Here is a 69809-nt window from a genome sequence, read left to right as displayed (position 1 = left end):
CCAGCTTCAATAAAACCCAATACAGTGCCAACATTTACACAAAGGAACAGCACTAAAGAACAATAGAGGGAACATATTAAAACTAATCCACTTATCTATCTATCTATCTATCTATCTATCTATCTATCTATCTATCTATCTATCTATCTATCTATCTATCTATGTGTTGTGTTGTTGTGTTGTTTCTCCTCTGACGACAGGTCTTTCTATCCAGTTCATCATACACAGGCCTCGGGCCGCGGCCTCCCCTCCTCTCCACCCCTCCTCACCCCTCCTCACCCCTCCCCTCTCCCTTTATCCCTCCCTCCTCTGCCTCTCTACTCCTCTACCTCCCTCTATCCCCACCACCACCACCCCCTTTCTGTCAAAGCTGATTGTTTCCACGCCAGCAGAGTGCTGCAGGCGAACACACTGTCACACTACATCAGGCAGAGGGAAGAAGGGGAGAGAGAGTGTATGATAGGGTATATATGTATTTCTCTGTTCAAAAAGCTCCACACAACAGCTAAAGCCACGGCTGAAGCAGGGATTCCCGAACTTTTTCATGTCAAGGGCATCCGAATGTAAAACCACAGACCCCAGATTATGTCCCGAGGAATCTTAATCTGAAAGGACTCGTAGCGTTGGGAGTGAATGATATAACTGTCTGAAACTGCTGCAGACAGGAGCTGAATGTGACGGCAGGAAGACGTGAAGCCTCACACAGCCGTGAATGTGCAAAATATCAGGGGCCCTTTTCATTACAGCGCAGAGATGACGTGAATCCAGGGAAAGGCATCAGCTTTTACATGTGTTTAAATCGGCGTAAGAAATGCACAAAATCTGACGCAGAGAAGCATTTTTGAACTTTTAGTTGATTAATAATGAGGAATATTTAACCTCTTTACAAGCTGCACATTTACTGTGTCAAAATCGACCCATTTGAGTCAATACAGTGCAGTCTCGGTACTTTACCCAGTACAAATGGGTTGTCTTGGCCCAGTGACAGTTTTATTTATATATCACTGTTGGTTTAGTTACACAAACTAAACCAGTTTACCTTGAAATTGTCACAAATGTATTGTGAGTTGTACAAAGCCACAGATGATACACATATTATTAACAGCAGTAAATCAGTGACAAATAGTAACACATACCTTTAAAAACTGGGTCAGTTTCTAACCCAGTGATTTATACTGTGTATGGGTATTTTTTATTTCACTGTTGAATTGTTTACCCAAACTAAAATACCAAAACAAGGGGTGGTTTGTTGGTGTCATTATTTTTTATATTACTGTTGTGTTACTTATTCAAACCAGAATATGGTTCTTTGAATCACTGTTTGACACAACAACCTCAGATTTTACCATGAAACTGTCACAAATTTATTGTTAGTTAAACAAAACAACGTGTAACTTACAAAATGACAGAGAACCCGCGTTATTAACAATAAGTAACAAATAATTTGATTAAAAAGAGCAGGAGTAGATAATAAGTGTTTACTGCTCTGCCTTTAATCTGGGTAAATAACTCAACAGTAAGAAAAAAAACAAAAAAGCACTGAACCACCTGGAACAACTATTGTCTGGGGTGGATTTCTACCCCCTGCTACTGGGTATAGTTACAGTGACTGTGGCCATGCTATACTGACCCACATTGAGTCATTTTTTTGCCCAACAGTTTTTAGTGTGTGTGTAGCCAAACATCGCACAGACACACAAATCTTTATTTCAAATTCTAGTCAGCAAATTTCTAAAGACACGGAATAATCTGAATTTCAGGGACGCGTATGAGCTTTTGAATATTTCCCTCAGTGTAAATATCACACAGCTCCAATGAAGAGCGGGACAGAATATACAGTGAATATATGACACCGTCAGACACTGAGGAATAAGATATTTTTTTCCGAATTTAAAGATCCTTAAGAGGAATTAAAAATAAGATTTTAACAGAGCGGCCACACCACAATATCAAGAATATGTTGTAGATATTTTGGGGAACTTTTCTATGTAGATCTGCATTTGAGAAGAAACTTTTCTCCCAAAGACTCACTGTTTTTTTAATTTCTTTTTTTATATATAAATGAATCAGCTTTCACCAATCTGTCATTTCTTTTTATTTCTTTTCTTTTTTCATTTCTTGCAAGTTGAGACTCCAAAATTTCTGTATAATCTCAGGAATCATTAGAAATTCTAGGCTGACTAAAATTTAACTTACAACAATTATACATATATATATATATAATAAAAGCCATCCTGCTGCATTATATCAGTGGTTCCCGACCTTTTTGGCTTCTGATCCCTCAACACAAAGCACATTTACACATGTCTGCTGGTTATGAGCAACTCAACCAAAAAGTGACTTTTATTTGTATAATTTTTAGAGGCAAAGTTGTCCAGAAATGTACAGGAAAATAAAACAAAGATTAGCAAAAAGTCTGAAAAGCTGAACTTAGTTTTGCACAGAAGAAAAATGTGTTCTTGAGTTTGTTTTTTGCTTTTCTGTCCTCTCAGTCTCGGTCCTGACCCCGATGTTGCACTGCATTTCATTATTCAACATGTAGTGAAAAACAGTCTTCTCCTCCCACTGGGAACCCTTTCATGGATCCCAGGTGGTCCCCTGTTTAGTGCCCCACTGTTGCACACAAACTGATCCACCCACGAGCACACGAACGCTGCTGCCCCCTGGCGTCCAAACACGGACACGAGCCCCTGATGCGAGCGGGTCCGTGATGGAGTGTCTCCCCCTAGTGGATGTGTTTTTTTTTTTTTTTTTTACTGCTGTGTCCTTCAGGTTAGGGATGCATATGTGTGTGTGTACTTGTACTTGCTACATAGTAAGGACCAAAAAAAGTATTTTACTAACAGAGTGAGGACATTTTGGGAAAGTGAGGACCTTTTGGCCGGTCCTCACTTTTTGAGACACCTTCAAATCACATTTTTGAGGGTTCAGACTTGGTTTTAGAGTTATGGTTAGAATTAGGTTTAGGTTAAGGTTAGGGTCAGGGTCAGGGTTAGGCACTCAGTTGTGATGGTTAAGGTTAGGGTAAGGGGCTAGGGAATGTATTATTTCAATGAGTGTCCTCACAAAGATAGAAGTACAAGTATGTGTGTGTGTGTGTGTGTGTGTGTGTGTTTCTTTCACAGTTGTATATGCTGCTTATTTGCAGAGGTAAGGTACAAAGGTCAAATTTCTGTTTTGGGAATATGTAAAAAAAAAAACCCAAAACATTAGAAATAGCTCAAAAATATAAGAATGTCATATGATTTCTTTAGTGATACACCAGGTTACAACAGCTGTAGGCTGTAAGTAGAAGTATACAGTAATTTCTCTGTGGAATACATTGAGGGGGGGAAAGTACTGATATCCCTTTGTCAGAAATTGAAAGGCAGGAAATTAGTGCGCTCACTGTCGTTTGGAAGCGAAGCAGGTGAAGTGTGTTACAAAACAGAAAAATGCAGATCCTCCTCCTGGAGCTCCACGTCGCCATGGGGGGGCCACAAGGCCCAGCTGTGCGCACCTCTCTGCTCCCCAGGAAGTTGTGCATTGAAAAAAAAACACATCTAACAACATACCTGTTATTTCCATGTCTTGTTTTCCTTACCTTTCTCTATTCGTACTGACGGAATTAGTGGGTTCGCAGAGTAAGACAGAAGCGTCCATGTGTGCGCAACGGGCTTCGTCAGTGCGCCTGCGCCGACGGTCCCACCGACACCGAGGAGAGTTTGTGGTGAGGAACCCCGCACTGTTTACACCCTGCTTTTTAATATGAAATAGTTATAAATATCATGGGAATTTTTGAACAAGGGTCAATTTATAAAAGGTGTAATTAATGGCTTTATTGTGAATGAATACATCCTCCTCCCCCGTGGACGCTCTTTAGCTCATGAGGGAGACCACCTCATGAGGCCGTGTGACCTCTGACCTTCTGGAAGCTTCTGCGAAAGAGCATCTGGGTCAAAATCCATTTCACTTTTTAACATTGATTAAAAAAAGTTATTAACATTTATAATTACAAAGGACTTAGTAACTTTTGCTGTTTGCTTATTCGAAAGTGATAAACATGTGACGCTTATTTATAATCATTTATTCACGTTTGTGGCTGCAGGTGTTATTACACAGGTTTTATATTTCTCACCAGCCAAGAGAGACTTTTCACAACCTGGCAACTTAAAAGTCAAATTAGTGGCTTAACTCCTCTGTAAACCATTTGTACCATAAATGATGCATTAACCAGAAGCCTAATGAAACTTTTAATAAACCTTTTAGAAATTATTAGAGAGTGGCACCAAAATAATCTAATAATTCCTAATAATTAGTTAATATGTCTGTAGCACCAGGGGATATTTTAACACTGAAACACTGCAGCTGAAACGATGCACTGACACTTTCTCCCGAGGCAAAGCTGATCAGGTCCCGCTTTTGGGCTCATTTATCTCCGTGGTTTCTCAAGCTTTATCTGGACGCGTGTACAACCTCCCCTAACCCCCTGAAATCACGCCTCGGTGGTTTACTAAATCACAATCAAAGACATGTTTGTGTCCCCCTTTTTTTCTTTTTTGAGAGGTTGTTTCTTGCACGTCGCTTACAAGTCACTGTTCCGGTGTAAACGTGTTATCCGCTCAGCTTTGACGCAAACATCCACCTTCAGCCAGCGAACAAGGGATCAGGATGTAAATGGACTCAGACTTTCGCCGCGATGCCTGCGTCCAAGGGAGGCGATAAGCTTTAGAAATAAACGGGAGGTAGTTGGTGCGGAGGCATAGCCGGGGATTATCCCACACTTGCCCCGGGGTTTGGCTCTCCCGTTCGCAACCGGACCGGCGTCTGTTCAGCGCGGCCGGATAGGACCTGCAGGGCCCCGGGGCGCAGACTGGCAGGCTCCCCGGGGGCCTCCTGCGCGGCGAGGGCCCCCACGACTCAGCTCAGGATTGGAGATTATACGGTGGCAATGCGGCTGGTATCTCTCTCTGAACACACACACACACACACACACACACACACACACGCATGGAAAAAGGTGAGCTGATGCCGGAGAGCCCGCGGCGGCAGCCATGCCCATAAAGATTGACGCCTGAGCCTCACACGGCTATCACACTCCCTGCAGAGCACACACTCCCCAGCCCCTTGTGATGAGCAGATACAAACCAACTTTGTTCATCTGACAAAGAAGCAATTGTGAGCTGAAAGGTCATTCGCCCAAGGGCTCCAATACAGAAAGTGCATCTATGGAAGATAAAAACTGCCCTTCTTTAGTCATATCTGCACTGAGGGAGCTTTGATAAAACCTGCTCCTTGAAATCAACATGCTGATCTGGAATGAAATGAAGGCTGTGGGCTCTTAAAGTGGAATTATCAGTCAACTCCCTGCAATCTCTTTCAGATTAATGTATTAGAAATGTGATAGCGTTAACTAAAACTTCATTAGATGAGGCCCTATATGAAGAAAAATGGAACACGTAAAGTTGAGGTATAAGGTCATTTTATTTCTTAATTTATTGTAATTCTATACAGCATCTCAGGGTATAAATCATCTCTAAACTCACTGTTAAATCTATGATATTCTCTGATACTTTTTTGGTACAGCAGTTGTTTTCTATATTCACAAGTCATGACACCTGGTAACAGCATACACACATAGGACATTTTTTGATATAAACATCATATTAATCTCACAATAAAGTGTTTATTTTTCCATTGCTTTGATCAGAATATATTGTTACGTCAGACATTTTGGTTTGGTGAAGGGACAGGATGCAAGTCCTCCTGAATGAAGAAGAGTAAAATACATTTATTGATGCTCTGGGTGAGAGAACCAGTAAAGCAAATCAACAAAAACACAAAGTTTTTGTGTCTTTCCAATAAGCAAAATGAGCGTGAAGCATTAAAACGTCAAACAGGATGATGGGAGATTGTCTTTTTTTCTTTAGGGGAAACGGCAAACAGAGCAAAAATGCTGTTTTTAACCACTTCCTGTCAGTCCCCCCCCCCCTCTGTTTATGACTGGCCGACCGCAGCGGCGGGGGTGGTGTTGGTCATGGCAGCGGCAGCGCCCATGCGCAGCAGTTCCTTCCTGTGTGTGAGGATGACGTCGAAGCTGGACTGGAGGCGGTTCTGCTGCTCCTGGACGCGGCCCTGCAGCGTGCGGACCCAGCGGATCAGCGCCAAGCGGCGATACATGGTCAGCTGCACCTGGTGCTTCTCCATCTCCTGGGCCTTGAAGCGCTCGCGGTCCCGCAGCGTCCAGACGGCGTCCATCAGCTCTGGTAGCTCGCCGTCTGAGTCTGAAGACTGGTCGTTGTCATCTTGCTCTTCTGCTCCTTCCTCCAGAAGATCTCCCAGGTTGCTCGCTGTCAGCGACTTGCGGCTGAAGCTGCGGGGTCTTGCAGGTGGTTCCCTGCTGCTGTGTCTGCTCTGGTCAATTTCCTGGTAGTTCGATTTTGGTTCCCCGACCCCGATGCGGTCCCAGCCTCCCATCAGCATCCCCTCTGCTCCGCTCTCCAAGTTGAGGGAGGACATGCTGCTGCCAGACCGGTAGCTGTATTCAGACTCAGAGTCGCTGTCTCCCCATTCGTCACCGTCATCCAGCCCCACCTCTTCCTCCTCTTCCTCCTTTTTCCTCCTCTGCAGCTTCCCTACTTCTCTCTGCTTCTCTTCATTCTGGCTCATCATCATCCTTCCCTCCTCTTCCTCCATCCTCCTTTCCTCCGCTCCATCAGGGGGAACTCGGCCATACCCGTCATCCGTGTACTCGATTTCAGGCAGGGGCTCCAGGGGGCTCCAGCAGGGCATGCGGGATCGCGGTGACAGGACCCCTGCGTTGTGGTGATATCCAGAAGACGGCGAGGAGTTTGGAGGGTCGCGACCCAACGGGCCCAAGTTACGGGGACGCACCTGGTTCCGGTTCTCATCTCCTCCTGCGTTGCCCATGAAGCCCATGTCGTCTTTGCCAGGCAGGAAGTTGAAGTTGCCGTCTTTGTCGCACTTCCTGTTTCGAAGCGAAGAGGAAGAACTGTTGTTTGTGCCGCCCTGCCCTCTGTAGGCTGAGTTCACAGGTTGGCCCTGATGTTGAAGCATCACTGACCTCGACTGAGTCTCACTGAAACGACAAGGAGACGACATTACAGCACTTAAAGGACCATGCAAATGTGTTTTACTACAAGCCAAACACATTCCAGTGCATATCACAGGATTTTGGGATTTTGTCGCCCAGAGAGCCGAAAGCTTCGCTCCAACACAAAAATCAACTTGCAGAGACTTGAAAGTTTTGGAAATTGGTCCATATCACAGAGTATTGAAAACTCAAGGCTGGCAGCGAATGCTTGATCCAGCTCATAGTTCTTTACCTTTGTGTACGTGCTCGAACTATGTAGCATTTGAGGAATTTGGCGTCTTTGTTATGTGAAAAAAGGGTTTTGAAGAGAAATGTTCATACCACTCAAAGTAAGGTCTCAGCATCAGCACTGAGCATCAGGTATCGTATTGGAGCAAGTACTGAAAGTAAAGCCATGTCAGTTTTATTAATGCAGCCTAAAATCACAGATCAGGAAATTATATCAAAGGAACGCTGCGATCTGTACGGCGCACGACACAAGCAAAAGCCCCCCCAAAAACAATGGGAGGGGAAAACAAAGAAACTCCAGGAAGGGCAACAGAGGATGACAACCTCTTTGAAGTTGGAAAGTAAGGCAGTTAATGTCAAACATACACAGTAGACATCACTTTGTCCTAAAACGCACTTGATGTTTGGTGCCTTGCGTGGGAAACTCTGATATCCAAGACAAAACACCAACTCTTTTAATGCAAAAACCAACCAAGTTCACGCCGTCCTTCTCACGAAATGCTTCCTGTTGTTCCATAATAATCTCCCCACTCTTTGATAAAGGCACTTCCCAGAAGCTCAAGAGTTTTCCAAACAAGTCGAGCTTTCAGCGGCATTATCGGGATGTGATGAATTGAGTTTGGCAGTAAAATAAAGCAGACTAAATGTTTACCGTGACAGAAGTTTCCAGTCTCTGCAAGCTGGGTTTGTCTACAAACATGAGTCAGAATCAGCAGCTCTATATAAGGTCGGTGAACAAGTCACCAACAGCTTAAATTGCAGATGCAGACTTTGGAAAATGCGCAGCAGAAACGTAAAGAACAAGCAGATTTGTGGAGGAAAAGATCAGGATTGAAAAGAAGAGGATATGAGAACAACTGGAAATAAATGGATGAACCAAAGCAACAATACAACTGAGGAAAAGAGGAAAATGAAATCCAGTGCAGCAGCTCAACCCCACCCCACACACACACACACACACACACACACACACACACACACACACACACACACTCCTGGGTCGAACCCAACTCCTTGTTTATGTCTATAACTACAGGCTGGTCTGCGCACTCCACTTCTATTAGCATCAAATATTTACATGTCTCCTCAGAATGGAAATTTCTCTAATCCTGACTTCAGGCTGCTGTCAATCAATCCCTCCCCCACCTCCCCCACCCCCCACCCCTCTCCTTCCCTGCGCAGGCGCGTTCATGTGGTGCTGAAGGACAGCGACTGTGACCGTGGCTCTGTCGGGAGCGCGCATGCAGCAGGCACAGACCGATGCCTCCCGGTCATGAGGAGGAAGGAAAAAAAAAACCAAAACAACTGATCATCCCTCTGAGATCGATTTATTTATCGCTGCTCGGCTGCATTTTTAAATCAAATATAATCAATATCGTTTCAGGATAATGCGCAGCCCTCTTGGGGGATTGATGTCTATTAAATATCTGTATTTTATTCTCACAAATATAACAACACAGTGTCATTATCGCGATGACCAAAAAAAAAAAAAAAAAAGAGGACAATAATAACAACAATAATACCGAGGCTGTCCCGCTGCTGGGCGGAGGTTTCGCGTCTGTGCGAAGCGGTGCCTGTTTGTGCGGCGGAGCGCGCAGCGCGGGGCGCAGCGCAGGCGGCCGGCGGCGCGCAGCGGCTGCATGATGACGGCTCAGTGATCAACACAGCGTTCATGGAAAAAAAAAAATAAGAAAAACACCAAAACACGACCGTTTCTCTCATCCCAATTCACACACACCGCCAGCGACCAAGGGTTTTAAAAGAGCTCTGAACGTGATCGAATTGGACAAAGACGGAGAAAAACGGGACCGTTTCGTCCCCGCTGCGTTATGTAACGCTCACCCCATGTCAGTGCTGCCTCCTCTCTATCCCTCCTCAGTAAAAGCAACCCCAGACCCTGCCTTTCATCTGCTGTTTGCCCAGTGCACAAGTTCAATGACTGACACAGAGCCCTGTGAGTCTATTTGCATGAGGTTACGCTTGTTCTTACCTCTTTGTTGCTGGTTTGCTGATCGGTGGAGAAGCTGGACACTGCGCCCTCCCAGTTTTTTTCCCTCCTCCGACCCTCCTATGTGATGTTTATCTTCCTCCTCCTCCTCCTCCTCCTCCTCCTCCCGTCCTCTCACTGCCACTGTGGTGCTGGGAGAGAAGGGCCGGCTGACTAATAACACTTCCTAAACTGGGCTGGGACTCAAGGAAGAGGGAAACCGCGGAGAATGAACAGAAACAATGTGAGGACGTAGGTGACTGTCATGTTGCTGCGATGTCTTTGTTGTTTTACTGTAATGTAGGTTGAAATATTCAGCAACAAGCCTTGGATATATATATATATATATATATATATATACTGTATCCTTTATACCAGGAGCCCAGCAGCATGGTGCTCACCTCATTACAAGCTTATAGCTCTGGTTCATTCAGACCTGAGACCCACACAAGCTCACAGTGTTTCTGTGTTATAATAATGATCTTAAAGTGGACGCAAAGAGGCAGAACATGTGACATACACTATTATTTCAACAGCATTAAGTTGACCATATATTATATGTGAAATATAATTAGATATGACCTTGATGCCACACCTGTTTAAACGCTCTCTACCTCACAGGTCACTGGGCTCAAGGGGAGAGTTTCACAGATGTGCGTGTGTTTCAACCCACCAATGTGAATCCATATTTAGCCCAGTTTTAACCTGCTGTGTTTTATATGAACTTGTGTAGCAGGGGTTTAGTGACATGATTTTATTGTATGATTTATGTATTTCCTTATGTTTTTATTATCTCATGTTTAAGTCTGTTAAAAAACAGATCTATCTGTATGTAAACTGCTGATCTCCTTGATTTTATATACACACAGTCTCTTTTTTACTCAGGATGGTGTGAGGAATAAAAAACATCCAGTGAGCAGCAGCTCTGTGGACGGAAACACCTTGTTGACGAGAGAGGTCAGAGGAGACAGAGCAGAGCTGACAGGGAGGCTACAGTAACGTAGATAACCACTCCTCACAACCGTGGCGAGCGGAGAAGCATCTCAGAGCGAACAGCACATCAAACTTTGAGGAGGACGGTCTACAACAGCGTAAATCCGAGCCTGCGGTGGGCACAGACTCAGTAAGAGTGGACGGCTGAGGACCGGAAAAACAAAGCCTGGTCGGATGAATCTGGATTTCTGCTGAGGGAGCAGGTGACAGGGTCAGAGTTTGGTGTGAACACCGTGAATCTGTGGAGCTGACCTGGCTTGTGTCAACGGTCCAGGCTGTTGGTGGTGGTTTAATGGTGTGGGTGTTGTTTTCCTGTCACACTTTGGGCCCTTAATACATCAATCATGGCTTTGCTGCTGACCATGTGCTTCCCTTCATGGCCACAGGCCTGTAATCGCTACTTCCAGCAGGGAAAATGCACCGTGTCACGAAGCAGGAGTGGTCTCACACTGGTGTCATGGACGTGACAATGGGTTCGGCGAACTTCAGAGGCCTCCTCAGTCACATCAGTGTGGTGTTTCTAAGAAAGCGCTGTGAAATTCGAGGCGCAGACAGAGAAACTTCAGCGGATGAATGTGAAAACAAGATCTGAACGTACATGACTCATTACAGCGAAGCTCAGACATCAAAATAACATGAAGCAAAGCAAAACTTTAAAGTTCGACACCTAGCTGCATTTTCACAAACAGGAAGTCTTTCAAAGCCAATGCAGTTAGCAATAGCATCTTCCTTTTGTTGACTGATCCTCCTTTTTAGACGACATGATATAACATTTAGATGTTTTCAGCTCAGCCAAAGATGTTTTTTTTTTGTTGTTGTTTTTTGCTTTCTGTTACTTCAAGTAAACAGATTTTGGTTTGGTCCCATGATCCGAAAGACTTTAATATTTATAGTCAGTCTGTGTCGGTGTTTTTTTTTAACATTTTTTCAAGGGGAATTCCATCATTGAAGAAACAGTTAAAGGCTATTGAGCTTCCCTTCAGTTGTGATTCGAATGAAAAGACAAAACCCACATTCACTCTGTGGGAAAAAAAAAAATCATCATCTGTTGCTTTTACTGTGTTATAAAAGTTCATTTTTCTCTTCTCACATTCTTCTTATTGGATGCAACAAGCAAGGTCATGCCCATCCTGTAGCGGTTGTCAAAAAGCATGCTGGGAAATGGAGGCAAAGCATTATGTGAATTTGAAATGCTTCCAGTTAGCGCGTCATCATGCATCAGTGTCTGATGAGGTGTTTTTTTGAAATCTCATCACAACAACACAAGACGTCAACAGTTACAGGTGTGTTTAAGGCATTCAAATCGTTACCCACAATGCAACACTGACAGGCAACGTCATATCTCCAGTCTTTTCAAAGGAAGAACTGCAGGATTCGTTGCAGTGTGATATCTCTCCAAAACTGGTGACTGACTGCTTTTGTGATTGTCAATTTCAGATCTAAGGGTTTGGCAGTTGAATGTGTGTGTGTGTGTGTGTGTGTGTTAGAGTGTGTGTGCATGCAGATGTGTTTTCTCGAGGTGTGTGTGTGTGTGTGTGTGTGTTAGAGTGTGTGTGCATGCAGATGTGTTTTCTCGAGGTGTGTGTGTGTGTGTGTGGTATAGGGAGGCTACATCAGACAGACTTAACAAGTGTTCACTGTCTCTCTCTTCTCTGCTCTCATCCCCCTGACATGTCGTCGCTGGCGGCAGAAAGAAAACCTCATGCCCCCCCCTTCCTTCCCCATATACACGCACACACACACACACACACACACACACACACACACACACACACTCACACATTCTCCATCCTCCCCTCCCTCTCTCCTTCAACAACATCCCCATTCAAGTGCATCAGCTCCAGGCATCCCCCCCCCCCCCCCCCCCCCCCCCCCCCCCCCACCTCCCCACCGTTCACTAGTAGCCTAAGCACATAAAAAATACATCAAACACAGCCGTCCGCCCAAGGCCTCGTCACACGCAAAATCATCTCTCCCTCCATCTCTCTCAAAAAAATAAAATGAAAAACACAAGTTACAAAAGACAACTGCAGAGGACGCTGATGGAAGGAGAGATAGAATGAACTCGGAGGACTGAGGGTCATCTGTGAGGCGTCCTGAGGGAAGAGAGATTATTGTAATGTTAACACCAGCCACCCTCCCTCCCTTTGACACACACACACATGAAAAGAGTAAAAAAAGGAGCATGACTTACCTTGTGCATAATAAGACCTTGTTTGAATTGTACACAGCCTCCAGCGCCGTGACCCACTTCCCTCAGTTCAGCTCCACATCTGCTCCAGCACCAGTCTTGGCTGTGACAGTGGCCGAGGGCGGCCGGCAGCACCCATGGGCTACTCTTGTCAGATCCTTGGTGCTGAGATGCACAGAGACTGTAAAGAGAAGCCTGCCGGACCTCGAGCTCACAGCCAGCGCTCTTTAAAAAAAAAAAAAAAAAAAAATCAGCCAAATCAGCCAAGACGTGCTAAATTGAACCACTAATCCAGCACGAGGGGTCGCTTTGCACACTAATTATACACTTTTATTTTAGGCATAGATGTGAATAGACACACACGTACAGTGCATACGTCATGACACAAGCAAACACACCCTTGGGTGCTACAGCTCATGTTTCTCTTCAATTATTCCACCCTCTGCCCTCTCTCCTCCTCATAATCTGAATAAAGCCAGATCCGTGTCCTCTAGATATTTAGAAGCCGGGCCTCAATGCCAAAACATGTAACCTTCCTCCTTTTTCAAGTGTGGAGTGAATCGGGAGTTCAGGGGGAGGGAGGTGGGGGGGTTGGCTTCATTGTGTTGACCTCGTAAATCCCTCTTGGAGGTTAAACAAAGTTGTGAATTTTACTTTGGAGAAGTGGGGTATGGTGTTGATGCAGAGACAGGGAGAAGGAGTGAAAAGCAGAATAATGCCATCGCTGAATTTACTAATAACTCGCAAAGACATTATTCCTATTAAATTCTAATTAGAAGTGATCTCTTGACCCTGCAAACACAGCCTTGGGATTTGAAGTGAAGTCTTTATCTCGATTAATTGTGTTGTAATGTCTCTAAAGTAATGATAGATGCAGCTCCGCAACAAATTCTATCAAATTACTCCTCTGCGTGAAGCCTCTTGGCCCTTACAGATTTTTTCAGAAATCCAGCCACCTGCTCCAGATTTCCCGCTCTCTGACAAACAAAACACAACACTCGTCGACAAAGGTAAAAATGTAATCACTGCTTTAGCACCACCAGGATTAAGCCTGTCTGCCTGCAGGTACAACAGCTCCCTATAGGCAGGGCCCACCATGGGGTTCATTCCAGACCCTCCTGGCGTTGGCCCCTAATGATGTGTAATGGGGCCTCCTGCGCCCGTTCCTAACCCCGGGACCTCCTCCTAATCACCGTGGCTACTAATGAGATGGAGAAACATGAAAGGCCTCGTTAGAAGACCCTCCCTTTAATGTCGACCTATTATTAGCCACTTACCAAATCATTAGTCTCTAAACTGCAATTATACTTTAAACCTGGAAGAAAAAGTGAAATAAAGAGTGAAGTGTGGGGATTGTCAGAGAGGGACTGGTGGAGAAGTGCAGCTTTTAATTTAACATTCCCGTAAGAGGTGGAATCTGTTTAAGTGGATTTAATTGTTTAAAAGATTTCTCACCCTGTTAAAGTCTAATCGTCTCATTTTCTTTCACAAACAACCAGGAATGGAAGTTGTGAAAACTAAATTCTGTGTATTATGATCCGAGCATGTCTTTTATTCTGGTGTCCCACAGCCTCTGGTGTGTGTCGTACTGGGATTATTGTAGAAGAGTTGAATGGCAGTTTAGGATGAGATGAGTCAAGTCTTATCCACAAGAGGCCTGGTAAGTACACACAGTATATTTAAGAGGAGGGTAGTGTTTAAGAGTGGTAGGGGAAGCTGAGAGTATGTTAATGCAATTCCTAAACCCCAAGAAGCAACAAGTAATAACGTTTGTGAGGATTTTAAAATCTTATTCTAATTCCTGCCCCACATGAAAGAATTTTGACACATTAACATGTTTTTTTTTTTTTAGAAAATCATTGAAATAATATAATAATGATAATGATATTAGCAACTCCTCAAATGTATACTTCTGTATATTTCTATACCTAGTCGATGTCAAACAATGTTATCCTAAGAAAGGAGACAAAAATGTGATTCCTCACTGCTGCATCGCCGGAAAAGCCTTAGAGTCTATTAATAAGGTTACAAGTTGGAAGCCTCTTATAATAGACGTTTTATCTAATTTGACACACTGCATTACATCTGATACAACCACAACACCAGGTCATCTCCGCTTAAATCCTCAGTATGACGGGAACAATGGGATTTTTGATTTTCAGCTCTCCACTCATATACAAGCCGTGTCTCCATATCTCAAGCCTCACTCGTTTGCTGTGCTCTTTGTGAAACCGCTTGTAGTACTGTATGTTTGAAATTCCCTCCATGCTAAATAAGTGCCTAATTGTACAGCTGGGTAAAAAGATATTTAAAAATAGTTACTTAAAAATAAAAAATCCTATGTTCTTTCAGGTTAAGGTTTTCTTTTAATTGCCCTCATATGTTGACGGTGTGATTGAAGCCCATTTTGATACAACACTCCCTCAGCACATCATTTCACAACAGAAATCTACATCATATGAGGGAAATAATGAATAAATATCATGTGTTCAGAACCTGTTTACTGACTCCACACTGTTACTGGCAACATCCAGCCTGAGCAGGGTAGATGGAAACAAACAGAGCAATGTCTTAAAATACACTTTTATTTACACTGTAAAACAAATACATTTAAATCATCATACAAAAAAAATCCCTAATCATTAAAAAAACCAAATCAATCCTATTTACATGATAAAACATTTTAAATGGACAAACATAAAGTAGTCTATGTTAAGTCGACGCTGCTGATGATGTAACGGATTTAAAATTTATACAAGTGTGTGTGAGACAAAGTTTACCAAGTAAAACATCAAAAGTTGCTTCACTGGTGATCTTTAATTTGCCATTTTAAAGGCAGTGTAAACATATAAACACACACATGACCATTTATATTTGTGTATCTTAAAAGACACACATGAGAAGACGTCTAACCCGCCACCTTGGCCTGCAGTCAGCCATAGGAGGTCAGCCACCTCCTTCATTTTTCCAAGTCTCATTTCCTGAAGAAGCAACTGGATGTGGCTCCTAAGTTGTGGCCCTTTCCAGCTTGGCTGATGATTATCACTGACTTAGTGTATTTGCTCCTTAATGGTCCAGGAAGTTGAAGATGCTCCTCTGAGGGCCTTTAGTCTGGCCAGCAGCTTTGTTCTCCCCACAGACCCTCTTCGCTGCTGGGTTCACAGCCTCCACCTGCCTCCTCTTCTTCATCATCTGAGGATCAGACACATGCAAAGTTAAAGCAAAAACAAAACAGACAAAACCACTCAACAAACATTACTGTCATTACATTAAATGTTTTGCTGTTTAAATTAACAGCTAACGGTCTACAGTATAATTGACTGTATCACTTAGGAAAACTATAAAATAAATGAAGCATTAGCTCTATTCTTACTTGCAACTCTTTCAATAAAAGGTCTTTATAAAAACACCACCTCTACACAGTAGGCTCTAACAGGAGCAGTGGGCTTTGCTGCCACCTAGTGTCATATTTAGAAAACATCAGACACTGAATTGACCCATCACATCCACATGACCATCACACTGAAGCATCTCCATGATGTCAAGAAAGTATTTTGTTTTTGTGCTTATTTTAGCTCAGTGACATCTTGCAGAAATGACACATACAGACAGTCGGGAGAATTCATTTACTCTTTTCATCAGGTGAAAATCAATAGAGAAGCTAAATTAAACATATTATTCTACTTTAAAAAAAGCTATTTAAAATTCAGACTTTTGTTTAAAAATGACAAAAGTATTATTATTTTTTTTAAGTATATGAATGAAAAGTGAATAAATAGTTGCTGAATAATTTTCTTGCATCTCCACAAAGATTTGTCCTTTGAGCTGAAGTGAGAAGCTCACAACAAAATTTGAAGGACAAGTTACTTTTAACAAACCTCTTGGTGAGTTGTTACATCATAAACGCACCATGGAAGAGCCTATTTCTGTTGTTGATTACTGTTCTGAACGAACTGAAACACCATTCAAGCTCTCTGCTGAACCACACGTGGTCATTTATCCATGTGAAGGCATCAATTTTCCCCTTTCTCTGCTTCCATTTCTCCATTTCTCTCACTCACCTGGTTCTGAGGAGCATTTGAGGACGCGCCCTCCTTCTCAGGAGAGAGCGTCTGAAACAGGAATCCACGGCTGTTCCTGGGCGCCAGAGGATTCCCCTCCGAGATGGAGGCCAGCTTCTGGAGGACGGCATGAGGCTGACTCAGTAGTGAACCTCTCCTCACCTGGAAGAAATCGATAACATAAATCTCACATTGACTTTTCACAGACCAAAGACATTCAGTAATGAATTTTGTTGATATCATATAAAGCCATTCACAGACATCCAGTCACACCTCTCATTCTGCAGCCTTTTAGACTTTTTTTTTTTTTTTTTTTTTTAAATCCAGGAACATTTCGTACAGGACAGAAAATCAATTTTATAGTCCAGCCACAGTATCCTCTTCTTCACAGGAGCAAACAAACCTCTCACTTACAGAATCAGGCTTGTTACAGTGTTACACCCTGAGCACAAATTCCAAATGCTATGTTTAATCAAATAGTTGAACTGAGCCGAGTGAAAAAGTCTTCACATTTGGCTGAGAACCGTGACATAGTTTAATCAGAATAAAAGCCAGAAAAACCACCTCAGGCGACAAGTGATGAAGTAATGCTATTTTTATGAAGTCACATGCCTCCCGTTTGCAAAAAAGTTATACAAGAGCTACCTTTCCTTTAAAAGCTTTTTGCAACCAGACCCAAGAATAAAACAAAGTAATGAAATGGGAAATTCCTTATAGACATTAATGATAACAGCCCAGAATGGCAGCATTAAAAGGCAGAAAAGCAAGTAAAATAAAAATTCACTGTTAAAATAATAATTAGCAGCATCTGCCTCTTATATAAACAGTGACGTACCTGTAAGGGCTGTGAGGGTCTCTGGAAGGGATTGAGAGCTGATGTCTTCGTCTTTTCTGGCTGTGGTGCTGCAGGGGGCTCTGGTTTAAAAATCAAGGAAGTGAATTAGTGAAATAATCTGAGCGGGATGAGACCACTCTGAGAATACTAGATTAATAAAATACTCCAAATGATAAACATCAACACTTACCAAATAATTTCTCAATTTTTCTACTGATATGTAAAATATGTCAGAGTCAAACTACCTGATCTTTATTCACCCATAACCAGCACTTTGTTTTCTTTGCTTTGAAAGGTGCTGCATGATTATTATTAACTTCGACTTGTGTAAAAAAAAAAAACAAAAAAGCACATTTATGTCTTCAGTTAACACTTATACAGCAGAGCTAATAATTATAACATCATTTAAATCCAATAAATCTCCTGTTATTTAGCCAACTTTGTCATTTGTATCTGAAGACAGGAAGTTACCAGGATCAAAACCTCATGAATATCACATGTAGCCACTCAGTTTCATTTGTTTATCTTTTTCCTGGGAAAACAAGACTTGTTTGCAACTTGTTTATTTGTTTTATTAATATATTTTTTTCTCTGAGGACACAGAAATGGCACAACTGTCCAGGCACAAACTGTTAAGTTAACTTGACATTTAGCAGCAACAGTATGGCAGCAGTTTCCACATCTGTGTCTGGTTTGGTTTAGTTTGCTGGGAAAAGCAACTTGTTTATTTATTTCATTAATTTATTTCTTTTTCTGAGAACACAGAAATGCCACAACTGTCCAACTAATTCTTAAGTAACACGACATTTAGCATTGGGAGTAGTGGCAGCAGTTTCCTGTCTGTGTCCGGTACACATGCACATTAGTTTACACGTGCACAGTGTTCTCTCTGTGTGTGTGTGTGTGGCTCTGTGTTTTCTCCACAAAGCTGTAGCTCATCAGGTGAAGTTACAGTGTTATGTAGATCAAAAAGCATATCTCAGAATATCTAAGATTAGACCATTACTCTCTACTAAAAATCTGTTGATTGTTAATAAAATGCCTTAGTAAGTGTTTCCCTTATCTACCTTGTTAAAAAAATTCAGCAGCCACGAGTTTAACTGGAACTAAAAAAAAAAACAACAAGATAATACTTTCACCAATCCTCTGGTGCCTGCTTTGGCTTTCACTTCCTTTCATTTTAAATTTCTGACAACTTTTAAAGCCTGACTTAAGTCATATGACTGACTTTTTAACCCTTGCTCCCTGAAATTCCCTCCTGGTTGCCCGCAGGTCCAGAGTTAGTTTAAAAGTGACCGTGCCTACGCTGTCAGCTTGCCTGAACTTCAGATCGACCTGCCATTAGTAAAATGAAAAGAATTTCCCATCTTAACTGCTACTTTTACCTGATTGTTTCCCTCTGTTCATTTGCTATATAAGGTTATTATTGCAGGTATCCTGGACTAAAACATTGTCTGAGTGTTTGGAAGGCTATGGGATTCTTCTTGTATCAAACCAACCTTTTCTCTGCAGGGTCTTGGCAGTCAGCTTCTTGGCCACCTTCATGAAATGACTGTCTTCCTCTCCAATCCGCTCGTCGTCTGCATCCAGATCCTCCCCTTTCTTGGCTTTCTGCTCAGACTGAGAGGAGACGCAGAGAAAGGAATGAAGACAAAACAACAAGCCCTTGAAGTCATTCTGCTGTTTTTAGCCTGCTTATCATTTACTGGGCTAAATGTATTTTAAACCTGCAGTGAATTTTTAAAAAAGTAGAGTTTTGAAATCACTAAAGTTAATACAAATGTTTTTTTTTCTTAAATCAATGCTTCTTAACACAAATCAACAAACAGTGCGACCTACCTGTTCTCTGAGCCACTGTTCTCTCTCCAGTCTCTCTTTCCTCCTCTGGATCTCACTCTGGTCGATGTCCTCATCTTCCTCCTCCTCCTCCTCACCCTCTGCTCCCGTCCTGTCCATGTTGAAACCATCATCTGGAGGAAAGAATCAAGAGGAATTTCTAAATGACACTGAAATGTCAACACTGACAGACTTCACAGCCACTTTATTTCCACACTCTAAGACTGTTTTTATATTTATTAGTTATTTGTTATGTATTTATCATTTATTAACAAGTCCACATCATTTTTATGCTCACATGTGATTAACAATGATTTTCTTGCTCTTATCTCCTGTGAATGTGTAGAACTGGGTGGCAAGCTGTTGAATACAATTGTGCTTACAGGGATAAATAAATCTGAAATCAAACAATATACAGCTATATACACATAAACCTTGAACTAACTAAGAATCTGAGGTGTTGCTGGTCCAACAGAAATATGTTTCCCTTAAACATCCACTGTCATAAATCCAGTAAAATCCTAAATGAATTACTAGCACATGGTATTTAATGGTATTTTTCCCCTCATCCTGTAAACTCACTAATGTTTTTCCAGCGGAAGCGGCGAGCTCGTCCCGGGCCGTCAGAGTGCAGGTCGCCATCAGCTAGGTAGCGCTCCTGGTAGAGCCTCAGACGACGTTTGTCATCATCCATGATCTGCTTCCTTTAAGAACAACAGATGCATTTTTAAACTTTTATCTGTCAGTTTAAACACAACTACGGATATAAGAGATCCAGATACAGGTTTTTCCTACAAGGTTTCCTCTTTGTATAAAAGCAGCAGTAGAGGAAAACTGCAACAAACTTATCCACAGTGGCTCCCTTTGTACTTGCATTGCTGCATTTTTAGCCAAAAGATATAAGATTATTGCAGCTGTGAGCAGCATAATTACCACAGTTTACTGAATTATACAGAAATAAGATGACAAACATGGTGTAAAAGCAACTGTTACTCACATGTGGATCTTGTTGACCTGGTCCTGCAGTTCTTCATCAGAAGGAAGCTCTTCAAGAAGCTCCTCTTCCTCATATTCGCTCCCTCTGTCATCATCCTCGTCGTCGCTGCCCACGTCACTGCCCGACAGCTCAGCCTCTGACTCCAGGTAGTCAGCCAAACGCCTGCCAACAAGAATCAACATGCAACTCAAACCTGTGCTGCAGTATTTTTACAACTGAAGTTTAATTCTGCAATGTGACACGAATGGTGTTTGATTTGATGTTTTACTTACATTTTCTTCTTCCTCTTCTTCTTGACCCGGTGGGGCGCAAACACACCCTGCATCTCTTCCTCTTCTACATCATTGTACCCTTCCCCATCAGCATCAGCCTCCTCCTCTCCATCTTCATTCTCCTCTCCATCATCCTCCTCATCATCATCCTCCTATAAAGACATGATTCTTGTCATTTGCACTACAAACCAAATCACAATAAAGACACTACATTAATGTTTGTGTTTTCAGACTTTACCTTCTCACTTTCTACATCTGACAGAAGCCGGAAGTCACAGTCCTCTTCCTCCTCCTCCTCCTCCTCCTCCTCTGTCTTCTTTTTACTTTATAGAGAGAAACACCTTGAGAATCATACATTGCATATAAAGGTTACATATCCACAGAACAATGAACTATACACTTGTACTGTACCTGTCTTTTGCTGGTGACGCGTGAGCAGAACCTGAAATTGACAAAGGAGACAAATCTTAACATTGTGTAACTGGGAGGAAGGAAAACAACTTAAAAACATTTTAAAACCATAAATGTTTAAAATAAAATAAAAGTTGTAAAGGACTTATGGAAGGAAAAACAAAAGCAATATAAATCCCAACATGTTGAGATGTTTCCACTTTTAACAACCAGTCAGAAAAATGGATTTAGAGCAGTGGAGGCTACTTTAAACTTGGGTTAAAAAAAAAGAAAAGCTTCTTTACCTGGACTAGGAAATTTTCCTGAGCACAGCCCCAGCAACTGATCCATGGTGTTGTTAGACTCTTCATCCCGTCCTCCCTCTTTACTCTTGTCCATTTCCGTCTGCTCCTCTCCTGCCTGTGTTGGTGGAAACGCTCCTGAGCACAACCCAAGCAGCTCGTCCTCCTGAGTCGATCCGAGGCCTTTGCCGCGACCTGTGCCGCTCTCTGCTGTCCCGAAAACACCTGAGCACAGCCCTAACAGCTCCCCCATGTTGGCATCCATTGCATTTTCATCCAGGCTGTCCAGGATCAACTGTCTCTTGTGGGAGGGAGGGGCACCGGGGCGAGGCCCCACGTTAAGGAAGCCGTCTGCATCGAGTAACTGGGAATGGGCGTCGTCCTCCAAGGAGAAGCGACCTTGTGAGTCTCCTCCCAGGCCAGGGCCAGAAGCTGCTCCACCCAGGGGCCCCGAGTCAGCACCTGGGGATGGAGGTGCGTAGAGGTCTTGGGAGTCTTCAACAGGGAGGCAGAGAGAGGGCTCAGAGAGTTTTCCTGAACTCTGATGAGAAAAATAAAGAAAAATGAAGATGTTATTCTGAAGCAAACAATATGAAGAACTGTCTTTGTCTTTCGTTCCTTCTCTGTGTTTTGTAGTTGCCTTTCCCTGTTTTTATTTAATGTAATCCTATTTATCTTGCCTTCAGGTTTCAGGAGAGATTTTTCTATAAGCTTCCAACCTCAGCTACACAGGCTTAAAACTTACCTTCGAGGCCGAGCCGAGGAAGCTGGGCCTGAAGAGGCAGGGAGAAGGAGAGCGGAACATGGAGGAGTTGGACACGCCTCTTCCTGTGGAGCGCTGATGATTGACAGGCTGGTAAGAGGTAATCATGGATCCTGCGAGCTCAAAGCTGCTGTTGTGGCTGTTGTCCTTCACCAGGGAGAGAGAGTCGTCCTCCTCTGGAGACAAGATCAGTGAGAGAAAAGAAAAATAGGAGTGTGAATAAAACCACTGTTGTCTCTATGTTTAAAGAATTTTCTGTCATGAATAGTCAATAACAACTATACATTAATCTGTTTTGAGTGTATAAAGTGCAGACTAACTGAACTGAGGACCCTCGGTCTACTCACCCATCTTATTACTGCTGTCCTGTCCAGAGGGACCAGACCTTCTTACACCATCACTACAATGGAAAACAGTACATATGAAGCTTTACCACCTATAGTATATATACAGTAAACATGCAGTGAAGATGATAAAAGCCACGCTCGCAATTTATCAATTATTCTAAGTTATCACCAATTTTTAAAAAGGTGCATGTGTGACTAACAAAGTCAGACACACTTACCCGGTGCGAGAGCAGGAGTTGCCGGGGAACAGCATGAGTGTGCCATCTGTGTTAACAAGGTCAGGAGTTGGTGAGGGTCCCGTCAGTGCCACAGGGGAAGGGCTCCTGATACTCTGACCTACACTGCCTTCCTCCTCCTCTTCCGCCTCATCTTCCTTATCTTCTTCCCCGCCACCTCCCAGTAGGTCGTCCACACCCTGGAAGAGAGAAGATCAGACTTGACGTGAGTACAAAGGGACAACATCACAAATGTGTGTGGGGTAATTTGATTGTTTCAGAGTAGAAAGAAACCCATCTTTTTTACCTCTTCTTCCTCTGACTCATCTGTCAGCTCTTCCTCCTCTTCCTCCTCCTCCTCGTCTCCACAGTTTTCGTTGTCAAGGCGAATCAGCTCGGCCTTGCGTGCCCGCTCCTCCTTTCTCCGTTGGGCCATGGCGAGCTGCAGACGCTGCTTCAGAGTCAGCAGCTTCTCTCCTACACAAGAGACCAGAAGAGGTTTGTCATGCCAGGAGAAAATCCATCTCAATTTTCCAGTCAGAGTCTTTGTACCCTCGTGTCTATGTTACTTGATATTAAAACCACTTTAAACCCTCGCCAGTCTATGTCACATATGTATCCTTACCAGGTTTGGTGGGCACTGGCTCATCTGCCCCCTCCTTCACAGTGACAGTGACTGACTCTGTGTGTAACTCCTCCTGGCCAGATGGGGTGCTGTCTTTGCGGATGATGTTGAGCTGCATCGTGCGCTCTCCTTGTGGCTTTGCAGGGGCCTGGACATGACGGAGGTAGCGCTCCCTCAGGGCCACAACACCTGATTAAAGAGAGGGAATACCTCGGTTTATTCTGGCCCGTGACACACCCTTATTCTTCATCTCTTGAAATCCTACAAGAGTCATGACTCACCAGGGTTGAGCTGTGGAGGCTCAAGCTGAACAAAGGCTCCATCATCTGGACACAATTTGGCAACAGGTGGGGGGTCCAGTCCGAGCTCCTTCAGTCTGGTCAATTTGTCCTTCTTGGGTTTGGTGGTTTGCTGAACTGAAGGCTCTGCTGCGGCTGAATCAGTGTTCTCACACTGAGCGACTTCAGGCTTCACCAAAGCCCCAGATGCAGCCTCTTTTTGCAGGACTTCAGAGTCAGATATCACTGCAGCATGGCTTTGCTCTAAGGGGCCAGCAGAGGTTTCCTCCTCAGAGTCAGAAGCAGATTTCATTACTCCATCTGCTGTGGCTGACTCCTGCAGACTCTCAGAGAGGTAAAGCATTGGACCGGATTCTTGGTTGGAGTCTAGGCTGGCAGTGGCTTCTCTGGCCTGGTTGAGGCTCTCCTGCTGTGGGGATGAGGTGGCGGCAGGATGAGGTAAGGGCTGGATCTGAGTGCTTGAGAGATCCAGAGAAGGAGAAGAGTCCTGCTCTGTGGACGGCTGTTGGGGCTCACTGGGTGGGTTTACAGGAGGTGGAGGAGGAGCTGATGGTGTCTCCAACATAACTGCTGAGTACTTGGTAGATCTGAAGAGAATAAGATTGTAATTAACTTTATTGAATTTTGATTAAGTGTTTTTGACACAAATGTGTGTTATCTGTTATGTTTGTCTTTACTTCAACAGTGCCATGGCAGGACCCTCTGGCCTGGCTCTCTTCTTAAAGAACTGGTTGATGGTCTTGGGCTCAGGGATGTGGTAGGGCAGGCCAAGTGTGGACTCTACAAAGACACAAGCACATGTCAAAGAAGTACTCTCAGTAAACTCAAAGACATAAGACTCTTTATCACCACTTATTTCATATTATCATCCAAAAATAAAAAATCTTGAGGTTTAACTGGTAAATACAAATAAGCAATAATAGCACAGTTAACACATTGCAACAACAGATAAAAAACAAACAAACAAACAAACAAACAAAATAAATATATATAGATACGCATTTCTTGTAAACTGACCTCTGACCAGCCTCTGAGACTCACTGTGGAGTTGTTTCATAGCTTCTTTGCTGGCACGTGCAGCTTTCCTCTCCTGAAAACATCACACATGTTGAAAATGAAAACACTTGTTGCTTTTTGTTATTAATTTTACAGCGTTTAGAATAAATTCAAGCATTTGGGCACTGCATACCGCACGCTGGGGTTTCTCTGGCGCCTCTTCATCGTCTTCATCATTCAGGAGAGGTTCCTGCAGCAATATTTAACACTGATCACACAATGGCCTTTCTATACAACAACTGCAAAATTCAAGACCTAACATTGTCTCAGTTTTTTCAACACAACATTTCACCAAAATTTAAATAAATTCTGTTACAAGTATTGTATCACCTGAGCAGTGACAACATCAAAAGGTAACAGCTTAAATTCCCACTAAAGCTTTTATATATTAATACAATGGTTGTTTTAATTTTAAAGTAAAAAAAAGAAAAAATAACAATAACTTAAGTCACGAGAAATAACGTTAAGGTCCTGTTTGAATCATTTCAGTTGCAGACAGTCATCTTTTTTGTACCTTATGTTTCTTCATCTTGTGCTTGACTGCAGCTCGGATGGCGTCCAGAGATTCTTCTTCCTCTTCTTCCTCATCATCCAGACCAGTGTCAAACAGGTCTGTGTCGCCCAGGGGACACCCACTATCATTCAGAGACCGAGGCAGAGGTGCGTCCTGAGGAAATGTGAAAAAATGTATCATACAATAAAACCCATGTGTGAAGTCACTTGTTTCTGCTTGCGTTGAAATCTTACATTTCATCTCCAAAATTTGGTACTTTGTGTTAATTCTTTATTTGATGATTTGGAAGTTGGTGTGATTTTACACAAACATTACCATAACTCTATTGACATAGAGATTATTCTAAATGAATGCTAACATAAGGAAGTGATTCATTGTTAGTTAACATGTAAAGCAATGGCTGTTTAATACATAACACACTTTTTCACAGAGCATGTTTGACACGTATGACAAAGATCAGTCCAGATTGGACTAGAGTAGGAACACCGATGTAACAGATGCTACGTACAAAAAGCTCAGTGGGGGAAGAGAACAGTACCACTGAGAAAAAAGACCAAGCTTCACTTACCTCATTCATTTCAGAGAACCTCTCTTTCTTCTTCAGCTTTTCCACCGCTTTGCTACGTTTCTCCTTTTTCTCCCGATGCCTCTGGCTCTTCTCTCTCTTCTTCCGTTCCTTCGATTTCACCTTCTTCCCCTCGTCCTGTTGCTCCTCCATTTCTCCACATTTCCCTTGCTCAGTCTCACTGTCTTCACTGTCGATCGGTGCACGGCTTATTCTCTTGTTCTTCTGCACCCCTTTTTCTTTCCTCCCATCATTCTCTTCTGTCTCCATCTCCTCTCCGCTGGAAGCAGATAAGACCAGCGCTTCAGCCATGTGGACACTGTTTTCTGCAGCTGCCTCCTCTTCACTGTCACTGTCTCTGATGGCATTACGACGAGGCTTTCTGTGAGCTGTGATGTCTTCATCGTCATCAGAGTCTGGAAGCAAAATAATAAGTTAGAAACTGTCAAAAAGCACAATGGTCATCCTGAATCATCTAAAACTTTTTTTGTGAAGCAGCATGAATATGGATATGGACATGCTGTGCCACTAAAAGCAAAATAATTGTTCAGCATATCTGAAGTTAGTTCTATTATTGCAGTTGTTTATCCTGTGTATTGAGCTTGTATATTATTTTTTGCATGCTCTAGTATTACCTAATGATGTATATATCCACAATCTCTCTTTGCCCTTATTAAAAGCACTTTGAATAAAAGTGATTCTTCAAGTTAATTGTCTTGAAGCAAAGGTATTCTGACCTTTAATCGGTAGGTACAGACAGTCAAGTTCTTCAGGTTTTTTTATTGCAGCATTACTTTAACACCTTTAAAAACATTCATAGGGCTGGCACAGACAGGTTTCTCTTCAGCTGAATATTGTGGATGATGTGATACCATTTAAATTGCATTTTGACTGTCGCAGTTATTGTAAGCTTTTTTTGGTTAATTGTCCACTAAAACCTAACTTTATAATGTAAGTTTAACAACTTTATTCAAATTTTTACAAACATTCACACTAAATAAACCCCTCATTTACACAGCCATAGTGGCTCTGCTCTGTCTCAGGTTGAATCATCTTCTATTGTTGTGCTACTTCACCTGGAAGTTCCTCTCTTTTGTTGGTTGTCTCCGGGACCATCTCCTCTGCTGGAGAGCCAACCCCACTGTCTGAATCACTCTCTGCTGCTGTTTGGGCCACAGCTGGGAGCTGATCAACCTGGGTACAATAATCCAAAAACATTACTCAACCTCGATGAAGTGCACATCTATAGTATCGGGGCATGACTGTGTACTCTGATGCCTGCTTAGCGAAAAGAAAAACAGTCAATGTAATATATGTATAATCTTCCAAAGACATACACTAACAAATAATCTGTACTTTCAGGAGAGCCACCGGCGTTCACAGCTGTGCAACTTGCAGCCTAATTTCTATGACACCAGAGTGTAGCCTGTAGTCTGTTTTTGTCAAAAAAAAAAAACAGCCCACTAAATACAGTCAGGAAAAGGACATTTCTGTGAAAAGTTAACATGAAACATAGAGGTCGATTGTGTGATTTTAGGCAGCCAGATGGCAGTTAAATTACATTAGTGGCGCCTTGCAATAAACCAAACAATAAGCACATACGTTAGCTAGCGACATGGCTTCCTTTCACTACTCGTAGTTAGCTAAATGCACAATTCCTTAAAACAAACTTCGCAGGCATATCAGTGAATTGTCGCTTAGACCTCAAACTATTTATTCATACGATTTTAATAATGGTCAACAGAGTAAAATGCCTTACTACCGTGTATTCAATCGATGCGACCAGGCCAAGTCGATAACCACCATCGGAGCTGGCTAAACCTAGCGAGCTAGCTAACTGGCTAACGCTAACAATATCCGCAACCAGCGGCATTTCTCCGATTGAGAATACTTTTGATTTTGCCAATCGTTTCCCATAACTTATAACTACCTGGCCCATAAGTGTCAGACTGATAATTAGATATGTATTCAAATTAGCTGGTGATATCTGGAAGCATTTCCTCACCTGTTGTTGAGAAACCACCAGGCTCATTTTGTCCGCCGACTGGTTTACAGAAAAAGAAGAAGAGGCCAGCGGAGACAACGCTTTGACGAAGCCACAACAGACGCAGATAAGTAAATGTCTGCGTGGCAAAGGCTATTTTCGACGTCTAAAGCACATTTAGAAAGTGTTTTAGCCGGTTGCTCCCCTTCCTCCCGCCTGTTCCATACACACCGAATAGAAAATTTTGATCTTTCGCGCGTCGTGACAGCTGGTCCGCAGTTTTTCTTTACGGAGGTGTCAATCGCCCCGTTCTCGCTTTCCCATTGGTCCGCTGAGGAGCTTTGTACCCGCCCACTATGACAGCACAGCCTAGTAGGCGCATACTTTAAGCACCGGGTGTGCTCGGGCGGGCGGGGCTAATGGTTTCTCTGACTGAAAGTGACGGTGATTTGTGGTCATTTTTACCTCAAGCAAAACCTTCATCTGATAACACAACAGTTTGTTGTTAAGAATGAATCACACATCTGCAAAGGCCACTAAGGACCTAAAGAGATCGACCAAAGTGAAGACCTGCATGGTTTTAGTACTTGCTCAGATCTAAAAATTAATTTGTTTTGTACATGTGCATTTCGAGATTAGAATACTGTGAATCATATATAATCACAATCACACATTTTCGTTTTGCACTACAACAGATTAGTGCATTGTACATATTCAAATGAATATACTTTTTACAGTATATGAACAAATTCTTTACTGTAGGGATAGGTGATAACGTAACATTACTGTTCACTGAATTTGATGAGAATAATTACTTTTCAGATTAAGATTTTGCATATATAACATTTGGTCTATAATAAAACTATTTATTGTAATAGATTAAACTACTCACCAATATAAAGTAGTTAAAATAACTCTGTCATGACCAGTTATATCAGTAGAAAGCTTCTTACACGTTCCTGCATCAGTGATGACTCGTTATATGATAACTACAATAATAAAACACACACAGGACCATGCATTTCCCATTATTATAACTACTTTTACTTTTAATACTTCAGGTAAATTTTATTTGTGATCCTTATGCACTTTTACTTGAGAAAGATATTGATTAATGGACCTTTATTTGTAATGAAGTATTTTACATTGGTGGATTAACTAATGTGTCTGATACAATGGCAAAACTACTTATAAGTACTATAAGTAGTACAAGTAGTACTTTTAAATTTAATAGAAAGAGCAACATCACTGTGGTAATAATCAATTACAATAGTCTGTGCATATTGTAGTATTAGTATTGTAGTATATTAGTATATTATTATGGTTTTTTTAAACAAAGTAAAACAGGAAATTTTAAAGGAAATCATTACAAATCGTTTAAATGGACAAAAAGACAAAACAAATTATATATGTATATATAGATTAAAATAACTGGGCAGTTCCTCTTGGGTTATGCATCATTTTTTATGTCTTAAGTTCTGCATCCGCTGCATTCATTGTGAGCTGTCACCCAAATAAACACCACTGCTTTTCTCTAAACTTTTTATGAATGCATACCCTAACCTTTTTTAACCTAGTGTTTGTATTTACATCCCTTTCTCGTCTTATATTATCATTTTCATTCACGATAACTCTTGAAGATCAGCTTTCCTTTTATTGTCCCGCTACTGAAGTTTCATCGGCCAGTGCAGCAGAGAAAAAATTACGCATGCGCAGAGCGGGTTGAACGGCTTCTAACTGGCGCATGCGCTGTTACAAATCGTCAGAAGCAGCAGCAGCGGTAGTTCAGGTCAGTCGGTCCAGTCAGCAGACATCCACGCATCTATCTATATTCCCTTTTCTTAAATTAGCCACTTTAAGCTTCGCGATACCGCCCCCAATTTCAGCGTCGGTACGGAGCCGCCAGGCCGGGACAGAGACGGAGAGAGAGGCCTCGGCCATGGAAGCGCTCGGACCCGGTAAGAGATTTAACAAACAGAGAGGGAGCGAGTGGCGGCGGAGAGATCGAGCCGTGTGTGGGGCGAGTGTGCGCAGATGCGTCGCTTCACTGGGGGCCGCGGCTTCAGGCGAGGCCTCGACGAGCTGACGGGAAAACAAACCGAGGCCCAGCCCGTGCTGTCCGTGTGCATATGTATGTGTAACTCTATTTACATCGAGTGGAAACCACGTTTCCAGCCCGCACTGAAGGAGTTGGTGTTTTTCATCGGTTTTCCAGTCGTGTCTGCGCGGTTTTATTTACCCGAACCGCGCACGGCTCGTCGTGTCGGGGCTGGCATTGTGTGAGTGGGGATTTAACTAGGACCTTCCTTCTTCCTTCCTTCCGCGTCGTGGTATGTTTACGTTGATGTTTGTTAACGATGCGTTTCTTCCTGGCTACATAACCACCACCTTTTTTTTTTTTTTTCCCCTCCCTTAAAGACAACACATTACCGTCGAAATTTGACAAAAATATCCTTTTTTTTTTTTTTTTTTTTTTTTCTCCTGCCAAACCGTGTAAATTTGAACTATCGCTGTCAGGAACGGCGCGACTCTCCGGGCTGCCAGCGTCCAAGATGACAGCGGTGGGTGGAAATACAAGATGAATGCCAATAAACCACATGTTAAATGAACAGACGTGCGTATTTTGTGGCTCGTAATTTACTGGTGTAACGCGAGGCTGTCATTGGTTTGCCCGCTTCTCCTTGGGCAGGAGCCATGCGCCTGTGAGAGCGCAGCGGGGATGGATGGCGCTTTTTATCGATCAGATCTGCAGTCCAGCTCCATCCATATTATTCACCTCCTATATGAAAACAAAGGCACTTACTTCGCAGCGATGCAGTGATATAATGTGAAAGCATGCAGGGGGAAAGGCAGCCGCACACCAAGCGACACAGTGCGTTTTTATTGTCACATGCAAAACGCAAAATATGTGTTTACCATTTTTTTTTTCCCTTTCGAAGGTAAGCTGTTTTTTCTGTGTGGAAAAACGCCTTTTGATGAATGAGGAATTGAACGCATCTTGCAGAGTAAATCGCCATTTTTGCGTCTGGGGAGAAACTGTTTATTTTTGTCCACACACCACCTCGCCCTCTAGCTCTTGAAGGAATGTGGTTGCATTAGGAAAACAAAGATGTATAATCTGAGTATTGAATTTAATGTGCAGCTGCATTCAGATAAGTCTCACAGGAGAGGCTGTGTGAGAGTCTGAGGGAATGAATAAAGGCAATAATATTGTACAAGCATCCACAGGTGTGTGTGTGTGTGTGTGTGTGTGAGAAAGAGCCCTGGCAGCTTCATTGTCACACATAATCAGTGAAACTCATTAAGTTTTTAATTTACTTGTACTTAACAATTTTAACCAAACTACAATTTTACTAGTGAACTACATTTCATTATAGTATTATTCAATAATTGTCTACCTTTTTATATATGAAGTGTGAATACAGCTTTCCTATCACCTCCATGATTAACACACTGAAAATAAGGACACAGCAATATGATTTTTGTGGCCAGAGAGGGAGGAAAAAAATTTAGTTGCAAAACAGGTTTGTAACTGTTACTGTTTGTTTAACTGTTAGATCATTCAGAAAGCTCTACTTGAAAGCAGAGTTTTGTAATCAAAGTTTTGTGAACGTGCACTTTTAAGCATTTAAGTTTACTGGTACAAACATAAAGGTACAGACTTACAGATTACGGAAATAAAACTGTTTTAAAGCACATCTTTTTGAAATAATACACTATATGATACAAATCCTACTTTTGTTGCTATTTAGACAGTTTTATTCAGAGGTACAATCTTTGAAAAAATAGAATTACAATAAGTTTCATCTCAAAAATCAAGCAAATACTAGCAGCCAAACCACTCTAGGGTGATGCTGCATTGCGCCACAGCTGGATGTCCTGATGTGCTATGGCTCAACAGTAGAGCCTCCTCTGGTTCATTTGTTGGGGATTTCTTCAGAAACATGCACTTTGTGGCTTTGGTGTGGCTGAAATTATTTAGGCCAGGCCTCCAAAAGTTGTGTGTAATGATGTGATGTAGGTCTGGGGTGTCTGCACAAAGCAGCAGGTTAAATCTGTGTGTTTGTTTTTTGTTTCCAAATTTATGAGGTCTAACCATCTGTTTTATGTGGCACGTTCAGATACAAACTGATACAAAGGAAAAGTTGGCACAAATTCATAGATTGTTACAGGAAACATGTAAATGGACTCAAACTGACAACAGTTTGCTTTAGGTTGTGTGAACTGCAAACTGTAGACTTTGCAAAGATGAATCCACTGAAGATGAGACATTTTCAGCTTGAGTGAGAAATTCATGTTTATCCCAAAATACATGACTCCACTTCATGAATATATACAGAGATAGGGGCAAAAGTTTGAGAGTAAAAATAAATGAAACAATTACATTTGATGATAATTTGAGTTTGAGCTGCGACATACAGGCAGCTTTACACTGGCGGGTGGATATTTCAATTTTGTGGTCAGTGCGGCTTTTCTCAGTACATCTATCTTTTCCGCAGCACAGTGTATAGTACCTTAATCCAGGTGATTTGCAGGTGTGGGTGTCAGTGTGCTCCTTGCACAGTGCTGTTAGTCTGACTCATCACCAGGCCAAGCCATCATCCTCATGCTTAGCTTTAAGCCCAGCTGTCTCGCAGCTTGATCACACTGTGGTTACCAGGGACACGCATAGCATTAGTAGGCTCTACCGTGCATGAGTAGCAAACCTCACTCAGCAAATGTGAGTACACTGCACACAATTGACCGGTTTTTAAACATTAGATCAGTGAAGAGAAAAATCGGCGTAGTAAGACAAGGCAGGTGATAATCTTTGTACCGTGTCGTGTTGCTCCTTGAACATGTTGGTGGTCATTTTGGATCCAAGGCTGAAAGATGCACATGGACTACACAAGGAGGAGATAGACTTGTTTACCTCCAGTGCACCAGGAAAAGCAAATTTCACTTCCTCTGTGACTCAAAATAAATGTAGCTCTGTCTCACTTAGAGCAGAAGCATACAATTATGGAGGAAGCTGGCTTGATGGGTTGTTTAAATCGAGCCCTAGATGCCACCTTTTGACAAGCCTGCTGGGTCTCTTTATATGATATCTATCTCTGTTTTAAAATGTTTTATTGATAAGTTATTATGTCTGAGAGAAAATGCTTCACAGACCAGATCAGATTGTCAGCTCAGTGATAATAATCAATAATGCTACAGGGCTGCTAAATGGGTGTATAAAACACACAACTGGCATCCAAATGTAAAGACTAGAGTAGTGGATATCAAATTATGCTTATGACATTCATATGCATGAAAAAGATGGACATCTACAGGAGAGAAGTCGCTTTAAAGAGGGTCTGTTGATGGACATAATGTTCTTTTACACTTGTATAGCTTTAATTTGTAATTAAGTTGTACTGTCTGATGTCAGATAGCCTCATTTTCTCCTATTAGAAGCTGTTGGTTAATTTTTTATGTCTACTTGCCTGTGCCCATCTTTTCCCCATGACAGCTCCCGTCCAGGTTGGGGCTCTAAAATATCCTCATTTGCATGAATGTAGGCCAACGTGTTTTGTTTTTTTTTTCTCCTCCTGTCATTGGAGTGGCAGTACAAAATAATGAAGTGACCCAAGATTCATCTCAAGCATTGCTCAAGTTCCTTACTTGCACACAACATACCAATGCATGTTTGGTTTTTTGCGTAATGTCATCTGGTTAGAGCTAAAAAGATATATGGATCAGTTGGTTGACAGAAAAATAATCTACCATTAACTGTTTTGATAATCAATAAATCATTTCATAAATTTTTCAAGCAACAATAGTAAAAACATGCCAAACAGCCTCAAGTTCCAGCTTTTATCATGTGAGGATTTGCTTCTTCTGGTTGTCATTTATCATTGAAACCTGAATATCTTTGGGTATTTGTCTGTTGGGTGAACAAAACAAGACATTTGAAGATGCCACCTTGGGCCCTGGGTAGTTGTGATTGGCATTTGTTTCACAGTTTTTTGATTAATTGTAAAAATAATGAGCAGATTAATGAAAATAATCCTCAGTTGCAGCCTTCCAGCTGTTAGTTTTTTCCACAGTTTGTTTTTTCAGATTTATCAGCTGCATATTTGTGTTTATTTTCTTGTTCACTTGTTGCCATTTGGTTTCTACACCTAAACTGCCTGAATGGAGAAAAACCACAAACAACAATAGTACAAGTGAGAAACTCATTTAGAGCTGGTTGATTTATCTGTTAGATGATAGACAGACAATAAATCAACAACTGTTCGGGTAATCAAAGCCATCATTTCACTTCACAAAACAATCAAACATGTCCCATTACAGCTTCTCAGATGTGAGAATATGTTGCTTTTCTTTGTCTTCTGTGATTATAAACAGAATATCTTCAGTTTTTGAGGACATCAACTTGGGATAATTTCTGACATTTCTAGACTGAACAATTAATCTGCTTATCAAGAAAATAAATAGTTGATTAATCATTAATGAAAACCCCAGAGGAGGGTGTGGTGGCGTTGACAGCGGCGAGTAGACGGGTTGTAGAGGAAGGATGGGTTTGGGCATTTCACGTTGAGACACTCTACCCACAGCGTGGTAGTGTAGCAGCTGAAGAGGCTATATATAGGTACAGCTCTGTTTTTGGAGAAAGTGGAAGAGGAGGACCTCGAACTCACCCACTGAGCTTTACACACTCACACACACTCACACAGAGTAAAGGCCTTTCTGTACTACCTGCACATGCAGCCAGGGAGAATAAAAAGTAGAAACGCATGTACAAGTCTGTACAATTCAGTACATCTATTACTGCGGATCCTAAAGTCTTAAAAGTATAACATTTTGTGTCCTCAAAAGGCATTAAAGACTTAAATTTATTAAAGTCCTAAATATTTCCCTCTTCAAGATGTTTTTGTAACTGATTGCGAGCTGTCAGGAGATGTTACACACCTATAAACTTAAAGTGGGATTGTTGAACATTGGATTTAATTAACGTGCTAACTGAATTAATCGAGGCGTTGAGTTAATTAATCATTAGGAATTATTGTTCTATACTACCAGGAAGTACTGGAAAAATGTGATATAATGATAAACAGTTTTCCCTACTGGTATGATGCCAAAATATGTATTGAATTGTATTCTGTATATTAGAAAGCTCTTAACTTGCACCACAGGAGTCCTGCAAAATGTCAGCTTGTTGGCTTTATGAAAGATTTTTTTTTTCTGATTGTATGGAAGAGGTCTTGACTCAACTGTATAGAATTTTTTGTGGTCATAATTAGTGGTTGTGGTGTTGTATTTAATTGTACCTCAACGGACATACACAGAATCTTATGTAAACACATTTTCCTTCATGTACAGTTTTCCACACACTTCAACACAAATCACCAGTATGGAAGGAGAAATTAATGTTGCTGGATTACTGTTGAATTGCAGTACACTTGAAAAGTAGTTTGCTTGTGACATAACGCAGAGCTAAACACACAACGTTAAGTTTGCCAGTTTGCAGCATAGCGTAGAGCACTTTGTACGCCTTTTGTTGCTATCAGTAACAAGGCCAGTAGGGCGAAGTAGAGTGAATCATTAGATGATTTTCATCCAAGTCGTGACAAAAAACAGCAGACGTGCAACAAATGGCTTCTTATTTAAGACTTTGTCATAAACAAAATGATTCAGAAAAGCTGAATGACGTTTCAGTCAAGAGGAGGAGGAGGGAGAGGAGGGTGGGTAGGCCTGATAGGGAGCAGGGGAGGAGATGTGGGGCCCAGGCGACATGAGGGCATGTCGGGAAGCGTGTTTTCAGGAAGCGATGGGGAGGGTCCCGATTGTCTGTGTTCTCGCGCTTCACTTGCTAACTGGAGCGTGTGGGTACATGGAGTTCAGGAGGACCCCCGCAGTCTCTAAGCTCTCCGTTGACAAAAGCATTAAGCAGCCTCCTCCAAACTCCTTCAATACTACCAACAAAATATTATTTTAACTATATGTATTTTTTTTTTTGTCTTGGTTATGCTTAATGTGTTGTTCAATGTTTTCCTTCTGTCCCCACTAACCTGTGTTTCCTCTTTGAGCACGTTGCAGATTTTGACAGCATCACATGGCCTCCTGCCATCCATGTTAACGTAAGCGAGTAATGTTGATGTGCGAGGTAGATGAGTCATTATCAGGTTCGCTGCAAGTAGAGGTGGTCGGAGGTCATAATTACATATGTGCTGTTTTTAAACTGGTGGTTAAGGCGTTTGAGACATTGTGCACCTCTGTTGCCTGCCGCTTTTTATGCTGCTCTGTGAGAGTCGCAGGCACCACACCTGCGTTTTGGCACCTGCACGTGCATATACTGTATGCAATGTGTATGTGGGTGAGGTTTGTGTGTGTGTGTGTGTGTGTGTGTGTGGCATGTACTGTGTGTAACAGTAATCCCAGACTCTCTGCGCAGCACCCCCTCCATATGGCCCTGCTGTCTGTCTGTCTGAGAGGCGCTCGGTCTTTGTCTCGGCGTGAGGGGTGGGCGCCCTGTGTGTCTGGGTGGAGCTGGGGGCGGGCTGAAGGATAATTGGAGGTCATTGTTTTGCCAGCCCCCTCGTTGACCCATGTAGGTCAGGGGCCACAGTTGCAGATCAATCAAAGGGTATATGTGCGCCTCTGTGCCGTGAGGCCATTTCAGTGCATTCAAGCAGGTGTCACTGATGAGATGGTTTGCAACAAGCTTGGCGTTACGCCGCACGCATTCATCTTTCAAATCTGACGTTTAATGGAGAGACAAACGCTCACTCTCACCGTTGCCACCCGTGTTCCAGTACAAAATAAATGCTAAACATGCTTTGTTTGAAACTTTGTGGAAGGTTGTTCACCAGAGTCTAGATCCTATACTAAGAGGAGGAAAAGCACTAATGTTGTCTGTATTTACCATTTAAAATAAAGACAGTTACTGATTCTTGTGCTAAGTTGTGATGATTGCGATGTCATTGTCAAAAGCCCATTTGAGCCCCGAGCTGGTGCTTATCGTTCATTTTCCTGTAGAGAATCATTGTGGAACTGCTGAGATGTTGCATATTAAATTAGCCCCTTTTTTCTCCTCCCTCTCCCCAGGCCCGCCCGCCCCTACCTCTCTGTTTCAGCCTCCGCGGCGTCCCGGCCTCGGCACGGTGGGGAAACCCATCCGGCTCCTTGCCAACCATTTCCAGGTGCAGATTCCCAAGATTGATGTCTATCACTATGATATCGACATCAAGCCTGAGAAACGGCCTCGGAGGGTCAACAGGTAAGATAAGTCAGTTTTTAGCAGATTTTTTTTTTTCTTGGGGATAATATGACTTTTGAAATGCCAGTTGCATCTGTAGCCGTTGTAACCACAAACTGCTACAAGGTTTTAGATCGTAGTAAGGGGGCAAATAAGGAAAGATAGGCATTTTGCTATATTGCACTATGAAACTTAACATCTTATATTGCCTCCAACTTGTATGTCTGTGTGTGTCTGACCATCCTGTTGCCTCTGCCTTCTAGGGAGGTGGTCGACACCATGGTGCGGCACTTCAAGATGCAGATCTTTGGAGACCGACAGCCTGGCTACGACGGGAAGAGGAACATGTACACAGCACATCCACTGCCAATAGGGAGAGACAGGGTTGGTGTCTCAAACGCTTGATTTTAAGAACGCTTGTTTTCAAGAACCCAAACCAGATGATTTCATATTTTAGGAGGTGACAGGCTGTAAAATGGTTTAGTGGATTAGGTTGAGCAGGCAGATTAGATGTATGTAGATTTGTGATTGGTTCGTTGCTATCTTGAATTACAGATTAACCTGGAAAATCTGGACCAAGAATGTGAGACCACTAATACTTCAAAAAGAAAATACAACTACAGACAGTCATAGGCTCAAACATCTTCAAATATTCTGGCTGCTGCATTAACCCTTTCACGAGAGACGTTGGTGTCTGACCTCTAAACTTTCTCTCGGAGCCTTTCTCTCTTTGAGTCTGAACTTACACGAAAACATTAGAATATTGATGTTTAAATACAGTAGTTGAAAAAGTCTTGAAAAACATTAAGTTGTCTGTGTTTTGTTTTTGTGACTTTATGTAAATTTACCACCAGACAGAAAATGTAGCCATGATTGCCATATACAATATAGTTAATAGTAACCAGAGTGAAGTGACAGTTAAGCTTCCTTGTTTTTAAAAATCTGAATGCTTAGCAAAAGCATTAAATGTAACATTAAAAAATCTATTATTCAAGTTGCACGACTTACATTTCTTTCCCTCATAAACAGAATTAAGTATTTTTTTTCTTAGCTGGTTTGCAGGTGCCCTAGTGAAATGTTTTAATGCTGCCTCATCTTTTGTCATTTCAAAGGTAAATTGATACGCCAGGGATTCTTAGGTGTTGCTCTCTTCTTTCAGTCCACTTTGTCTTGGATACATATCTGTTTCTGTCACCTGTTCTTCAATCAATTTCTCTTCACTTGACTTTTGTCTGCCTTGCTCCCTTTGTCCTTCTCCCCTCCCTCTCTGTCTTTGCCTCCCCCCCCCCCCCCCCCCCCCCCATCTGTAGGTGGATCTGGAGGTGACCCTGCCTGGCGAGGGGAAGGATCAGACGTTCAAGGTGTCCTTGCAGTGGGTGTCCGTGGTCAGTCTTCAGATGCTGTTGGAAGCCCTGTCAGGCCACCTTAACGAGGTCCCCGAAGACTCTGTTCAGGCTCTGGATGTCATCACACGCCATCTGCCTTCCATGAGGTACCGCCATCCATCCGTCTGTGACACATCAGCCACATTTTCACATGCGGTGACAGAGTTATTGCGTTTCATCTTTAATTCTTCTGTATTACTTAATTTCCTGCTGTCACACGTCTCCCTGGTGAAATCAAATCTGACTCTGTCATGGGTTTGTCTGTCCATAGTTCATTACAGTAGTATGGAAACATTTTCATGGAATTGGCTCAGTTACATCAGCTTTTTTTTTTTTTAACATTTATGCAACAACTGAACTATAGTGCACTGCTTTCGACACATTTCAGCTGAAACCTAAATGAATCTTCACATTGTCCGTGTTTACTTTAGCTTACACACCAAATTTACTTTTTTTTTTTTATTCACTCCCGCATTATGACAAACTCTGTTGTATTTATATTTTTGATATGGTATTGACCTGGTGTTGGCTTTTTGTGTATATATATGTCTAACTACTAGATCAGTTCCAGACACACAAATAATATATTTTTCCCCCAGAGTTGTTAGATTTGATACGCTTGTTATGCATACACTGGGCATGCTGCATGTGTCCAGCTACACCAAAATTATTCATTTCATTCAAAATTCAGCTCATTTAAAATAATTTTTATTTTATAGGGATATATAAATATAATGGTAACCAAGGCCACTATCCTACTTCATAATTGTCAGTCAGTCAACATAGATTCAAACAAACTTGATGACTGAAAAGTTTATCATTCCATGGCTTCAGTTTTATAGAAATAAGATGGGAAATCCATGTTATTGTGTGATGCAGTTCCAGTTCAGAATTTGTGGTCACTTAAGCAGAACTCCCAATTCGCTCTGACGATGGTGTACGAGATTGATCCTCTGTGTTTGTGCATGCAGGTACACTCCAGTGGGGCGTTCGTTTTTCTCCCCTCCGGAGGGATATTACCATCCTCTTGGTGGAGGCAGGGAGGTGTGGTTTGGTTTCCATCAGTCTGTCCGTCCTGCCATGTGGAACATGATGCTCAACATCGATGGTAAGACCTGAATTGAAATGATCTGCTTCAGTGCTGTGGCTGATTTTAACTCTGAATCCATTCATAAAAACACCTTGTGTGTCACTATACCTGTTGTGTACTGTATCTGGTTGTCATCTCATGTAGCTCATGCAACTGATATGATGAATCTTGCTTAATTAAATCTCACTAGCTTAATACTCTGCTTAACATTTAATGTATTTTCTATGCACACAGTCACTGACAATCAGTAAATGATTGATTATTTTGAAAAAAAACATCACATTTGTGTTCCTTCTGTGCCCACGCTGTTGATAAATAACATCATATCTCTTTTACCCCACAGTGTCAGCCACTGCTTTCTACCGTGCTCAGCCTGTAATAGAGTTCATGTGCGAAGTGCTTGATATCCAGAACATCAATGAACAGACCAAACCCCTGACGGATTCGCAACGCGTCAAATTCACCAAGGAAATCAGAGGTGGGTACTTGTCACCAGCACACATACAGAAAATTTGTTCATTATGTGACTTGCAAAGCTTTGGATTTACCAGAGTAGAGGAGGGCTAGTGTTAACAGGCTTTCACACATTGTACACAACTTGTATGAGTCGATGTGTATCCAGTTCACTGCAGGGATTACATGTAGGTGTGAGCCTGCGAGGCAAATGCATGTTTGTTTTCATGCAGTGTCAAAAACCTAAAGAAACTGCACCTACTCATGACTGTATATGCACTGTTTAATCTCCACCAATATATATCGGTCTCTTTTTGTCTTCATTTCTGCTATTGTTACAACACAAAGAGCCACTAAAGTAACCTTGCAGGAGCTACTTGTGTTTTCAGAGTGTTTTTTTTTTTTTTATATATATACAATGAGGCACTTGTAAACTGTCTCCATTCTCCTTGTGGTTTGTCTATTTGAGTTATGACAAATGTCTGAAATGCAACTGCAGAGAGCTGTAAGGAAAAAAAAGGAAAGAAAAAAAACTGTCTACACATCCGGCTGCCCTGTCATCTTTTTTATTTCTTTATCTTTACCATGGCCTGAACATGCCCGCAGAGGAACAGAAGCGTACAACCCCAACCAGCTAAATTTAAAGATATCAAAATATTTGAGATGGCAGTTGGCGACAGAGGGGGTCCTGCTTATTTTCATAATTTTGCTTTCTTGTGTGTTTCGAGCAGGCTTGAAAGTTGAGGTCACACATTGTGGTCAGATGAAGAGGAAGTATCGTGTGTGCAATGTCACACGTCGACCTGCCAGCCACCAAACGTAAGTGCCATTCTTGCGCTCATCAGTTTATTCATCCTCACATCTCAGCAAAGCCAATGTTATATGTGTAGTGCAGTGTACCAAAAAGTCCTAACATTGTAAAGGATATCAAATCTAATTGAAATCAATGCAACTTTAATCATGTTTTCCTTTTTGTGTTTTTGTTTTACACTCTCATTGGACTTTACCAACGTATTCCATTTATTCACAGGTTCCCCTTACAGCTTGAGAACGGCCAAGCCATGGAGTGCACTGTAGCTCAGTATTTCAAGCAGAAGTACAACCTGCAGCTCAAGTATCCACATTTACCATGTCTGCAAGTAGGACAGGAACAGAAGCACACCTATCTTCCCCTGGAGGTGAGAAACAAGCTTCAGAGTTTGAATTATACAATGACGATCGAAACTAGCTAACATTAGTTAGATTAACTGTAACTTAAGGCTAAAGTAAGAAACTAGCTAACATTAGCATTAGTAGATTCTTGACACACCCTAATTCAGAAACTTTGACAATTAAAAAAGTGATGTGTATTAAACAAGCTGGGTAGATTAAGTAGTTAACTTTGGGTACTGCTACTTAAATTTACTAACATGGCAGAGGAGGTGCTCTTCTAACATCAAGGTTAAGAAATGGTATGATCCAATTTAAGGGTGGTATAAATAATATCACGATTCCTCTGGGTGTAAACATGATGGTCTTGATCACCTCCCCACCAGTCCCCCCGTAAATCAAATCCTGGTTTTCATAGTGCCTTTCATCTCCTACAGCCACTTTCTCCCTTTTAATTTCCCAGAGTTTTTCCTCTAATCTGATTTTGTGTAATTGATGAAAAATGTTTTGTTTTGTTTTTTTCCTGCTCTGTAGGTCTGTAACATTGTAGCGGGCCAGCGCTGTATCAAGAAACTGACGGACAACCAGACATCCACCATGATTAAAGCTACAGCTCGCTCAGCCCCCGACAGACAAGAAGAGATCAGCAGACTGGTGAGCGCCGTTCCCCTCTTGTGATTGGAACAAGAGAAGCAGCTGGAGTAGCTAACATCTGGTGTAATGTTTGAAGCTTTAGTCGCTTCTTTGAACTCAGGCTTGCTCTCTTATGTTCAGTAATAGAGAAACATAGAAGAATATACTTTTTTAGCAGTTCATGTAAAGTTCTCTCCCTTAATCCCACTTCTCCTCATCACCCTTTTTTCCCCAGGTCAAAAGCAACAGCATGGTCGGGGGCCCGGACCCTTACCTGAAAGAATTTGGCATTGTGGTGCACAATGACATGACGGAGGTTACGGGGCGTGTTCTCCCAGCGCCCATGCTGCAGTATGGGGGCCGGGTGAGTACAGACACAGGGAGGGACTGTGGCAGGGTGAGTACTGGGCAGGGGCTGCACTCTTGGGGCGCAAGCCTGACCGTGAACACACAGGGTGGGGGGCATGACTGAGTGAATGCTGGGACATGGGGGAAGTTCCAGGTTTGCAGAGGTCACTAATCATAAGGATGAGATATGTATGAGCTAAATGATTTCTGATAATTGGATACATTCTTATCAAAAAATTGATTGAGAAGTGGATTATTTTGGCCATAGCTAATTTGACAGTAATGAATATTCAGAATGGTTAAAAAGAGGCTGCTATCTGAAGCAAGGTTTATATTGCACAGTATTCCCATAACATGCAAGATTAACTAGAATTTTAATTGATGTGATTAATTCAGGTGGTGACTAGATCCGGTATTCAACTTTGAAATATGCAGACCTAAAAGATCTGGAGCTTGCCCTTTGTTATAATCCTGTGGTGCATCTCAGCAGTCAGTGCAGTGCGTGCAATCTTCCTTTTTTAAAATACTCTTTCCCTTCATTGACACAGCTTGTAAGCATGTAAATGATATTACGGTGCACGTAGATGAGGGCTTGGCTTTTCACTTGTCACATTCAGTAGTGTCAGTGTAGGTGGAGGAAATGAGACGAGGAGCTAGTTGCTGCAGACTGCTGAGATTCACCCACTGAATGTCAAATCAGCCGATCCAGACTGGATGGTTCATACAGAGAAGTGTAAAGATTTTCTGAGCAGACTTGTATGGACCTGAGAGGCAATCAACTGCAACTAGCTTGTCAACAGAGGACATAACTGAGAGAATCTTTTATCCATTGTTTGCAAAAACTCTCACATTAGTACCTGGTTCCAAGGTTTGAGAGGCTGAATTGGGATTCAAGGATTGTGTGTAAGGGGGGGAATGGATGTTGCCATCAGAAGGACGATAAGACTCATAACCACCCAGCATCAAAGTAAAACCTGTCTAAAATATTCACTAAAGCCTGTGGAGTGAATTTAACTTCCTCTCGCATCTGAAAATCAAGAGGCTAATATAAATACTACAGGGGCTGGAATATAACTCTCCAATCAGATCTAGCGTTTAATGATTCTGCTAAGATGAGATGAAACTTTAATGATCCCTGTGGGGAGATTGGCTCAGTCTTTGGCTGGGGCTCTGTACTTCACTGAAAATTGTTCCTGAGAATAAAAGCAGATAGTTGGTTTAAAAAAAAAAAAAAAAAAAAAAGCCCACTCCTGCACCAATGCCAAGCCTAAATCCCACTATTGACTGCCTGAACTGTACGCCACTTAATTTAGGATCCTATCACCACACACTCTCTTTCTGAAAGGCTTGGCCACTTGCCTGCTGGGATATCGAGTCTAATCGGCTACTGGTGAAATGCCCTTAAATGTAGACTGAGAGCGTTTCCCATTTCTGTGATCACTTGGTTTGAATGAAACACACGCTCACTCTTCATTTTATTCAATGGCATGCTGGCGTTGATGTACATACAGTCGTATCAAAGTATTCATGACAACAAAGATGAACACTCCCTGATGAGCCTGTATGCACAACGTGTGAGATGGGAAAGGCTACAGTCTGGTTCCTGTGTAACATTCACTGTGATGACATGTTTTATATGCTGACTATCATCTGTTTGGTAGTTTTAAATCCTGTAGCTATGACCACTTTAAAGACTTTTGAGATCTTATAATGAGATGGAGAAGCTCTTAACTTTTCTTGGCATGCCACACTCAAGTAGTTCATTGTGGTCACTTGTTTTGAAGAATGAAAGCTCTTAATGGTCTTTGGCAAATCCTGTTAACTTAAATGAAAGTCACTGCCCTTTGAATTTGTATTCATGAACATACTCAAAGCAGGAGCACTCACCTAATGATGTCTCTTTGAGTAGATACAGTACTGTTGTTCGCTATTCTTGTCTTATATAGGAAGATCCTGGATATTTATGTGCAATAAGAAAGGGAGCCTTTCTCTTGTAAACAAGCCTCACAATGTTTGGCTGAAAGTGGATGTCTTGTACAGAATATCACACCTTTTTAATACCTCTATACCAAACCAAAAAACGTGAAACTGGTACAAATATATCAAACCAGACTTTCAATATGTTTACAAGACTTTTTGTGCACAGTCTAAACAATGTACGGTGGGTCTGGGTGGGATTTTAATGCATGTTTGTCAGCAAATGGAATGAAAATCAAAGTGTGGGTTGGGTTGTATGTAGTACCTTTTGTGTTGGCTCATCCAACCGGGGGGTTGACTAAGAGAGTAGGGACTCTCTCCACAGAATAAAACCGTGGCCACGCCCAACCAGGGCGTGTGGGACATGAGGGGGAAGCAGTTCTACGCTGGAATCGAGATCAAGGTTTGGGCTGTGGCTTGCTTCGCCCCACAGAAGCAGTGTCGGGAGGACCTGCTCAAGTGAGTCATGGACTTTTGTCATGTGGCCTTGTTGAGACTTGTTTCAGAAATGTTTTTAACAAGGACAAGGGAAGGTGGCAAAATAAGGCAAATAAAGTTTAGTCACATAAAACACACACAAACCTTATTGAGGGATGGCAGCACATCAGTCAGTCTGTCCACCACATGGTGCAGACTGAAATATCTCGCCAAATAAAGCATACATGGCATGACATTTTAATACAGATACTCATACTTCCAAGGCAAAGCAATCTTAATGACTCTGTTGATCTCCTGACTCCTCCAGTGCCACCAGCAGGTTGACATTTGTGTTTCATAATGAAATATCTTGGCAGCTGGTGGATGGATTACAGTGGAATTCGTTGCAGACATTTATTATCACAAAATTTATTCCCATCAGACTTTACTGCACTTTTTGTTTTTAATGTTACATTGCACGTCAGCAAATGTTAAGATACTAAAATTACTGAATTTAATGATGAAACGAGAAGAAACGTTTGAACTTCTCATTTAATTACTGGTGGTGTATAAGGATGGAGGAGCCACAGGACCTGAACTGTTTCTGCATTTACCAATATTCACAAATTATTTGCTTGCAACTTTATTATAATTTTTTTTTTTTTTTTTTTTTTTTTTTTTTTTTACACCAACATTTTGGCTAATTATTACATCTATGTCACCCAAACAGCTAAAGATGAAAAACACATTTTAACTCTTAATATTTATTTCACAGTTTGTTTTTCTTTGCAATGAGCATTACCTGCCTGCACAGGTGATAATGAGGCTGCAGACTTATTGTAATCTGCAGACACAATGAACCTGCATATATTTAGAAAATCTACACATCCCTGCTGAATTAAATTGTTTTTAGATGGTCTCTGTTTATGCTTATACTGCGGATGACCTGCTGATTTCTGATTAGCTTTTAATGCTTTTCACTAGGAGCTTCACTGACCAGCTTCGAAAGATCTCAAAGGATGCTGGGATGCCCATTCAAGGCCAGCCATGTTTCTGTAAATACGCCCAAGGAGCTGACAGTGTGGAGCCCATGTTCAAGCACCTCAAAATGTCTTATGTCGGGCTGCAGCTGATTGTGGTCATTCTGCCTGGCAAAACACCTGTCTATGGTAAGAAACTGAAGTTGAAGAGGATCTCATTAGTTGGACGAGCTTAGTTTTTTGATTATACGGATAATTAATCAATTTCAACAAAATTTCTGTGATAATGATCTTGGTCATCTCCGTCTTCATCCGCAGCTGAGGTGAAGCGGGTGGGCGACACTCTCCTCGGCATGGCCACCCAGTGCGTCCAGGTGAAGAACGTAGTGAAGACGTCCCCTCAGACCCTCTCCAACCTCTGCCTCAAGATCAACGCCAAGCTGGGAGGCATCAACAACGTCCTGGTGCCTCATCAGAGGTCAGCATGGATTTTGTAATTTCCTTGTTGTGCTCCAGATGGGAGTGTGGAATGCTTCTTGGCTTTGAATGCTGGAGATTCATGAGATTTTTTCTAAATACAGATAATCTGGTGCTTCTATTCTGAGAATCTCGAGTAATAAATATCTTGTTGGCTTCTAACTTTGTACGATAATATTTTGATCTTTTTGTCCTCATGTGTGCTAGTTTTTGTTTTGACACTGAATAAGAAATATGATGTACAGGCCTGTGATGAAAAGTTTTTTTCTTCCTTTGGTGTGCGTCCTGTTCTTGGTGCAGGCCCTCTGTGTTCCAGCAGCCGGTCATCTTTTTAGGTGCTGATGTGACACACCCTCCAGCAGGTGATGGAAAGAAACCGTCCATCGCGGCGGTGGTGGGCAGCATGGACGGCCACCCCAGCAGATACTGTGCGACAGTGCGAGTCCAGACGTCTCGACAGGACATGTCCCAGGTTACTTCGGTCTGTGTGTAGCTCAGCTAAAACGATCAGTCCATTAACTGACTGGGTGCAAAAACCTGCAGTTTTCTGTGTTTCTGTGAACCGTCCTGAGTCCCAGTCTAAACCAGATGTTACTGTGTCTACAGGAGCAACTCTTCAGTCAGGAGGTCATCCAAGACTTGACCAACATGGTGCGGGAGCTGCTCATCCAGTTCTACAAGTCCACACGCTTCAAGCCCACACGCATCATCTATTATCGTGGCGGCGTGTCTGAGGGACAGATGAAACAGGTGAGAGATGGGCAGTTATTTATATACTCGTCTCCAGCTTATTCTGTTTTTTGGAGTTCAAGTCCCAAATGTAATTTATGAGGCACGAGTGGCAGCTGTGACTCAATAAAATAAGCACAGATGCACAATATGTTGACGCAGGTTGTATAGGGTGCCTTCCAAGTGTATGCATGTTTTTTGTGTATCTTCAGGTGGCATGGCCAGAGCTGATAGCCATCCGCAAGGCATGTATCAGTCTGGAGGAGGACTACAGGCCGGGCATTACCTACATCGTGGTCCAGAAACGTCACCACACTCGTCTGTTCTGCTCTGACAAGGCTGAGCGGGTCAGTGGGAGCTCACCCTGCCATGACATGTGATATTATGATGTTCTACTGTGCAACACTGCTTTGTATTAACTGTTATCTCACTGATCATTCACTTTAGGTTGGGAAGAGTGGTAACGTCCCAGCTGGCACCACAGTGGACAGTACCATCACACACCCGTCCGAGTTTGACTTCTACCTGTGCAGCCATGCTGGGATTCAGGTGAGAGATACAAGCTCACACACTGTTTACAGATGATGATCTCACTTAAAGTGGATGCTAAATAGAACGTCTCAGCCTGAGAAGAATTCAAGCGCAGCTTTGAATTGTCTCCAGCTCTCTCCACTTGTTTCTTTCCCAGCTTTGAAATAGTGCAGGGATTTGGCACATTTACACACAATAAAATACAAATTATGGTTAAAACCCATCATTTCAGTGGAAATTGTCTTCAAGGGTACGGCAGTTTTGCTCTGTGGTTATGTCATTACGCTGTAATGATGCGTAATGACAATAAACGGCTTTTGGATGCCTGTTTGACCCATCAGATGGTTTGGCTGTTGTCCAAAGTGATACACTCCCCACAAATCTTTTCATAAACCCCCCCCCCCTTCACATTTAAAAGACGGCTGTAAACAAGACACTTGCTGTGTCTGTAAAGATACAGCACATAAATCCAGCTCTTAAATTGCTCCTTAGCTCACTCACTGCCAAACCTGATCTGAACATTTCATTGCTCGGTGGCTGGTGTGATTCAGAAAAAACAAATGTTTTTTTCTGTCAGTAGGTAAATGCAGTGCACCTCATCAGATTGCAAATTTTCACAAAGTCATCACCACAGTATTGACATGTAAGTAATTATGTTCCATGCCTCCTCAGGGAACCAGTCGTCCCTCCCACTACCACGTCCTGTGGGATGACAACTGTTTCACGGCCGACGAATTGCAGCTCCTCACCTACCAGCTGTGCCACACCTACGTCCGCTGCACTCGTTCCGTCTCCATCCCAGCACCGGCCTACTACGCCAGGCTAGTGGCTTTCCGAGCCCGCTACCACCTGGTGGACAAAGACCATGACAGGTGAGGAATTCCTGGATAGTTGTGCTAAAACTGGAGGAATAATACATCTGTGCACTGTTTGACACCATTTGAAACACCTACAGTGATTGTCCTGTGATGGGATAATATGCTCAAAATATTCAATACCATAATTGCTTAGACCACTTAACCACTTTTGATGAAGCTTAGAGGAATGATGTCATGTGTGTACACATCTCAGTTTTTTTAAACATAAGCCTGTCACTCAGGACCTTCCTGGAACTGGTGAATGTTGTGACGTTCATGTGAAGCTCAAGGATTTATTGTAATATCTTACTTTTAACTTATTATACAATCAGGCGCCTCTACACTGAAGAGAGTTGCTTTTTAAATTTGTAAATTTCCTAAAATAATTGTTTTCTGGTTTGTGTATGTTTTGGACATAATTCCAAACATAATTTCTAATAATCTAATTTGTAAGCGCTTTGTGGTGTTGTTTTATACAGACGATATGTTAAAAAAAGGTCTACTTATTTAGGAGGAAAAATGAGAGGAAGCTCTCTGGATTGACCCTAGGCCACGAGAGTAAACATACGTGTCCAGAGTCAAGAAACTGAACCACTAAGTTTTCGCCTCTCGAATGTTCATTTCCTGCATTTTTGTAATGCGATATTATTCCTGATGGAGTCAGGGAGTGAACCCTGTCTTTCCCTTCCTTTGCAGTGCTGAAGGCAGCCACGTGTCGGGCCAGAGTAACGGCCGGGACCCCCAGGCTTTGGCCAAGGCAGTTCAGATCCACTATGACACCCAGCACACCATGTACTTCGCCTGAGCTTGCGAGCACGACAGCCAGTCCATCCGCGGATTCCCCTTCTTTCTGTCCTTTTATCTCTCTTTTTTTTTTTTGCCAGTCTCTCTCTTCTCCCATCTCTCTCTCCTTGTAGTCTGTCTCTTTCTCTTCAAACTCACTCTACATTTTCTGAATCTGCACCAAAGCGGCTCTTGGACAGGAGAATCTGCTGTGTCTCGATGTCCAGCAGTTTCTGTTTCACGGAACAATCTCCAACCAGCGTTCCCAATCGAGCTGCCTTTCTAACCAGCAATCCAGCACCGTGAACCCCGAGGGTTCCCAGTGCACAAACGGAAAAAAAAAATAAAAATGAAAAAACAAAAACAAACCATACACACACATACTATAAGTTGAGCCATTATTTTTAGTTTGTTTTTGTTTTTTCTATTTGAATGTCTGCACTCTTGTGTTTGTAAGATACACTGAGCACGGGAGTGGATTGGCACAATCTGTGTCAGCGCAGCTCTTCAGCTCTCCCAGCTAAGCAGGACTCTTATCTACTTTTACCTCAAAGCCCCTTTGGGCAAAATCTGTCACAAGGTCTTGGGTTTATTGGGTAGTGGGGAGGGAACTCTACATGAAAAGAGATGGAGGGGAGTTGACCTTTTGAGAATGATATATATATTTTTTTCCTTTTTATGAGCGTGTGTTTTAACTTTTTCTCCTTTACAGTCTTTTACAAGCGAGGTGACCAGGGTGTCCATGCCCATTATTAATTTCCTCCCATTTTAACAAAGAATACGCAAGTCTGTATGTGTGTGAATGTGTGTGCGTGTGTGTGCGTGTGTGTTTGTGTGTGCATCTCTGTATATACATGTACTGCTGTATGAGAGTGTGTGTGTGCGCGCGCACGTGTTTCATGGCAGGCCACTGAATTGTAAAGGGAAATCAAGGAGATAACTGCTGTAAATGCCTCAGATTTGTTTTTATATTCACACATACAGTACAAATAAGCATATATTTACATCTATAGAGCAACTTTGAGACATATGACTTAAACTAGCCTCATGGTGGCTGGTGGTGGGTATTTGTAGCAGTCCTGGGTCACTTATTAATTGAAATGCTTTGAGTTACGTTTTGAACATCTGTGCATTGCAAGATGGGTGGGATTTGCACCTTTGGGAGCCAGCTGCTCCTTTGTGCCTCAAAACATCATTTGAATCCCAGGAAAAATAAGTAGCTTGATCCATTTCATGTGGTAAGTGAAGCTAGGTCTGATGTGTAGCAGTAGCAACTGTGGTCTGGCCTGTGACTGGCTCAGCATTGGGACCTGTTGAATGGCTGAAGGCATTAGACACAGAGTATGGTCTTATCAGCCTTGCTTTCTGTGTGAAAAAAGCAGGATCTTATTTTTCCTTGGACCTGATTATCCGAAAGATTATATGATGACACTGCTGGACGTTGCTTTTGGTTTTTTTTTTCGTGAGTTTTGTAGTTTCAAGGGCCGGAAACCAACATAGTTTTTTGAGGTCTCCTTTGCTAATACTGGCCAACTCATTGCACTGACCCGGGACGCTAGGCAAGCAACAGAGGGCACTCTCAATCTCTCTTACCTTTATGCATTTATACATATGAATCAACAAAGCAGATTTGTAAAAGTTTAATATAAGATGTTTTGTGGTTATCTTAAAACTGTTGTTTAGAATTAGTAGTTTACCATTGATGTTGTTGTTGTTATCGTTGTTGTCAATGTTGTTACTATTGTGATGAAATTTTAAGGATGGCAGCAAAGCCAGTTATATAGTTACTAGTGCGACTTCAGGAATAGACTTCGGTTGTTGAGCTGCAGGTTAAGGAGTAGAGCTTTGAGTTGGAAACATTTTTTGTAGCATTCTGGCTAATGGTGAGAAGAAGTAGGCCCCAGGATGGATGAATTCATGCTTCCTCTGTAGGTTCTGATGTGGGTAAAGCTTAGTGGCAGACTTAAGGTGTTGTGTAGCACTCCAACTGGTTTGACAAATCTGCCGCGGTGTATATCACTTGGCTGACATCGGTTGGTTTTGATCAGATAGTTGGAGACAATCAGGGATTGTAATCAGAGTGAACCTAGATTAAGGGATTTGTTAAAAAGCAGTTTGCGATAGGCAATGAGTTGAATTTTTAGACTTTTTAAAAATGGTTTCTATTACTCTGTGTGTATTTGAAGTATACCCATCTTAAAGTCTCTACTATTTAACGGTGTTTGTTTCCTATTTTTATGCATTTTTAACACTGGATTAAATGAATTGACAATAAGCATTAGCACTGCCCTGGGACCCCCTGTACAAACTCAGCAAACTGTTACCAGAGGAAAAATATGGTGATGTGACGTGGTGACGGTTGCACACGTGGTGCCCCCTGGTGTTGCTGGTGTTGCGATTGGATAAAGATGCAGGACAGAGGGTTGGGAGAAACAGTCGGCGTTCACGCCTCATCAGGGGGGGACAGCTCAGTGAAAACCCTTTTGTAATAAACCACCCGTAAAGCAGCAGGTTTACTATGAATGAGTTTGAGCACCTGCCTGTTGAAGGCGTGGGCGCTGGCATCGGCCGAGAGCAGAGAAGCAGTAAATGAGGTGGACTGGTGGGGAGGTGGGGGGATTGGGAGGGTGTTGTCCAGGCATTGCATGCAATAAGTTTTACTGTTTAAAGGGGGCAGATCAGTTCTTCAAACATGCACTAGTTTTACCATGCCAGGTGGGCTTTGATTGAATATTCATCTGGCACCTCTAATAGGAAATGATTTGATGTTTAAAATCACATTATTTGATCATTGAACTCCAGTCAGATAAAGGATTTCTCCTTGTTTGTAACCTGACATTGCAAAGCAATATAAACCCAGCTCTAGTTTTCAAATGTGGAAAAACAAAGCTATAATTCTACTCATTGTGGTTGTTGGTCTACTCTCGCTATTGTCTCTGTACCTTTTCTTTTTTTAATTTTTGGTTTATTTTATTTGCTTGTATCAATCAGTGGGAATGTGCATTTGGTGGAATAGTTATGTAGGCTTTAGACCATTTTCTTTTAAAGTAACAAAATTTAGACTTTGCTCGCCTGCATGCCAGAGTATTGTCCTTTTTTAAAAAAAAAAAAAGAAAAAATCTTTTTGGAATCATATTTATTATGAGAAAGAAAAATATAAATGCTTTTTTTTTTTTTTTTTTTTTTTTTTGGGGTAAATGTTTATCAACTTAGTGGGACTGTTTTAGGCTAGCAATATTTGTCCAGTCTCTCTAAGATGTATTTTAAAGATTCCTACACAAACGTCAGTAATTTGGGAGGTACAAGCTATTTTCTGAGACGAGGGGGGGGCCGGCTCTTTGCGTCGTGTTCAAATTCAAACGAGGTACTTTCTTCAAAGCTGGACCCGTTAAAGACCGAAACCCCTCTCCTCTTTGCCAGGTTACCGTAGCGAGCATCCATTTTTGTCTCCTCGTTCCTGGTCTGTACCTGTGGCCACACCTTTTAATGGGAGTGGGTGGGAGAGGGTGGGGGGGCTCTCCTGTCTCAAATGGCAACTCTGCTGACCCCTCACAAATGCACTTCTTCTTTGTGAAGGGGTCCCCGTGGCATCAACGGAGCAGGATTACCTCTTTTTAACCTTTTTAAAAAAAAAAGTCCATAATTCTTTCTGTGCCCCAATAGAAAGAGAGCATGAATTATTTTTTAAATTCCTCTCACTTTGATATATTGTTATATCTTAACAGATTTGTAATTTGACATTGTGTATTGTGTATTTTGATTTTATTTTTTTTTTCCCTTTCGGTTCCTTTTTTTTTGGGGGGGTTTGTTACAGCTCTGCTCCGTTTCTTTAATTTCTGCTAGTGGTCTCTGAAGCTGTGTGTGATTGTCTAATAGCAATAGAACCATAGAATTGGAACATTCCAATTCTGTAAATGGAACGTTCCGATCCTGTGAATGAACGGAATCCTTTCTGACCAGTTGTGAGAGGGCGGGGCATGTTCTAGCTCCACCCCCGCACCTGCCCATCAAAGGTCCATTCACTCACTGCTATTGCTGTTATGTGACATGTTCAAATAAATCTTTTTTTTTTTTTTTTTTTAGCCTGCAGGGAATTCTTGTGTTAATGTGCAAAGTAATAAATTGGTATTTTATGCCTATAACATTCTGCGTGTGATCTCATCATTGATGATAAATGGGATGTTAACACTTTTGAAAATCAGAGGTGGACAATAACAAATTACATTTACTTGTTCTGTCCAGTATCTGTACTTGAATATAATTTTTTTGGAAACTTAACTGCACTACACTTAAAAGACAAATATTGCAACAAGTACTTGTTACTTTGAAGTAAAGGTTTTAGAATCAGAATCAGTTTTATTATTTTATTATTTTAGTCAGCTGAATGAATTTTTCTTTTATTTTCAAAATGTGATAGACCATACACAAGAGAAAAAAACAATCATAGCCAACTCCTGTGCCGTCAGTCATGTGCTTGCTGCATTTTTGAACTTGGCAGTGGTGTAACGATCCTACGTTAGATGACGATGAGGCAGAAGATTCTTCACCAAAGCCCACAACCTTAACTCCATATTTGACATTTTAGAAGTAAAGATTCCTTTTGTCTTAAATGTTTTTTTACGTTTACCATGACCAAACTTAATCACTGCCCACAAAAAAAAACAACAACAATGGTTGTCCTGCTATTGATTTAGTTGTGGTTTTTATGGTCATGTCTATCGGCTTTGTATCATATTCTACAGGTTCTACAAGTCATTCAGTAGGTTGTTTCAGAGTCATTAGATCTGTAAATGCACTGTGGAACAATACAACAATGTGTTGACAAAAAAATAAATAAAAATACTAAGTATTTTTTAAAGCAAGTACTTTAAAATTTGACTGAACAACTTACACTCATGTTGGAGTAATATTTGACTAGAAGGATCTATTCTTTGACTAAAGTAATGGAGCTGAGCACTTTGTCCACCTCTGTTGGAAATGGGCTCTTTGTGGATGTCTTCTAAGGGCCTGATTGACCAATTAACACCAAGGCATCTGTGTATGTGTGTGTTTTGTCACTAGATGGCATTCTTTACCAGGGTAAATGGGATCACATTACTGAAAACAGTAAAACATTAATGATAAAACTATGTCATCTTGATGGTCATGTAAGATCAGCTGACCAAGGCATGAAGCGATCGCAGCACTTAGATACTTTTTTTTTCACAGGTTGTTTTATTGGAGACCTGTGTTCTTACCACATTAAAACAATTAGAGGTGGTTGTGTGCACATCCACCAAACCTCAGTGGATACAGAAAAATCCATGTCTGCACACTAAACCCACAGCTCCTTTATCACTAGTGTTTTAACCAACAGGTTTTCTCCAGGAAACTACCCACAAAAAAACTGTTATAAATGTTCAATATTAAAACTGTATTTCACATTTAAGTCTTGACATCGGAAGCCAGACGGAAGATTTTTCATTCAATTTTCCACTTCTCCCTGCAACTTGAGAAACAATGCTGTGGTTGTTGTGATGACAATGCCTCCAACAATGCCCTCCCTGATGCCTCACGCAAAAGAGTTCATGCAGTCAGCAGATATGATCTCTCCGGACAAAAGCGCTACAACAGGGACATTAAAATACAATAAACAATCAAATACAATAAAAATAATAATAAAATGAATAATATTCAAAATAAATTCAGTATTTTTGTGTGTAAAATGTTACCAAGAAACACCAAACCTCTTTCACCCCCTTATGTGGTGATGTTTTGTGATGTATAAATATAAATTTCTCTTTATTAAAATGAATAAAAGCTGCATGATATTAACATTAACTGTGGTGTTATTTCACTACAGGCCGGTTTTGAACTTGTGTTCCTACAGACACACACACACATCAGTCTGTCTATCTATTCACACAGGATAGCCATCATTGGTATGTGTCACCTTCCTCTGCCTCCCTTTGTGTATCATCTCCTCTCCCGTTTCCTGTGTCCCGGCTGGTTGTCATGACCACCGTTACCAAGGAGAGCGGAGGCTACAGAAGAAAGGGAAACCTGAACCACAGATCTTGATGCCATGATATTTAATTCATCGGCACAATGGAACACCAAGGTTCAGTGTGATGCAGATTGAGTGAGAGCGGTCTTGGGTAGAAGGGAGATTTCTGAATATGGAGACAAAGAGCTGCTGTCACATCCTTCTGTTACACAACATCTATTTCTCTCCTCTCGCTGTTTACTTCACAACATGTTGACAATAAGTAGAACAAATGACCCGATATATTTCAGCCTGCTTATGTTCAGCCGCGATTTTATGACATTTAGTTTTAATGAAATAATTGAGATTAAACACAAAAAGCAATGTTGGGCGAAGTGTTAGGATTCTGGTGTGTTATGCCCATGTGTCGTGATACAGAGGCGAGAGACTTTACCTATAACCTGTGTGTTTCTCTTGTGGCTTTTCAGCATTTCAACCTCATTGTTAAAGGAACTATGAGCCCACTTTGTGAAGCTGTTTCTCCCTCTCAATGCCGTGTCAGACAAAAAGGCCGAATGAAAGCTCATTTTTGTGAAAGCTCCTTTAAAATGCACGAGTTTGTGCGGTATGGAACAACACAAATGTGTGTAATCCCCATTGTAGAGGCTCCCCCATGTTGTCTTTGTGTTAAATGATCCACCTACAGACACCGCTCCATCCATCCCTCCCTCCTTTTGTTGTCTCACCCTCTTTTGCCCTCTCTCCCTCCCTCCCTCCTGCATCACTGGGTGTTCTTTTTTTTTCCCGGGGTTCAGTGTTGCTTTCGTGGGTTTGACTGTCAACAGCAGCTCTGAGGATGGGAGGGAGTTGAACTGATGCTCTATTTACCCAGAAGTCTCACTCTGCGGCCCTGATTTGTTATTTAAGCTCTTGTTGGAACCGGATAGACCCATTTGGGCTGCGTAAATACCAAAGGAAGCGGGTGGGGGGAGGGTGAAGCCGAGCAGCAGCTGAAGTCTGAAGTGGCCTTGTCAAGGCTTGGACCCCAGCGTGTCTATTGTCAAATAGGAGACACTTCAGCTGGCAACAGCAGCAGTGTCTGATGAGTTCTGCTGGCTGTTTTCCTCTGGAAATTTTCTTTTTTTAGATTACATCACAGATAAAAAAAAAAGCTGCTGGATAAGTAACGGGAATAACCTCTCCTGATTGACTCTTTTCCAGCTGATTGCTCATCTCCAGCGGATATTTGTTTCATTCATCCTGTGAGGACAAAACGGTGGATTTCTGTCGACTAAGAGGTAAAAAGCTACGGCGATTTTAATTCTGTGTGATCAAGCATCGCTATTTTCAACCTTGCTGTGACAGGATACACTCATAGCAGCATCAGTGGCCTTGAATCCGAGTATCAGGTTATATCAGCCCGATCCATCTCGGTAAGGCTACACCAAACCAGCAGAGTGACACTGAAATACACTGCAGCTCAACAATCGGCCTCCTGGGTTTGAAGGCAAAGAACCACAACCACACACGACAAAACCAGCCTGGCTGAGATCCATTTCATCCACACGGCCTGGACCGTGAGGCCTGATTGATCCTGCCACAGGTGGCTGCACAGCTATTGGCTACTCAATAATGCATTGACTCCGACTCAGGAGTGAAAAGGAAGGGGAAAGTGTGCGATCCTCCGGTGCTCTGAATAGGCGGATGACTGTCAAGAGAAAGCAGCCAATTACATCTGGATAATCCAGTGAACTGAGGACACGTGGAAGTGAAAACAGTGAACAGATGTTGAAGAGAAAAAGAAAAAGAGAAGAAAATGGCTGCTGACAAAGTGACACTGGGGCGAGGACCATAAGAAGCTTGGTTGGGTCAGACGACAGAAAGACTAGTAAAGCAAAGACCAAAAGAAGGATAAGAACAAAAATAGGATCTCGCCAAAGAGGCAACTGTAGTAGTTCAAGAAATCAAAAGGGATCACTCAGTAGAAGCAGTAACTCTAAAGAAGTGCTGTCATCATGGTGAACACTGGCATGCAGCTGATCAGCTTCACCTGTGCGGTGACCGGCTGGATCATGGCGATCGCCGTCACGGCCCTGCCTCAGTGGAAGGTCTCGGCCTTCATTGGCAGCAACATCCTGACCTCAGAGATCAAGTGGGAAGGCATCTGGATGAACTGCATCTACCAGACCACCGGTCACATGCAGTGTAAGACCTATGACTCCATGCTGGCCTTGCCTCCGGATATCCAGGCGGCCCGCGCCCTCATGTGTTTGGCCATCTTCATGGGCTGGCTCTCCTGCACCGTGTCCTGCTGCGGCATGAAGTGCACCACCTGCGCCGGGGACGACCGCCGGGCCAAGGCCGGCATCGCGCTCTCAGGCGGGGTGCTCTTCATTCTCACTGGCCTGTGTGTTTTGATTCCTGTTTCCTGGACTGCTAACACTGTTGTCCAGGATTTCTACAACCCCAACGTGCCCCTGATGCACAAACGAGAGCTGGGTCAGGCGATTTATCTGGGCTGGGCAGCTGCGGTTATTCTTATGATCAGTGGAGCTGTGCTGAGCAGCACCTGCCCCCTCATGGAGAGGAGTGGCAGATACCGCCGGGGCTACATAGGCCGGAGCTTTGCTAATTCACCCGCTTCAGCACCAGATCCCCCAAAACCCATCACAACCAACAATCTACCACTGAAGGAGTACGTATAGCAGGAGGAAGAGGGAATACCAGCAGGCGGAAAGAGCAGGAAACCGATGCTGTTAAAAACTGTTTAACTCTGGCTCTTCTGATCAATCTTAAGCTACAAATTCAGACCTATATATTTATTATATTTATATTCAACCTATATTTTGCTTTGTTTGTACATCTCTTTGTAACGTGAAACTTGTCTTCAGTACTTAAAAACATTCACGTTCGTTTGAAATTTGACTCTTACTGCACTGTGATTTATAGTAGTGCCTGAAGAAAGCCCATCGCCTTTACTCTCAAATCAACAGCATTCACGAAACAGTATGAATGTTCACACGGCTTTTATGATGGCTTGTGTTGTGAGGATTGCAGTGATGTTCTTTGACAATGTCATTTCCTCTTTATTTCACACATTAAGTTTGCCTACATCAAAATTGTGAAATAAAATAAGTTTGATAAAGTGTGCTTAACTAACTACTTCATGTTGGACCTGTCTTTCTCTTGTGTGTTCTGGATTTTCCTGAGGGGAAAAAAAAAAAAAAAAAAAAGGGCCATTTTTGCCATCACAGACGACAGAATGGTGCAGTGATGTTTCCTAAATTAACACTTAAGTATGAAATGATGCCACAATGTCCATTTGTGGATGGAGGCATCTTTTGATATGTGGTAATCCTCCTCTTTATCTCACCCTAGCATCCGAGCATCCATAAAATGTACAAACATATGTTCAGTCAGTTTCGTTTTAGTGATGCTAGTTTAGTTTTTCTCATCTGGTTCTTCTCATCCAGCCTCTTCATAGAAATGCTGCCACATCCACAAGCTGCTCTGAGTCCCACTGATACAACTCTCTTCACTGGGACTCCATGAAGAAGGACACTTTGCAAAGTGTATCTAAAAGAAGACAGAGAAGTAGTTTATGCATCTACAAATCTTCAGCTACATTGATTTTAACATACACCCACACTACTAACACTGACAGCTAATGAAAATGAATTGTAGATTTGGCCAAGCATTGGTTTCTGGCCTGCTTGAACTAGGACATAAAGTGACATTAGATCAATATTAAAAGGTCAGGTGAAAAGTTTTGCTGTGTTTTTTTATTTCGTGCATGTATCTCTCTAGCAGTCATTATAAATAATGTAAAGAGGATGACTGGAAAGACAATGAACTATGAATGGAGAAGTCTTCCTGGAAGTCAATATTTCTGACATTTTCACTTTTATTCTAGACTTTCAAAAAAGAGTCTCCATGTCAAATCTCCATGTAACTGCACAAATGGTAGCTTTACATGACTTCAGAAAATTTGACCCACGATCTAAGCAAATAAAAGGACTAGCTACCAAAACCAGAACAGGTTCATTTTAAGAGAGAATGTGAGATCATTAATTCGACATTACAATGACATAATCAACATTATACAGGGATATTTTACCTGTGATGCAGTCTTCTGCACTAGGAGACTCCAGGGATTTCCATCTCTTAGGAGCAGATTCTAAAAGTGAGAGATTGTCTGCTCTCAGCATCTGAAGCAGAGTTTTCCTCCTCAGAAATCTGAACACATAAGTTGAGGAGGAAAAAAAGACTCAGAACATTTCACAAACCCAATCCAACGCAAACGCTAACATGAAGGATACTGTTGCCGATAGTGACGCTCTGCATCCTGCAGCCACTCCAGCATGTCAGCGATAGATGGGGTGGTGGCTGAGCGCTCAGTCACAGTGAGTATATCCAGGCTGTCTGTGCTCTGCTCGTACAACTGGAGGACCGCGGACACCTGGTTACTGATGGCGTCTCGGGCGGACTGGAGAGAAGACCTGAGGGAAAGGGGGAGAAATGAGGGATGCATGGACAGATAGATGTATAGTATATGTGCCCTGTGCCCCAAAATATGATTCTAACTCTTTATTGTTGAGCTGATATGGTGCAGCTCATGTGTAACATATTCACATATAGCAGTGGTGTGACACTCTTGTCTTATTGTCACATGCCAGTGGAACAGCAGTGACATACTGTTAACATGTGCCATGTGCCAGGAGAACAGTAACCAGTAGATACTAGTCAAAATCACACTCCACTAAGAATCAATCACTAAAGCGAGAGTGGTAGCCCACTGATACACAATATGACAATGAAAAGTGGCATATGTCAGTGAAAGCGGGGTGACACAAAGTTTACAAGCTGCGAATAACAGCAGCATTTCATAATCAGCGGTGGCCTGTAACAGCAGAAATTAGTGTATGACAGTAGGATGACTAACATACGGTTTTCTGTGTCATAAGCAAGTAAAATGGCAACAGCATAGCAGTAATCAACTGTGACATATCACTCAGTATCACCAGTAAAAGAGAAAAGTTTCACTCTGAGGGTCACTGGAATTAGGGTCAATATAGGCCCATAGCCCATGTTCGCACAAAGCTCCTGCAGCAGACTGAGCACACCTTGCATGACTAATTGACCCTGTTACTTACATCTTCTCGTTGAGTTTGCCCAGTACAGTATCTGTGGCAAGTAAGAGTTTGAAACGCAGTCGATCCTCCAGGTCAGGGAAGTCTCTGAGCGGTGTGTTGGAGATTTGGACGTTGGACAGCGCTCTGAACTGCTCTGCCAAATTCCCAAGAGAGTCCATTAGAGGGCCGCACTCCGCCAATGCGCCCCTCCATACTTTCTGACTGTTTTCCAAACTCTTGAAGCCCTTCCTCAGCGCTTGATGAAGTGGTGCTAATGTGGGTTTGGACATTTCAGGTGCCGATTACACACATTAGTTGACCCAAAAAGACAACTGCATGTTTACAAGAAAGTAATCCTTGTATTACGATTTGTTTCCTACAGCTTGAGAGCAAAGAGCTTCGTTAATACGATTTCTTTAAGCCTTTACAGTATAAGAATGTCGCTACTAATGTCATCACATTTCCACCATGTTGCTTGAACACCACTTCCGCCCCTGATGTAAACACTGACGTTTATTGCTATGATTGGTCGAGAACTATTTTACCGTGACGCAGAGAGAACGCGCGTCCCAATTGGCTGATTTGGGGTGTTAGCCCCTCCCCCCGCGTAGATTTGAAAACGACTTTGTGAAGAAGGGAGAGTCGTGTGTCCGGGGAGGAAAAAATACATTATCAGGTAATTAATTTTTTGTCATATATATGTCGCCATGGGAAGTAAAATACATAGTTAAAGTGTTTTATAAAATGTCTTTGCGTGTAAATGAAACAGTACAATAACTCAAGTCAGCCAAATTGCGTGCCAAGCTCAGCTCGTTGCTAACTAACTAGCATCAACGGTTAGCTCGCTAACGTTAAGTTAGCTTCCTTACCTGCCAGCACCATGTTGGCACTTTCTTTTAAAAAAATATAATAATGTAACCTGACGATATTACCGGTTCGTGTTGTCAAGTGTGAGTGGATTGACTTATTTTCCGCTGCCTATCCATGCAGACATGGCTCCCAGGAAAAGGACCACCAAACAACGGAAAAACAACCCCAAGTCGGCCAAGCTAGAAGCTTTCCTGGAGGATTTCGACAGCGAGGGTGAATATATTTTTATTCTTGGCCGAAACACTGAAAAACACTGCAGTTCCCAGGGAGTTAGGGTTAAGATAAACGTAAATGACACTTGCTGTTGTTAAAGGGTGTTAGACATCCTAGTTAAAGCCTTTTAGTTGATTAAAATCCACTTAAAGATTTGTGAAAGAAGTACCACAAATTTGTACTAAAGTACAGTGTGTGAGTAAATGTATTTTTGTTATGTAAATTTTTTTATGTAAGGCTTGTGATCAAGATTTGTGCTGAGTCTGACGTTACAGTCAAAAAAAAAACTAGGCACAGTGTTCTCCTGCAACAGACTGTAATGATGATAGTGTTTCTCTGATGTATCTTCTATCATTTTGTACTGCAGTTCCTTGTAACTTATTGATCAGTGCATAAGGTTGTAGTTTTCAAAGTGGAGGTCAATTCAGCTACTTTATAAACTGCTGGTTAGTGATCTGTAACACTGCGTTATCATCAACAACACTTGCTTTTCAGTGAAAACCAGAGTTGGACAACTGAAAGAGAAGATCAACCAGCTGCTGAAAGATGTTGACAACAGCTACAACATGGCACTCATTAAGCTCCCTAAGGCTGTCAGGCTGATGCCCTGGTTGGAGCATTGCAGTAAGTGGACACAAACCCTCTCAAACCCGAACTACCCTGATTCTGTGAACATCGATGTAGGACTTCTGGCAATTATGCCACAGAGGCTTCTATTGCATTTTGAGTGAGTTTTGTGACTCCTATGAGGTTAAATCCTATCGGGGTATCGGCAGGTCTCCAAAAGGTATTTAACAGTGTTACATTTCTCTTACAAGGGTCTTAAATATCTTTTCTAATCAGCTGTTGGCAGTAACAGTATGACATATTTTTGTATGTGATTTTAACAAAAAAACGGTACTTTGTTCCAGACCTCTGACCTGCGTCATGTAATTCAAATGTGGACCTGAAATTAATTACTTACTTTATTATTATTGTTTGATTTATTATTGTTTTCATTTATATCTTTGACACTTGGCACATATTACAGTGAAATGGGTATTTAATGGCATTCAACATGGTATTAAAAATGTCTTTAAAGTCTTAAATTGAACTTGGTGAATGCTGCAAAAACCCTGGCAATGTTCACTATATTGTATAAGTTGCTTTTATTTGGCTAATGGTCAGATGCTTTTATTTACAGTACTATCTTACACCTGCTTTATTTTTATTAATCAGTAGGGAAATGTTTCTAAAAAAAATGTACACAATACATATATCTGTAGTTGCAAAATTTAGCCACAGTTGCATGAAACTGAACCTCTTGTCAAGCCACAATCATCACCACTCACTCCTGGCAAGAAACCATGTCCAACAGCAAAGAAAACATACAAATAGAGCCTTTAATCATAATTAAAAGCGTTGACCTTTTCTTTGTAGAGCCTGAGAAACCAAAGTCACCAGAAGTGGATGATGCAAAGGTGAGTCAGTGATCTTTGTATGTATCTCATATCATTTCTCGTCATTCACAGTGTGACACAAGTTTCAGATTCTCTTTGACGTGTGCAGGCTCACCCTCTTCTGTGTTAAACACTTGATCAGTTTTAAATTAATGTCTGTCTTTCAACAGAGAGAAAAGGAAGCCGCTATTGTTGAGAGTGTTGTGGCTGAGGACCACGCAGTCCTTCTGAAATCAGTGAAGAAAAGTATGTGAAAACTAGGATCTGTGTTCTGTTTTCTTCCTCAAGAATTTAAGGTCTGGAAAATAACCTATATCCATTCATCTGTTTCAAACCAGCAGTGTCAAAGAAAAAAGGTGGAGCCAGATCCACTTCAGATGATGAAAACACCCCAAGCACAACAAGAAAGGTAGTGGCTCATTTTCATTCAGTCTCATGAGAGAGAAACAAAGCACAGCTGAGTGTTAGGGAGCCTCATTGAATGTAAATGTATGCACTATCATTTGCGTGCAGCCTCTTTGTGTTTTTTTTCTTTTTTTAATGCTTGTTCTTCTTCTTGTTAATTTAGGGGAAAACTACCAGAAAGCCCCCAACTACATCAAAAAGAGCAAAGGCACTGGCTGTCAGCAAGCAGAGCACCTCCATCAGAAGGTGAGACATCTTTCTTTTCTTTCTTTAACCCCCATCTGAAGTGTAGTTGTCCAGTAATGTGATACTAACATGTCTCTGTCTGGATTCAGATCATCCAGGAAGCCTTTGGTTACACCTGCCAGGAGTATGCTGGATTCTTCTTTGATGATGGGACCCACTCCCCTCATTACGCCACGCTTTGACCCCAGGTAAGCATCATTATTTAAATACTAATAACAGCATTAAACACTGAGGAAATTTCACCATCAGATATTCCTCTACAGTTATTGCTTTTTATAGAACATAATAGGAAAAGAAATACTATTGCATTAAGTCTCAGGTTGAGCTTCAAAGCACTAGTTCCTTTTATAGATCTAGCATTTTTATGAGTTTTATATATTAAATGGGCACTGGAGACTTGTGCTCATAACCAGCTTGTTAATTGAAATACCACTGCTCTCTTGAATCTTGTATCTTTCTTTTCAAAATGGAAAACATCACACACAGGACTCATGTTACTCACCATGACCCTCTTTTCTGCAGGCTTCCTAAGACCCCTGCTGTGAGAGTTCCCCGCCACAAAGAGAGGGTCTATAGCATTTCAGTCAACGGCTCTCCCATTGCAGCAGGAAACGAGGACATAGTCATCAACGTCCCCATCGGCAACGGAGAGGTGGGTGCTCAGTTGTCTGGGTTCAGAGTTGTGGATCCTACAGGCCAATATTTTATATAAGTAATACGTTTTGTTAACCAGAAGTGCCTGCAAAAGACGGAAATTAAGACCATTTTATAATCAGACGTTTACAGTTAGAATACAAGTTACTTTTAGTGTAATTCTGAATAGTGGTTACAAAATCTGTCTTTGAAAAGATGAAATTATGATACCAGCTGCTAATCGTATAAGGGGATCAGTCAGGTTTTACAATACAATAGTGCAGGAATTCAGCCTGGAAATGAAGATTGATGCAACATTAGTATTACTCTTTTTTTTCTGTGGTCTGTTTGTTGGGACTGTTTTTATGTTGAGATTCCAGAGACTGGACTCTGGGTTTTATTAATTGATTATGATGGACGAGACTTTTGGATTAGGCCGATGGAGGCCAAGCTAATTTACTAACACTTTGTCTTAATATGTGTTGATCCAGAGCATTCAGCTGCTGGCCAGTCAGATGGACTCAGTGGACCTGTCACTACTAGATGAAACTGCCCTGAAGAGCATTCAGCTGCTGCAGGTACTATTGATCTGTAGGACAGCATTTCTGTCATGTCACTGTGGAGTAGGAGCAGTTTATTTGTATTTGTCTTTTGCCCTCATCATACCCTTTTTTTTCTTTTTTTACTTGCAGAATCGCCTCACAACACTGTGTGGAAAATCAGAATGACCTAACCATCTACTGCTCTGAAAAGAAAGGGCACTGTGTCGGCCCAAGTAGAAGACAAATGATTTTTTTCTGGAAATTAGTTTTGTAAAAGTGGTGGGTGGGGGGGGGTCATCACATACTCTTTTTTTAAATGAGAGAGTAAGTGTAACTACTGTCTTTTACAGTGTCACAGAATGGGTTGTTTGTAGCCTTAATGTTGCTTTTTTTCTGTTTTTATAGTCTGTCTTTAAAGTTGATCAGTGTTTTGTTTGCCCAGTTTAACCTGCGGAAGTTTCTGAAGTCTGGGGGTAATTACTTGTGTTTTTCTGCCACAGCCCCCCACTCCACTCCCACACTGAGTGGAGTGGGGGGGCTGAATCCTTGGGGAATTCTGCCTGTGTCTCATTTTAGTACTGTTCAAGCCTTTTGTCCCTATTGGTCAATCAGACTTGTAACGTCAAGATTTTAGTTGTTCTACCTTTGCAAGCCTGATGGGCCTTGTAAGGTTATTTCAAACTGAAACATTTCTTCTTCTCCCCTGCAAATACGATTTACTGTTCATTCTTTAATTCTTTTGTAAATACACTTTAATCTTACATTTTTCATGTGTCATTTTGTTACTGTTGAACTCAATGATCCTCCATGTTTCATCTTTCATCATCTTATGTTTGCATTATTAGTGCAAACATATACTTCATGTACATACTTTTATCTTTATATCTGCAAAACTGATAAAGGATTTTGACTACACCTCTATATTTGTGTGATTGTGGTTTATTTGGGATTAAAAGTTTTTGGTTCAGTAAGAGTGTGGATGATTGGTTGAACACAAAAAATAACATTGTGTAGTCTTTAGTAGAATTCACAGGATTAGTTTTTGTGTGGACCACTTAAACTTCACTCTGCTGTACTTCTGCGTGGTCACCACTAGGTGGCAGCATTTCACTATAGGAAATTTCTGTTAACTGGAATATTCACGGCATCTTAGGCAGATTGTCATAGTTTCTACCCAGTATTTGCACTTGTAATATTCTGTCCAAAATCAAAGATAAACAGTGTGATTTAATTTCATATTTATTCCACTGCAGAGAGAAAAATGACTGGAGAACTACTGATTTGCTGTAATAACATTTAACACTTGTATTCTCACAGCAGAATTTAATTTAAATGTACTGCATGTGCTTGAGTCTCATTGCATAATATGGAAAGTTACAGGAGACAGTGAAAATCACTGTTCTCTTCTTCTTCTTTTCTCCTCTTTATTTGTGACGGTGGTGACAGACGAGTTAATACATTTGTCCTAAGGTAACCTACAAATACCCCAACTGTTCCCAGAGCTGCCCACTTTTCTCTTGTGTGTAATTCCCCTCTATAGGTTAGCAAACTCCTGCTTTTGCTTATGTAACAACTTCCTCTTGTCCTTTCACGACTTTGTTTACACAGAGGGACACGAGTGAGCCACGTGGCATGCTGCTTGGCAGGAAGTGGCAGCCTTTTCTCCGCTCCTGGCTCAGGAACCTGCTCTCTGACCTTCGGGGACATCATAACGCTGCCAATTAGAAGCTTGTTAGGCTTCGTTAGGCCTGATGAGCTCGTTAAGGTTTCCACCTGGGATGGTGAACTGGGTCAGACCGGGCCTCACCTTGGGTCCAGACAGACAAGCACAACTCTTTGCTATTCCCGCCGGATTCTCATGCATCATATGCTACCAAGCCACAGCATGGGAACTCTGTGCCCCCAGCTGAAACTGGGCCTAGTACCTTCCATCTGTATCCATCTTAAGTGCTTTATCATCTGCTGTCTCTTGCTGTGCAAACTGTGTTGCAGAGGTAAAAAAAAAAAACTCTGCATCCCTACAAACGACAGATGTTGTGGTCAGTGGTGCGTGCGGTTCAGCTCCCTCGTTAGCGGAGCACCGAGCCCTCGCGCACCTGCTCTACATATCATAGAATTTTCCCAGTTTTGCCTCTGAATGGATTGGATCCTCTTTTTTTTTTTTTTATTCTCTAGGTGGGTGGAAAATTGCCATTTTGCACGGATGGCTTGGTTTTCAGTAAGCACGCAGGCAGTGGCGCAGTGACAGGTGCGGTATGGATGGGGCGGATTTTGAGGTCACAGAGCAACACTGCTACATAAATCATCCGCTGAGATGTTCAGGATGAGGGACTGGAACCTGAGATAGTGGGAGGGAGGGACACAGTACAGAGATGCTTTGTCACTCACCAACCAACTCTATATGAACGTCATTCTGTGCAGTTTTATATTCTTACTTTGCAGTATCTTTGAGCTTTTTTTCTTGTTTGTTTTTTCAGCTCATAATTTCACAGTTTTGGTTCACTCATTAAACCAGGAAGGAAGCTCTATCTAACAAAAAAGCTCTGATGGACCAACTATGCTACATGATCACCGCCAAATGGCAGACAAAGTCAGCAACTAGCTGGTGAACATATAGTAGCATCTCATTTTGCAGTTAAAGAGACAGATTTTTTTCCTAGAAGTTGGCGGAGACCAAAACCTCACACCTCAAAGCAGATCTAATATTGTGCTCACATTTGTTGAACGACCAGAAACATGACTCCAAATGACAGCAAACATTGTCTCAGTGTTTACTGGACATGAAATTAGACAATTGTTGGTTAACATAGTTACTTCAAACGGCAATAATATTTCAGCGTGCCAAACAAATCAATTAATACTGTTTTAAGCTGCCTTAGGGTTCCATGAATGTTTCCTTTATCTGTCCTTTGTTCCACAGCCAGCACCATTCCCATCGCTCAGCTCCTAACCTCACCCTCCTCCACATTCTCTCTCATTTTGTATTCCCAAAATTTGTTATCATTAACACATGTGTCTGACACACGAATGTGGAGTATTCCTCAACAAAGCCAGTCCCTCCCCAAACTGCTGGAGCCGTTGGTTAATTGAGCCCCCAGACTTGGGGAAACTGCCAAATTTCCTGCCAAGACGAATGAACCTGGCAGAGGCATGTTCTCCTAGCGAAATTAATTCTCTGGTGCGTCGAGGCCTCCTAAAAATCTCATCCGTCAAGTGCTCCGCTAATCGATTTATTCATGGGCCCACACCTCCGTGTGCCACTGTCTCTCACTCAATTCATACTGAGTCAGCCAGGGGTCAAGACTCATCTTTTGCTAAGTTGGTTTGTCAGCACAAACCTAAAAAAGTGCCACTAAATGCTTTGTTCTGTCTGCTTTGGTGATGGAGAGTTACGAGGACACAACCTGACGGTAAAGCGAAGTAGCAGAGGGGAAGAAGAGGTAAATGGGACTGAACTGCCCCCACATGATGCATTCTGGGCATGTGCTCATCTGGTGGCCAGCAGGGTCCTGATGGCGTTTTGATGGGCAGCCCCTCTGTCGTTCAGACACCCCTGACGATGGGTGGGGTGGAGAGGAACATCTGCTGCCAACAAAAAAAAAAAAAAAAATCCTGTGGAAATTAGGCCCTGAAAATAACGGGCTGCTCTGAGGAGAGGCAGGAGGTTAATGCCATTTGCTGATTGCACAGAGACAAACTTTTGCTTGAGAAGCCCCTTGGTGAGTGTGAAATTGTGAGAGACATGACAACATTTGTTTGCACTGGGTACCAAAAGAAATTACTGCCATTAAACCTATTGTGTGACTCAAGAAAGTACTTACATAGGTAAATGAAATGAATTCAACTGCGTAATTGTCAGGTTTGTGATGACAATGCAGATGAAGATGGGAGCCTCCTCACAGGAAAAAAACCGACACGACCAAAAAGAAAAAGCTAAATTTTCTCGGCTAAAGCAGATGAAATCAGTTGATGTGTAATTAATTTAAACACTTGAACATTTTGCTGAAGATCTGTAGTTGAGTTGTATTTAACCTGTTGGCTGAAGAGGAGAACGGCAGCTGAAATGTTGGTCGATGCCCAAGTCTGAAAGCAAATGAAATGTCTGAAGTGATGTCTAAGCACTCCAAGCAGTTAGGAAGCTGTCAGACTGAATGAAACTGCTGAAAGTAGTTGAAGTCAAAGATGAAAGCAGCTGAACCGTCAGCTGAAGTCAAAGAGATAAAAGCAGTTGAAAAGTCTTGGCCATGAAAAAGATGGAAGCAGTTGAGTTGTCATTAGATTTCAACTGCGATGCAGTGAGTGCTGGAAGAAGTTGAGGCGTGAAGTGTCTGCCAGTATAGTGTATGTAAGAGGTGACAGCAGTTGAAATTTCAGTTGAAGAGTAGGAGATGAAAGTAGTTTAGTTTCAGTAAACACTTTTCTTTGTCTGTTGCTGCTGCACTGGGCTTTGAGAAGCTGAAGGATTCAGAGAACTGACCTGCCTGCTGTTGACTTGTACAATATTCTTCATTTCAAAGCTTTATGTCCTCTTCTGAGCTGTGAATGGATGAATATATTTTCAATATCCGTGTTACTGGTTGGTTCAAGAAATGCTGTGGTTGAATGAAAGATTAAGGTCCCTCTGTGGAAGGATATAAAGCTGTTTGAAGGGCTGACAGTGCTTGATTCCTGACCCTTTTGCTTTTACTTAATATCACTTTCCTCATGTATTTCCCTGGCCTTTAGTTAGGAGTTTAACAGCACATCCTTGTTTTCTAAAGTTAATTTGACATCGAGGCTGGATCTCTGAAAGTCTGGCCCTGCATGTATTTGTACCAACAATAAATGAATACAACTTTATTTGTCAGCCATTCTCTTGCTATGAACAGTTTCAGACTCAAGGGCAACAGCTCGTACTTTCCTAACAGGAGAAACCACACTGTGCATACCCAGGGTTTTAATGTGGAAAGCATTAATAGTGGAGGCACTAACCTGAGCTTTGTGCCTTTATTCATTCCTATGCTGGGTCTGGCCTGGGCAGGTTGAAAACAAGCTCTTCTTATTTGGTTAGACAAATATGAGATACAAAAACCAGTAAGGGCGACAGAGCAGGGATAAAGTAAAGTGAATTCTCACCCCATTCATTACCTCCATCAAAGAAAGAAAAGGAAAGTGACCATAAAATGAGCGCTGGAGTAATGGCCGGGATTGCCTTTGAGAAATAATTAAAGCCTCTTTGCAATGCTCCCCAGCCTCCGGGAAAAATCCCTATCTTCTGTATGGTCTACAATTGATGTTTGGTTTACCAGCCCCTCTGTATAAAGCAGACCTTCAATAAACTATATCACCCTATTTGTGAGAGTAATACAGCCCACTGCGGTCCTCAATTAGGTATAAATGACACAGCAAATTGGAAAATTAGGAGGAGAGGGAGGGATAATTTGCTCCAAAACAGACTAAAACCAATTCATTAGGAGACTGGGAAGGAGACAAAGGGTCCATTTTCGTCCTCCAACACTAAATCCCACTTTAAGTTCAGATGCTTCACTGTTCACCTTGTCATAGGCTGTGTTTGGAGGCTGAGCTTATCACATACCATGACTCATATGTTATAAATAGTATGTGGAATTACAGGTTGCACTAATGGCTGATGAGGAGAAAAGAGAGTGGCATGTCCCCCGTTAACGCCATATATTTTCAAATTAGACAAACTGTTAATCATTTACTAAAAGAAGAGGATAATATCTGCCAGTTGAATTTGAGCAGCTCACACTGTCTGTAGCATTTGAGGTAATTTGTGATT

At 42.0% G+C, this 69809-nt stretch overlaps 6 protein-coding genes across 15 annotated transcripts; 3 read left to right on the top strand and 3 right to left on the bottom strand.

Moving 5' to 3' along the window:
* Window positions 1-5444: 5444 nt before the first annotated feature.
* On the bottom strand, window positions 5445-9451 carry LOC139634355 (UPF0500 protein C1orf216 homolog). Of its 2 annotated transcripts, none has more exons than XM_071500755.1 (2): window positions 9312-9451; window positions 5445-7078 (listed from the first exon to the last, which is right to left on the bottom strand). In XM_071500755.1, exon 2 carries the CDS (start codon window positions 7054-7056, stop codon window positions 5977-5979), a length of 1080 nt encoding a protein of 359 aa, XP_071356856.1. In that variant the 5' UTR covers window positions 7057-7078; window positions 9312-9451; the 3' UTR covers window positions 5445-5976. The 2 variants fall into 2 exon arrangements, with proteins under 2 accessions (XP_071356856.1, XP_071356855.1); XM_071500754.1 differs by lacking the exon at window positions 9312-9451 and adding an exon at window positions 9164-9289.
* Window positions 9452-15059: 5608 nt separating this feature from the next.
* On the bottom strand, window positions 15060-27974 carry LOC139634358 (claspin). 2 transcript variants are annotated; one of them, XM_071500763.1, is made up of 24 exons: window positions 27575-27974; window positions 26646-26763; window positions 25573-25985; window positions 25005-25157; window positions 24624-24680; window positions 24452-24524; window positions 24112-24214; window positions 23417-24021; window positions 23136-23324; window positions 22818-22987; window positions 22514-22710; window positions 22296-22348; window positions 21931-22124; window positions 21189-21726; window positions 20905-20935; window positions 20732-20816; window positions 20494-20642; window positions 20222-20383; window positions 19807-19928; window positions 19228-19358; window positions 18888-19008; window positions 17389-17468; window positions 16554-16715; window positions 15060-15684 (listed from the first exon to the last, which is right to left on the bottom strand). In XM_071500763.1, exons 1-24 carry the CDS (start codon window positions 27599-27601, stop codon window positions 15559-15561), a joined length of 4059 nt encoding a protein of 1352 aa, XP_071356864.1. In that variant the 5' UTR covers window positions 27602-27974; the 3' UTR covers window positions 15060-15558. The 2 variants fall into 2 exon arrangements, with proteins under 2 accessions (XP_071356864.1, XP_071356863.1); XM_071500762.1 differs by having other exon boundaries at window positions 20494-20645; window positions 27575-27972.
* Window positions 27975-29308: 1334 nt separating this feature from the next.
* On the top strand, window positions 29309-50575 carry ago4 (argonaute RISC component 4). Of its 7 annotated transcripts, none has more exons than XM_071499645.1 (19): window positions 29309-29511; window positions 36623-36794; window positions 37037-37157; window positions 38084-38265; window positions 39130-39266; window positions 39592-39726; window positions 40433-40520; window positions 40732-40879; window positions 41385-41504; window positions 41719-41880; window positions 44119-44267; window positions 45210-45394; window positions 45524-45683; window positions 45983-46154; window positions 46289-46432; window positions 46624-46758; window positions 46859-46960; window positions 47615-47814; window positions 48496-48746. In XM_071499645.1, the coding sequence occupies exons 1-19, from the start codon at window positions 29493-29495 to the stop codon at window positions 48602-48604; spliced, it is 2640 nt and encodes an 879-aa protein (XP_071355746.1). In that variant the 5' UTR covers window positions 29309-29492; the 3' UTR covers window positions 48605-48746. The 7 variants fall into 7 exon arrangements, with proteins under 7 accessions (XP_071355746.1, XP_071355747.1, XP_071355745.1 ...); XM_071499646.1 differs by having other exon boundaries at window positions 29310-29511; window positions 44134-44267; window positions 45983-46163; window positions 48496-50575; XM_071499644.1 differs by having other exon boundaries at window positions 29310-29511; window positions 45983-46163; window positions 48496-50575.
* A 4794-nt stretch (window positions 50576-55369) lies between these two features.
* Window positions 55370-57706, top strand: cldn35 (claudin 35). The gene has a single exon (XM_071500322.1). It carries the CDS (start codon window positions 56563-56565, stop codon window positions 57250-57252), a length of 690 nt encoding a protein of 229 aa, XP_071356423.1. The 5' UTR covers window positions 55370-56562; the 3' UTR covers window positions 57253-57706.
* airim (AFG2 interacting ribosome maturation factor) lies at window positions 57608-60171 on the bottom strand. The gene is made up of 4 exons (XM_071500323.1): window positions 59701-60171; window positions 58867-59046; window positions 58665-58783; window positions 57608-58123 (listed from the first exon to the last, which is right to left on the bottom strand). Exons 1-4 carry the CDS (start codon window positions 59967-59969, stop codon window positions 58083-58085), a joined length of 609 nt encoding a protein of 202 aa, XP_071356424.1. The 5' UTR covers window positions 59970-60171; the 3' UTR covers window positions 57608-58082.
* A 121-nt stretch (window positions 60172-60292) lies between these two features.
* Window positions 60293-64948, top strand: cdca8 (cell division cycle associated 8). Of its 2 annotated transcripts, none has more exons than XM_071500320.1 (11): window positions 60293-60355; window positions 60670-60762; window positions 61258-61386; window positions 62182-62222; window positions 62372-62447; window positions 62540-62610; window positions 62770-62852; window positions 62942-63040; window positions 63375-63504; window positions 63977-64063; window positions 64178-64948. In XM_071500320.1, the coding sequence occupies exons 2-11, from the start codon at window positions 60672-60674 to the stop codon at window positions 64211-64213; spliced, it is 843 nt and encodes a 280-aa protein (XP_071356421.1). In that variant the 5' UTR covers window positions 60293-60355; window positions 60670-60671; the 3' UTR covers window positions 64214-64948. The 2 variants fall into 2 exon arrangements, with proteins under 2 accessions (XP_071356421.1, XP_071356422.1); XM_071500321.1 differs by having other exon boundaries at window positions 60295-60355; window positions 62543-62610; window positions 64178-64331.
* The last annotated feature ends 4861 nt before the right edge of the window (window positions 64949-69809 follow it).

This window comes from Trachinotus anak, unplaced genomic scaffold, assembly GCF_046630095.1.
Source record: "Trachinotus anak isolate AG129_WGS33_773 ecotype Australia unplaced genomic scaffold, CSIRO_AGI_Tana_v1 ptg000016l, whole genome shotgun sequence".
Lineage (NCBI taxonomy): Eukaryota > Metazoa > Chordata > Actinopteri > Carangiformes > Carangidae > Trachinotus > Trachinotus anak.
Note: the sequence above shows the minus strand (reverse complement) of the source record. Positions and strands in the feature narration are given on the sequence as shown.

Coding starts and splice junctions, on each gene's coding strand:
- LOC139634358 (XM_071500762.1), bottom strand. CDS start 27,601: ATGAGCCTGGTGGTTTCTCAACAACAG. Junction 22,711..22,817: donor ATGAGTCAGAGGAAGAAGAG/GTAAAAAAGATG, acceptor TCTCTCTTCCAG/GGTGTGGACGACCTACTGGG. Junction 16,716..17,388: donor GACCCTCACAGCCCTTACAG/GTACGTCACTGT, acceptor GATTTCTTCCAG/GTGAGGAGAGGTTCACTACT.
- ago4 (XM_071499644.1), top strand. Junction 41,881..44,118: donor CAGGGAGGGACTGTGGCAGG/GTGAGTACTGGG, acceptor CTAAGAGAGTAG/GGACTCTCTCCACAGAATAA. Junction 47,815..48,495: donor GTGGACAAAGACCATGACAG/GTGAGGAATTCC, acceptor CTTCCTTTGCAG/TGCTGAAGGCAGCCACGTGT.
- cldn35 (XM_071500322.1), top strand. CDS start 56,563: ATGGTGAACACTGGCATGCAGCTGATCAGCTTCACCTGTGCGGTGACC.
- airim (XM_071500323.1), bottom strand. CDS start 59,969: ATGTCCAAACCCACATTAGCACCACTTCATCAAGCGCTGAGGAAGGGC. Junction 59,047..59,700: donor GGCAAACTCAACGAGAAGAT/GTAAGTAACAGG, acceptor CCTTTCCCTCAG/GTCTTCTCTCCAGTCCGCCC. Junction 58,784..58,866: donor GAGCGTCACTATCGGCAACA/GTATCCTTCATG, acceptor TTATGTGTTCAG/ATTTCTGAGGAGGAAAACTC.
- cdca8 (XM_071500320.1), top strand. CDS start 60,672: ATGGCTCCCAGGAAAAGGACCACCAAACAACGGAAAAACAACCCCAAG. Junction 62,223..62,371: donor CAGAAGTGGATGATGCAAAG/GTGAGTCAGTGA, acceptor GTCTTTCAACAG/AGAGAAAAGGAAGCCGCTAT. Junction 63,041..63,374: donor ACGCCACGCTTTGACCCCAG/GTAAGCATCATT, acceptor TCTTTTCTGCAG/GCTTCCTAAGACCCCTGCTG.